General features: G+C 44.4%; 1 protein-coding gene across 1 annotated transcript; it reads left to right on the top strand.

Moving 5' to 3' along the window:
- Window positions 1-13600: 13600 nt before the first annotated feature.
- Window positions 13601-60200, top strand: LOC138487685 (nicotinamide N-methyltransferase-like). Its single transcript, XM_069614211.1, has 3 exons — window positions 13601-13778; window positions 20542-20749; window positions 56552-60200. The coding sequence occupies exons 1-3, from the start codon at window positions 13607-13609 to the stop codon at window positions 56985-56987; spliced, it is 816 nt and encodes a 271-aa protein (XP_069470312.1). The 5' UTR covers window positions 13601-13606; the 3' UTR covers window positions 56988-60200.
- Window positions 60201-72089: the final 11889 nt, after the last annotated feature.

Below are 72089 nucleotides of genomic sequence, written 5' to 3'. Positions count from 1 at the left end.
ATATATTCTCACACCTGAATGTCACATTCATGAAGGCAGCACTACTGACCCAAAAGAGCACAGTGGGCCACAAGCCACTGGTCCAATAGAGCGGCACACTAGACACTCGGTGATGCAGGGACAGCTCACGGGAGAACAAGCTCTCACTGCTGCAGCCTTTGCCATCAAAACAAGTTACACAATTGTGATGGGGTGATCAGTAACTTTATATGTGGAAAGCTCAGTGTTTGGCATCATAGATATTTCGAAGTCCACCCTTCCCACCCAGTAGGCATCAGCATAAGCGATTATTCTCTCGAGCCCGCATATCCACATCGTGAGGTGTAAAACAGTGAATCCAGCAACGTTCCTCACAGAACCATGTACAGACGAGGACTTGCAACAGCAAGACTGTGCAAGTAATGAAGGCGAGGAAGACGATATCCACAAAGCCAAAGACAGCCCTTTAAAGCAAGGAGAGGTACTTTTTGTTGATGGGTCAGTGAAAATTGACCAGGACAGCGGTCAAAGAAATGTTGGGGTGGCAGTTTTGCACCTACAAGCAGATGACTATCAAACATCAAAAGGTTGCCCATGCATTACTGAGCCGAAGCGCGGAACTCGTAGCACTTATTGATGCACTTCAGGCGTCCAAGGGGTGTTATGCCACAATCTACTCTGACTCTCCATACGTCACCACAATGGTGCATGCAGGCCTTTCACACTGGATTGGAGGGGCTTCAGGTGGGCGGTTGGCTCACCAGACAACATGGCACCCTGCTTAATACAATCATTTCCACGCTCACAGAACCATCTGTAGTGGCAGTTGTCAGATGTGCAGCACATATCAACAACACTGACGAAATCTCATTGGGGAATGCAGCCACCGAAGTGGTAGCAAAGGCTGCAGCAGATCTCCCAGCACCCACACCTGCAGAATATGTTATTGCAGGCCTTACCACACGTCCAGGGCCTGACACATGCAAAGCCCTACCCATATCACAGATAATAGAACTGCAGCACAGGGCACCTCAGGCAGACCAACAGATTTGGCTCAAACACGGGTGAGTACAGTCTCCAAATGTAGTCTTATGGGGAAACGATGCACTGGTAAAGTAGTGATGCCCGTGGAGCTGCTACGCATGACCTTTGAGCAATTGCATTACCCTTCTCACAGCTCCAAACAACACATTGCAGCAGACAAACAGGAGGACTGATTTACATCTACTCTCCAGGAACACCTTTCAACGATGGACATTCAATGCACCACCTGCCAAGTATTTAGTACAGGGATGACACCATGAAGATTGCGATGCATGCTGCTCCGCCCCATTGGGCCATTTCACAAGCTGCATATTGACTATGCAGACATGGGGGAGAGATGCAATGAAGCTCGATATCTTATTGTGGTGTCGGTCCATGCGCCCACCCAGATGCCAAATGTGCTGCAAAGTTCCTCGTACGTGAGGTAGTCCCCTGATGGGGGCTATGTGAAGTCTTGAGATCAGAAAATGGCACACATTTTTCAATGATATTTTTAAAGAGATCACAGCACTATTGGGCATCAAACACTGCATTTGGTCCATTTATCACCCCAAGCGAATGTGTTATGGAACGGATCAATGGCCTCTTCATAAGCAGACTTTCTAAATTGTATAATAACCTAAAAAAGAACTGGCTATACTGCCTACCCCTGCCCCTGTTCAATTTACACACTCAGCCCAACAAGGACCACCACTTCTCTCCCCATGAAATAGTGACTGGCAGACACATGCAAATGCTCATCTCCCATTAGATGCCCACAGAGCAGCAACAATTCTGGGGGAGGAATTCAAGCAATATTTGACGCACGTGTGATCAAGTGTGTGTCACGACAAATATCACCACCATACCTAGAGGACACACAGAGCACCGAAGATCCACCGACTGACACAGCACCCACCCAACTGTTGTTGCCAGGGGAACTGGTATATGTCAGAAGTTTGTGAGAAAATGGAACAATCCCAGGTTCCATGAGCCCTACGAATTTGTGTTCTCCACCCCTCTCGCAGTAAAGGTGAACAGACTCAGATATTGGATACACCTCTCAGACATTTGCAGGGCCCCACCCAATTCCGGATCAGCTATTCAAAGCTAACGCAATAACTCTTCCTCAACTCATGCAGCTTAATGTTGACCATATAAGTGCATGGACAAGAGATCTACAAACATGCATTGCTGCTAAAAGAATAAGCTACTTAAATTAAAACTCTCTCTTTCTCTCTCTCTCTCTCTCTCTCTCTCTCTCTCTCTCTCTCTCGCTCTCTCTCTGTCCCCTTCGTTCTTGCCTCTCGCGTTTTTTTTACTTCATTTGACCTCATCCCCATACCCTCCTATCCCATTGTTTTACCCGTTCTTATTACCACTACCGGTGTTAAAAAGATAAAAACTTCAATGTCATATTGTTCACTGCCTAGTGATAGAAATCAGCACTAGAATGTATTATTATCAGTGTGGTCTTCATTTCACAGCCATTTTGTTTAGCTTTCTCATATTTTCGTTACGAATATATTGGGGGACATTTTTCATCTGGGCACGCCATCTAAAAGAAGTGCGGGGGACACAGGGAACTGGAACAAAAGTACACCCTTTAATTTAACTGAGTTGACCCCAAGCCTGAACCTGAATGAAAGTCTGAATGAAAGCACATCCTTTAATTTAACTAATACAACCCCAACAAATGACAGCAACCCACGACTGTGTGTATGTGTAAAATGTTTGAAGTATTAATAATAGTGTAAATATCACAAACAGTAGAAATAGATTGATACAAAGACACATATCACACCATAACAGAATAAAAAGACACATACGTAAACCCAAATAAGATGCATACCATGGCCTAGGCCTAGGCCTGGATGGGTTGAAGACATACGTCATCCCGAGCACTCCAACTGTTGGTATTCCGACATGAGTGCAGTGGGAAGGCGAACAACCTTTAGCAGTTTCTACGTGTGCTACTTAATACTGCACGCATCTGGGGCACCCAAGGTCCTAGTACCACAAGAAGTACACATTATAGAGACAAAATGCCTAATTCATCTAGCGCTATGTAAGCTCAGTGGCACTTTTCAGGCACACAATGTCCATCTACAATTTATTGACTCAGATGCCCAGTAATGCAAAACCAGTCTGACCAACACCAACTATCTAAAACAACCGTACTTGGGGATCGAAGGAGCAAAAGACGTGAACAACAAGTGGCAAGAAACGAACCTCACTTGTAGAGCTAAAGGACATTTGGTTTTCCAGGAAAGACTGTGGCACTCGTGGAACAGACGTGCACAAATATGGACAGAGCACGTAAAAAAACTGACATGGATTACAGCGATGGAATAGCCGGTGAATGTGCACCAAGAAAAGACTTATGGATTTTTTAGTAAAGGAACTGTCTCTTTCGGCTCAAACGAACAGTGCAACAGAACAGTGCTGATTCCATATCTATAGAAGGGCACTGCTGTGCTGATTAACTACTACTGGGTGTGTGGCCAACAAGCATAGTTGCAACTCCCACCCTCCTGTAGGGGCTATAGTTCGCTAGCTACACTACACTCAGCCCTGTTAGAAGTCCCAGAAGAGCACCTGAAAGGGGGGACACTGGTATACGACGCACCCACAGTGCCCCCAACCATCTAAGAACAGCACCCACTGCCACCACCAGACTTTCGTATCCTCCCTGAGAAAGAACCATATGGCCAGCAGCCAAGGAGAAGAAGAGCATAAAATTACCATTTGAAAGACTCATCAGAACTGCTTCAACAAATACCTGACAAATACAAATTATTTACTTCAGCAGACACATGTGTTGCATCCTTATTAGTAGCCGGTGTGCAAGCACGAGCCATTGCCAAATGGCTGCAGATCGTGCATTGGGAGCTGATCAAGTTGGCTAATGATACCGAGCAAGGGTTCAACGTCATAAAGGTTGAACTGTGAGCCCTCAGACCGATGACGATGCAAAACCGCAATGTGTTGGACATGCTGAAGGCAATGGAAGGTGGTCTTTGCAAAAAGAACGTGAGTTCATGTTGCACATTAGTACCTTCTGAAGATGCAGAAAATGGGTCATTGCCACACGTTATCGCAGCAGTGCATAATCTGGGTCAAAAATGATAAAGGAAGCTGGCGTCCAGGAAGAAGATTGGTTTTCGCTCGCGTTTAGATGGGCCCCACCCTGGCTCGCAACATTGGTGAAAATGTTAATGCCCATCATCAGGTTTGTCTTGGTCATATTCTGCATGCCTCAGTTGGGTCTCCGATGTTGTGCCAAAGCAGTGCCTAATAGCGCAATGATGATGGTCTCTATTGGCTCTCCAAAAGTGCCTTGTGATACAAAGGAAGTAGAAGTGCAAACCGATCATCCCATTCCCCAAATGGTCCCTAACCCCTACAGAGATGAAGTTGACAGACTGTACCACACAACCCTTGTCCCTGCCTCTGACCCTGAAAATTACAAGGAAGTGTGGGTTGACCTGGCAGGTGATGAGGGCATGTACACCTGAAGAGTACGTGCAAGCAAGTAAAAGCTTACGATGTGTGTGGGGCCTTGAGAACAATAAAGGGAAAACACCCCTATGAGGCTGCTGTGAGAAGAGAGAATGAGTGCAAACATGGGGAAGAATTTGTTACTGTAGAAGTATTGAAAGGGGGAATGTTTGCATGAAAATTTGTCTATATGACCCTCCCAGGTGCTTTAGAGTGAGGCGAATCCCATAAGGAGCCACAAAGTGTGTTGGGGTGATAACGTGCAAAGCATCTCGGCACAAATACAAAATAAGTGGCAATAATAGAGGCATAGTTTCAGTACGTGTATAGAAAGAAACACCATTTTGTAGTTATGGTATATGTATAAACCTGCATGGCCGCACAGCACAATTTTAGCACAAAGGTGGTGCCCAGAGCAGTAAAACGGAATTAGCCTGCACGGACAGTTCTCATAGAAGCTTCCTCTTTTCCTTTCACTGTTGCAATTACACAGTACCATTCATCACAGCTAAACTCTCAGTAGGTCTCTAACACCCCCCAGCCTCCCAAGAGTCATGGCCTACATCACTGAACGAGTCCAAGCACCCCTGCATTCCATGATAGCGAGTGACCCCAGCCCCCCAGCTATAAAAACAATGACCATAAATGAACTGAGCATGTACAGCCGTTTCTCCTCTCTACATAAATACTTCATTTGGAGTGCAAGCTACAGGGAGGGATCAATTATAGGTCAAAATGATGGTGGATGCCTTGGGTGCGAGGGGTGAAATATCAACAAAGCACAGAATGTCTGATTCAGTGTGGCTGTATTTCTTCCTCCCTTCTCCTTGGCACCAGTCCCAGAGCCTGCCAGGTACATGCCACAGTGATATAGTAGTATGCTTAGTGTAATAGTAGTAGGCTTAGTGTATCATAGCAGTTATGATACTGGAATTTACGAGGAACCTGACCTTCACTACTAAGAGAGATGAGCCCAGCTGACCCACGTGGGAACTGACAGACAGGAGAAAAGTGAAGCAATTGTAGCATGGTAACCCCTATGGGGCAAGCACATGTATATGGTCTCGCCAATCAGTGATGCTAGTATTTACTGTATATTGATGATGATGATGTAATGCCTCTTAAGCATCTGCTTGTGCTAAGTTAGACCTGAACATTCATGAGCAGCAGAGTTCTTTGCTGATACCTTTGTATTCTGTACAATTAAACCTTGTTAACCTTGCAAGCAACCTCTTGGCCTTTTTCCCTAGAGGGTTGTATTCTTTCTGGGGTGAGCGTAAACAGGGACTTGCCTTCAACTTCTTCCTGGGTTAGTCCCTAGTGTTTCTTCCTCTTTATGGTCTACCTGAGTTAGTCCCTGGTGACTCTTCTTCTTTACCTTCTTCCTGGGTTAGTGCCCTGGTGTTTCTTCCTCTTTGCCTTCTTTAGGGTTAGTCCTCTGGCGACACTTCCTATTTACTGTCTTCTGGGTTAGCCACTTGGAGATTTTTCCGCTTTACCTTCTTTAGGGTTTGTCCTCTGTCAGCCCTTCTGACCTGTACCCTCCTTTCCCTTTCTTGTGGTACTACCTGATTCTCTGTTCTCTCTTTGGTCTGGACTTTAGTCTTCCACTTTTGTGACTTTTGCTTGGTAAAGAGTTGTACCTCATCTTGATAAGTCTGGCCCTGTGTCAGAGTCTACTGACCCTGTCCCTACTCTACCTATATGTGCGTCCCTACAACTGCTTGAAGCCCTACCTAGGCCCATTCTTTTTACTGCCACCCGTTTCCTATTGCCAGTCCCCACTTAGTTCCTTGGACCTCCCGGCATTTGCTCCCTTTTTACATTCCCTGCTCCTCTGTTACACATTTTCCTATTGTGTTACTCACTACCACAATTAGCACATATGTGCATGAACCGACATGCTTACCCGTGTACTTTCTTCTCTGTGCCCTTTCCCTGGATAGATCTTCGGCCACTTCTTTCTTCACAGCCTCTTTGGCCAGCATTTCCATCTTCTTCCTCTCCGTCTCCTGATTGCTGGCCTCAAAAACCTTTATTTCAGTAGTTTCTCCGCAGGCCACAATATATGCCTGTTCATTGGCTACTGTCTCTGTTTATTCTATCTGTGGATAAGTGTGCCCACTCACTTTCTTCTCCTCATTTAAGTTTCCCTCCAATTTCCATTCACTATCTCCTCTCCTCTACACTCCATCATTATGGTGTTGTGTTCTCCTCACTGCTCATTCAGATCTTTTCTCCCATCTACCACATCCTCGCCTCTACTCTTCCTATTCTTTCAAGGTCTTACAATCTGCCTCTGCTTTCCACGTTTTATGATCTGCTTCTGCTCTCCAGGTCACACAATCTGATTTTGCTCTTGAAGGCAAGTCCCACAAAACGCACACGCCAGAGTAAATACAACCCGCTAGGGAAATAAGCCAAGAGATAGCTTTGCAAGAATAACAAGGTTTTAGTTCTACAAAATACAAATATCAGCAAAGAACACCGCTGATCAAGAGCACTCTGGTCTTACATCAAGAATCATGGGGCTATAAGCACACAACGCGTCATCGCTATATCCGACATATTGGTGCTCCCGATTGGAGGCACATGGGATTGCCTCATAGGGGATGCCAAGCACTAATTGGATAGTTCTTCTCCGTCGATCTGGCTCCACAAGGCTCAGATGGGCTCATCCTCGCAGTGAAGGTCAGGGCATATTGGAAATACACTGTTTCTTATCTAAACTAAACAACTAAGACACGACATTTATTCATTATGGCAGGCACTTGGGCGGCACAGGAAAGGGGTGAAAGGCAGAGGGGAGGATAAGATACAGTCATGCTGACCCATACATCCAGGGCTCCATTTATCCCACTTTCCCTGCACCTAATGTTTCCCCTCTGGGAATTGGACTTTGATTTACCCTTCACTAAATCGCATGTTGCTTGGACGTGTGTTGTTGCTATGGAGAAATACAGTCCTGTGGGCTTTGGATCTTTGGTGGCACTTTATGGACGTTAGGATCTGGGGTTCGGGTGCTTATCAGAGAGCCAGGGGCGTGAGGGTCAGATTAGTGATGTACGGCCGTCACCAGGCTGGCTGGGTTGGAGTGGGAGGTTCGATTGCAGTTTAGTGGAGATGAATTGACACATCCCGGGGCCTTGTACTGTCGCATTCTCTGTGTCTGGCACATTCCTAAAGGCGATACTGATTATTCGCAACACTGCATGGATGAGAGGGAAATCGACTTCCATGGGAACAAGGTTTGAACGGAGCCAGCATGCTATGTAGAAATCGGGCTCTGTAAATGTGGAACATGAGCAGCATGGGTCAGAGGCCTGTCTTGTTTAGGGCCTATTAAAAAATGTCATTGTGGAGTGTGGGCATTTCTAGTATTAGCATTCACTTCGATGTGCTACAAGGTTTCTGTGTGGTGCCTGGGAGCATAGGCTGTTCCACCCTTGTGTGTTAGATTGCTTCATATGGGTTTCCCCTTATGTGGAAGTGCCTAGGGGGGGTTGGTGTGATGCTGGAAATGCATCGGAGGGACAGGGCCTCTGTATCCTTGTCCTTTACTGCTTTTTATCGTGTGTTCTGTCATGTTTTCCACGCAGGAGTTCATGTGGGACTCCTGGCGGTGCAGCTCTCTCTTTTGGTTTGGTGTACAGTCCCATGGGATACCCTTATGGCACCCATGGGTGGGGGTACAACCCTGTGCCCCTAGTGTATGTTTTTGGGCACCTGTGTGTGGCCCACAGAGCAGGGTATGGGCTGGTGGCAGCCCCATGCTGAATATGACAGGTGCTCCGAGTATCCTCCATTTTGGGATACCCAGGCCGTGCCATTGGGATCAGTTGATTCCTGGTAGGAAACAAGATGGCCCCTGTGGCCTCTTGCTTTCTATTGCCTGTTACCTTGTTTTCCCAAAGTCCTGGGAAGCCCTGACTCTGTCCCTTCCCCCTGAACGGCTGTTGGGTGGAAGTTTCATATATGGTGTTGTTGTAAAGTCCAGGCCAGACTGGCTGGAGCCTTCCCAGTGACTGTATGTTGTGGGTACACCCTGTGGGTGGGACCTGGGTGAATGGAGTGTGTGACGAATATGCATTCTGTGTTGTGGGTGTCTAGTATCTTGTGTTTGACACAATGACTGAGACAGCCCTGCCCGAAACTGGTATGAATGCAGTGTGGAGTGTTGAATGGCTGGGTACTTGTCCCAATACACATAACTTGTTGTTAGTGTCTGGAGAGAAGTGAATGGCCTGAATGCACTATGCACCTGATTGGCTGCCTGCCTGAATGAATGCCCTTCTGACTGATTGGTCGCCTGAGTGTGACCCATCAGAATGAATGGGAGACCAACTATTATATCTGGGGGCCTCTCACTGCTAGAATTTGTGTTCAGTATCTGAAGAGTAACTGGAGTGAATCTGAAGCTTAACCTTGAAGCCCTGCTGGAAGAGAATAATTGCTGTTGCTCTCTTTCACAATCTGAAAGCTGCTGTGTCTCCAAGAACTGACCCAGAGAGGACCTGGTAAGGCGCCCTCTTCCCGAGCTATGAGGGACCATCGTGCACCAGCTGATCTTTGCCAAAGCTCCCTGGTAGACAGACCTACGACAGGCTGCCAACCAGAGACGGGGACTGCTGTGGAATCCCAAGGAGAAGCGCCCAGACTGCTGTCTGCCACTGTCGACGATCGCCGTCGTCGACCGCGGCCGCCATGCTCCCGTTTGCCTAAGAACTTTCGAATCCAAGAACGCTCTTGTCTGCATCGTCACCGCTGTATCCTGCTGGAGAAGGCCTGACCGTCGACACGCCGAGGAGCATCCACCGGTGGGTTTCCTGCCACCCAATGGCAACAGAGATGCCAACGACTCCACGCCCTTGCTGGGCCACAGTTCTTCGAACTCTTTGCGGCCCAGAACTATCGACACAGAGGTGCCCCGCAAGCCTCTTCCTTGCAGGATATTTACGCTTTCCCATAAACGAGCACCGCTAGGAACAAAGCTGCCACTTCACCGTCGTAGCTCACCCTGTTTTCCGTCAGACGTTCGATGACCCGTGACTCCTGCCTTAAAGGGAGGGCACTCAAGAATGGCCGTTGATTCCCCGCCGAGGAACGCTACAACGCCAGGTACTTTGAGGTTGCAGAACTATTGGAAAGTCTATTGTGAAAAATATATGGACTGGGCTTGAATCTTTATTCTACAGGTTGCTCAATTGGGGGGATCTCCACACAGAGCTGTGTTTAACGGTAGCAACCAGTATATTTTCTGAACACAAAGTGAGTTATTGTGATAGTGTACATAACCCTCTCTCCTACCCACAATTTGATTGCCCTTTAATCCATAAATGCGCTCCCATATCTGTTCCAGGTTATGCATCTGTGAGAGAAGGGTATATTGGGAAATGTAGTCCTCCATTTCAGTTTGTCGGCAGGGTCTGGGTATCATGGGTTCGAACATGTTCTTTAATGTCCTTCCTGGCTTTGAAGACCTGATTAGGGTTATGGTATAGTCCACCTTCTCCTAAATCTCTGGTTCATTTTCCTTAATCCACCCAGTGGTTTCTCTCTGTGAGAGAAGGGAACGATAGTAGACATAGATTTTACTTATTACATTTTCTGAAAGGGTCTTGCTGCCTTCGCTTGGGGAGATGGCTATAGATATTACGGCTGGCATTGTGGACCCGTAGAGGTCATTCCTAAGTCCATGTGATGATTGCTGCACGGTCTCTTCATCACACTTGCTAGGAAATGTTTCACTTATATCTAGAGATGGTCTTTTTGGTAAAGATGTGCATGGTCTTTCTGGCAGGTTTCTGTCAGGTTTAAACCACACTTTAAGTTGTCTAGGAGCTGTTATGCTGAATGTATTTGTGGTGCATGATGTGTATAATTACAGTAGAAATATTTTAGCCTATACTATCTGGGCTGTGTCCCATTGAATTTGCGCATTCATTAGTTTTTGTCTTTATGTTCAGTCTTTCTTGTTTACATATGCCCAGTGTTATGGTTTAGTGTGTACCAGAATATGTTGCTGTGCTCTAGTACACTAACTATGGAATGGGCCTTTTTTCAGTAATATTAGTGTGACCGAGTCACCTGTTATGGCAATTTGTTAGATAAGGCACTGATGTGAAGATGTGCACTTTTTCTGGCAATTTGTCTGTTTGTTAAGGCATGCTTGCAACTATGAAGCTTAGCAGTGTGTTCCTTAATTGTGGGTGTGAAAGGAGAAGAGTGCATTGGGAGGTGTTGTGAGCTACTTGTGATTATTCAGATGTGTGATGTGTGACCAGGGGTTTATTTGTTTGTCCTGTATCATTGCTTTTGTTGTTCCTATTCCCGGTTATGCTACCAGTCCTGGAGTGGGTACTTCATGGCCTGTAGCGAGCTCATGGGGAAGGTGTGTTGAGTAGATGGTGTTGGTGCTTGGTTTTAGTTGCTGGAACCTCTGTTTGTTTGTTGAATGAGATGACATCCTTTATTGGCTGTTGTGAAGTCCAGCTGTTGATTGCCATTCCTGGGGAGGGTGCTTTATAGGGCAGTGCACACATGCAGGGTTTGTGTAGGGTGATGTTAGTCCCTTTGTGGGGAGGGTCTGGTGCTAAACCCGAATCTATTGAGGTGGGTATGGTGGGTACAGTCCTGGATGTTAGCAATTTTATGCCACTGTGCTTCCAGGCTTTGTGTGGCCTATGCAGATTTCTCGGTGCTGAGTGTGTTGCATGTTTGTGGTGGATGTTTTGGAAGAGTTGGGCTCCTCTGACTTGGGCACAGGTTCTGAGTTATTAGTTGTTTAAGAGGTTGTTTTCCGGGTTTGGTGTCAGTTATGTGTTTATTTTGGGTTTTTTTCACTCTTCTTCTTTTTCTCATTTATTGAGCAAAAGGATGTTAAACGTCTGGTTGATCCATCGCCAACATTGATATCAATGCACCAGTAGAAAGATGACAAACAGCTTTACCTAAAGATCCATTGCATCAATGATAACCATCAACTCATGTACTCTTTGTACCTCATAACATTCTGGATGTCAATCTTCTACCTGAAGCTCAACTCTTCAAAGACGGAATGTATTCTTCTAGGGAACCCACCAAGCATGCCTACGTACAAACTAATATAAAGTTTGATGGATTCATGCATGAACTCTCACCCAGTGCCAAATCTCTCTGCTTTACTATTGACTGTGAGCTTTCATTTAAAACAAACATCGCCAAGTAGACCCAAACAGCATGGTACCAGCATCCGCTTCTCTGCACGTCAAGCCTTTCATCCCTTCCCAGTGCCCCGAGTTCCAGAACAGTTGTCCAAGCCACTGGTCATCGTCCACAAGGATATGGCAAAACTCTATTGGAAGATGATCCAAATTGCAAATTGGTTTTCTGAAAGCTGTCAAGAATGAAGCAGCATGTTTAAAAAAGGGCTAAGAACTTAACAACAACCTCAAGGAATCACGGTGCCTACCCCTTGAAACAAGCATCATGTTGAAGATGACCTGAATCAACTACTAAGCTGTCACAACAAAAACGCCACTCAAATTGGCTGAGAAACCCACCATCTTCAGAGTCCATGGCACCACGAGAAGCCACAACATTGCTGGGCTGTTGAGAAAGAGCTGCAAGCAGAGAAAAAGGGAAGCAGGCATTGTTTTCCTGTGCACTGGAACTAGTTAAAAGGCTCCCTCCATCCTACACTTTAGGTAGGACCTGATGAGCCGACTTTGTCCATTGAACTTGATTCAAAACACATTTCCCCCTTTTCTCCGCCTGCAATACAACCCTCACTCCAACCCCTATACTTAAATTCACGTTCCTCCTCCTTTGCTTAAGGATGCAATGCATCTCTTCTACCCTCCTGCCTTACTCCTACCATTTCCTTATGAGAAGTTATACCTAGGTGTCATCCTGGGGAAGGGGATAAAAGCAGACCTAGCCAGATACTGGCCGGGGGATGTTGGTATATGAGCTTGAAAGGAGTGTTTGAAAGAGAGTGGTGAGCTAGTGGCATTTTGAGTAGTGAGGGGCTCAGACGAGAGAGTTGGAGGTTTGAAGGATGACATTATTTTGTTAGAGGGAGCTGTATCATCTAAAAATGACTTTTGATTTGTAAGAGAATGGTTACCATCTGCAAAAGTTGTTCCTAGAAAAGCAGTTGATGGTGCTGCCATGAGTCGACCTCTCTGAGGCAGCTGGGGGAGAGAACTGCCCCTAAGAGGGGAGGACCATTACATCAAGCCTGAGGAGGTGGGTGGAGAATGGGTGAAGCCCATAACCCTAGTTAATACAAAGGTTCCAGCTGGCCAGATTGATCCAGGGTAAACATTGATGGTGGGTGGATGATTAAGTCTGGGCAACACCAACAAAGGGCAGGGAACTTATAACCTTCCATATGAGGGTGACTGCTGAAAGTACCAAGTACAGAAAGAGGAGTCTTATGGTAACACTTTCTATTTGACTATCCAGCAATCATGCCTGTTTGAGAGTGTGGGCAACTGCCTGGTGTGGCTGGACACCACCCATGCCAGGTACTAGAGCATCAAGCCAATTAAGACCCCAGAGTATCCATGCCCACTGAAGCTGTGTTTGGAACCCCAAGGAATTGGAAGTGGGTTTGCTACCCCCTGGGAACCTGAAACACAAAGGCATGAATCAGGGTTCCTCAGTGGTGCTTCAACCACAATCAAACAAGAACCTTGCAGAGACAACTGTATGAGTGTTGTTTTGTACCCACTTAAAAGATTGAGATACATCAATTTACCTGAGACAATAGAATACATCTCTGGTTTGTCTAAGGCCTTTCGAGTTTCAGCCTCATCCTGTGTCTCTCTCCAGTGACATCGAACTCATGTTAAAAACTAAACAAATATTAAGAGTGTTATTTTTGGCTTAGTGTCATCATTGACAAGGCAGTGACAAATATGTACTTGGGAATCAAAAGAAATACAAACAGCAATAAATAAAAAAGCTACCAGGGACAGTAGACAAACATTGACACAGACTGTTCAAAGGATTTTGGAATGAAGATGAAGAAACACGCATAAACAGACATCTTTAAGATGGTATTTCAAATGTAGGTATATATATCTGCCAGGCAAGTGTAATCATTATAGTTCTCAAGATGGATAAGAACTTACTAGAGCACAAGACCTCTGGCCTGAGCCTACAAGAATTCCACGACAAATGCCTTACTGGAACAGCTCTGTGGCAAACATACCTTAGGAAAGGATCTCCATTCGGTGATGATACGATAGAACAGATATTTTCTGCTTTGAATAAAGTCTTCTCTTCGGGTACGTATGATTGACATTTCTCTTGATTCATTTATGCTGCCATTTCTAGGTCTGGTTTAACAAACCCAGTGCCTCCCACCCACAGCAGTGATAGCGAGCTCCATCCTAGATGGAGAGGACCTCATGATCACATGTGACCAGCAGACCTTTCTTGGTAAAGTGCATGGAAAACCTGTGCCAGTGTGTGGACAACCCTGCCAGTGCAATCTGGTGGCTTGAAGAAAAGAGAAAGGGGAAAAAGGTGTTAAAGTTTGCTTAATATTTATTTTAACAGTCCTGAAAATGATGTTGTCATTACAATCTCATATCTATGCTAATGATGAATGATGTCAGCCCAATGCCCATGCTGATGCCATTGCTGTGGAATGCCCTGATCACAGGCCAGGTTACAGGGAAGTTCTAGTTGGGTGTTATTCCTTGTAAGCATTCACTTAAATGTGCATTAGTCTTGAGTGAACTTTTGAATAAGGGAAAGGTTAGGGTTCAAAAATCAATGTGCAGCTCCTAGAAGAGTTGGCAAAAATATGAATATTTGTAGGTCACTTGGGGCTCACAGTTTCCACCGTAGTTATATCTACTATGTTGGCCGTTCTGGGTTCTCTCCGGTCATCAGGCTGTACTACATTCTCAGTGGGTCTGGTTTGCCCCACAGTGTATTCTTCAATTCTCTGGAATTTCCATTTCTCCCTCCTGCATTCACATGTCTCAGACCAAATGTCTGGTAACCCAGGCGGTGTCCAGACATTTGGTCGACCTAAAACTGGTCGAATGACATTTGGTCGACGCAATTTGGTCGAAAACCAAATGGTAGAATTTTTTTTTTTAATTATATATTTATTTTTCGGGTTTTCCTTTTTACAAAAAAGGGTTTTTAGAAAAAAAGGGGTTTGGGGGGGGGACCCCCGCCAAAAAAAAAAAAAAAAAAAAAGGTCAAAATAAAAAATCAAAAAAATTCGACCATTTGGTTTTCGACCAAATTGGTTCGACCATTTGTCTGGTCGACCAATTTTTTTCGACCAAATGTCTGGTAACCGTCTCAGGTCTGTGTGGGTGGGTCTGTGGTAGTCGTGGGTTGTTTCTTATACCTGTGCTAGATCGGGGACACAGCGCTTTTTGGTGAGTGTGGGTGGTTCCTGACCACTGCAGATTGACATGCATCCTTGTGGCTGCCGCAAGCATGAAAGGCACTTGTGGTTATATGGGGAATGTTTAGGTGGTGGCCCTATGGCCTGTGTGGTGCTTAGGTATGTGGGGGTCCCTAACATACACCACGCTGTGTGAGAGGTTTTGGTGAACATAGTGTGACTATTTCCTGCTAAGCAGGCCAGACAGTGTGAGAGTACCTTGAGGTTACTCCCCATTCTGCCACCAGGCCCAAAATCCACTGGCTTTAGGAGGTACTCACTCTCCGATTCCACTCTTCCACCTCTACGCAGAGCCAAGCAGCAGACTATTTCAAACAGCCTAAAGCTTCTGAATACTTGTGTGTGCTTCGTACTTTGTGTTGGCTTATGAGAGGCCTTATCCATTATGTTTTATTCCTGTTAGAGACTGTCCTAGGTTTATCAGTGTAGTCCAAAAGCTGTTTTTGCTGGGATACCTCATTGGTGATTTGTGCTTTAATAGCATCAGCATGTTTATTGAAGTAATTTGGTTCAATTACAGGGGCTCTTGTTAAAGTGCAACCAACTAATTTCAAACAAAAGAGGTTGTTTATTTCAAGGGTCAATTGTTACTTGGTTTGTGGTTGTATAGACTTGATATACTCAAATGCACTAGAGTGTAAAGACACACAAAGGTTCAGAGCACGATTAACGAATATGAGCCAATGCCAATGACTGAAACAGAGGTTCACACCTACTCTATGAATCGAGAAGATATCCAGATTCAAATTCTACTATAGGTATATCACTGTAGGAAACCTGCAGCTGGGAGGTTTTTAGAATAATGTGGACCAAGGAAAAAAAATAAGAGCATAGGAACACCCCCAGAGACACTCAGGCAGTGACCCTGGAGGATAGGAATGCCGCCAGAGGCAATCAAGGGCAGTAACCCTAAATGGCAGGAACACCTGCATGGGCACTCGTGGGCAATGACCCTGAGCATAGGAACACCTCCAGGGGCACTCATGGGCAGTGACCCTAGAGGGCAGGAGCATATCCAGGAGCAATGAATTGCAATGACCCTGGAGATTAGGAATTAATCTCGGGGCACTCATGTGCAGTGACTTTAGAGGATAGGAACACCTCCCGGGGCACTCATGAGCAATGACCCTGGAGCTTAGGAAGGCCTCCATGGGCACTCATGGGCAGTGACCCTATACGATAGAAACACCTCATGGGGCATTGAGGGGCAAAGACCCAGGAACAATGGAACACTTCCAGAGACACCTATAGGCAGTGACCGTAGAGGATAGGAATGCCTCCAGGGGCACTCATGAGAAATGACCCTAAAACATAGGTACGCCTCCAGGGGCAATCAAGGGCAGTGTCCATAGAAGGCAGGAACACCTCCAGGATACTCATGGGCAAGGACCCTGAGTTTAGGAATGCCTTTAGGGGCCGTCATGGGCAGTGAACCTAGAGGATAGAAACACCTTGAGGGGCATTCATGGGCAATGACCCTGGAGCATAGGAGCACCTCCAGTGGCACTTATAGGCATTGACCCTAGAGCATAGGAAAGCCTTCAGGGCACTCATGGACAGTGAACCTAATGCATAGTAATGCCTCCATTGGCACGTATGTCCAGTGACCCTCTACACAGAGTAGATTTTGTGGATTGTGGGATTCTGGCACAAATTCAATCTATGGTAATATTTATAAAGTCAATAAATGTGAGCTTTTCCAAATACTGCATACAGGGGGCATATTCAATTATAGAGAATTGACCATCCCTAAAATAAATTAGTCAACAACTAGTCAATCTGCTTTGAGAAGAGAGGACAATGGGCAAGGTGTGGGGTTTGGGATGGTGCTACCACGAGGCAGGGTTAGGCACTTGCCCATAATGTGAAAATGCTGGAGCGGCAAATGCATGATTTTTTGAATAATATTTATTAAAATGTATTTTCTCTCATGAGGAAGGCGGCACCCTCAGCTGCCCTGTCTACAGCAGCAGGCAGCACAGCAGGACCTGCTGAGCTTGCACGGTTAGGTTCGGGTTAAACTCGGGACTCAGGTGTAGGTGTGGCTCACTGTGCCTTGCACAGGACCTCAGTTGGCACCTGCGCAATAGCACTTCATCTGCCAACTGCCCTTGTGACTGAGGCTCGCTCGTGTGCATGCCCTTTCTTCTCTGACCTCTGGAGGAGTGGATGGTCTTCTGGTGACTGGACCATCGATGATGGCCTGCCCTGCAGCACACTAGCTGGAGCATTGTGTATTATGACAGGAGGATTGAAGGGCATGTGATACTCTGAAATGTATGCTGTTCACAGAGTACTGTGAAATGCCTTCAAAATTGGAAAAGGGTGCAGTGCTGGGATTGAGAATGTTGTGAGATTTTCAGGAAATGGGACGGGTTACAGGTATTTGATATCATGTGTTGTCTACAATGTACAGGAAATTTGAACTTCACACATTGTATACATTTTATGAAATGCTCTCTGAGGAAGATTGTATGGGTAGGTACAATATCACTGCCCCATGGTGGTATTTTCCCCATATAATCATTAAAAAAAGTCCTCGATCATGAGCATGACACAGCAAGCGGGTTCTTGTCGCTGCTTCCGTGGCCGCAAGTGAAATGAAGAGCCCCGTCTTGATAAACAGAGGGTGTGTGTCCCAGCAGGGCTAGAAGGCGTGTGGCATGCACTCCTCTGTGGATTCTGTTATGGCCAGGGGATTGATAGGGACTGTGATAGGCCTCGTGCAGAGGAGAGGCTTTTTAAAGGGATCTCTCTTTCTTACCAACTTCCTGAGTAAAAAACTTTTCCCGGCCGGGCAGGTGTTCGGGGATCTTCAAGCACTCTGGGTTTATTTAACCCTGACTTGAAGTCAAGTCAGCCTCACATGGACCTACAGAGAGCTGGCCTGACTCCTGACGGCATCGCTATCAAGAGCAGGGCGCAGACACTGGTGCCTGCCCCTACTAAGTCACAACATTATTTTAAAGTGGGGTTGTGATGCTCCCTTGGACGATTCACGCTTTCCGGTTTGTCCGAGTGAGGCTATGGTGTCACCTCCCAAGCCCCTGTGATGCTCTTAAGACAAATATACCCCTCCTCCCCCAGCAGCACACTCAATTGCTGATTATCACTTTCTTTCGTCTAACAGAGCTTTTAAAGTGTGAATGATTTATACTTTACATGATGGACCATTTAAGAGACCATTGTTTTGGACAAGACTTAATTAACGTTTCCATGTTAAGAAATGCAAAGGGTAATTTTTATTCTAAAAGCACACACAACCACCAGCTATGCCCTGCTCCAGCCCACTTAAAATGTAGCATACAAAGCAGTTTTAAAATAACTACATTCTTTTCAGATGTACATACTTAACACACCAAAAGCGTTTATTTGTTGACAGAATGTAATATTTTCATCACACCATGTATAAAGCCTGTATTTGTCAAACATTGAAACACAAACCAATAAACTTTTCACACATTACTGTAAGTCTTGAAAGTACATTTTCAAAACTCAAAAGCTATTTTTTTCCTTCTGCTGAATTGCATTCTGGTATTTGTAGTCTCCTATTCAAAATAGGGGAGAATAATGCCACAATTGTACACTGTCTAACATGTTTCTATACGGTTGCATATATTGTTGTCAATACCTTACTATGGTTTGTGTACTTTTTAAGTCAAATTTATAAAACAGAGCACTGTCCAAAGCCAAACATGTGGTGGGCGGGAACGATGAGATGGCAAGTGAGACATTTATATTTTCCCAGGATGTGATAAGAGGTTGCAATCCAGGAGAGGTTGTTTTACCTCATTGTGGCTGGGTGTTGCTTTTCAGGGCAGGGCACAAGCAGAGGATACTTGTGGGAGGACACACTTTTTTCAGAGGTAGGACACTACGCTGCTGGGTGTTACGCTACAAGGATTTCACCTAGGTCGCCATGTTCCAAGTGCACACATTTAACTGCAAGACCACATAAAAGTGCCATCGAAACACGTTTTGTATTGGGATTTTGTTTTCTCTGGAATATTTTACTACATAATGTTGGGATTAAAAGATGGGGACCTTTTATTCTTTGGACAACACAGAGGCTGAAATTTGGCTTCTGAAACCTAACACTGTGAGTGGACATGAGGGTAAGGAACATGCAATGGGATCCATCCACAGCAGAAGACATGAGCCATGTGTTAGGTGGAGGTAATGGGAGACAGCAATCAGTAACAAAATGGGGACGCTTGGTTCAGAAGGGTTATGACCCAGAGTGGGGCACCAATCTGACACTTTGCCTAGGGTGGCAACATACCTTGCCCCAGCCCTGGTGGGGTCCAGTGAACAGGGAATGCTGCTTCCTCCGCTTATATGATCTTTATTTTAAAAGACACACGTGACAATATTATCTATCCTAAATAACAAACCATTGGTCCACACCTTTATATCAGTCTGACTTGACTTTACGGAATATGCATTATATTGATCTGCCATTGGAATGGGGGAGAATATCTTTCAGTGGCACAAAAGGGGGTCCTGCTGTTGATAGAGTGAGACGATTTTTTTTAAAGGCATACTGCCCACACTTTTCTATGTAAACTGACTTTTTAGGAGTCCTTATATATTGAGCTCAAATTGACTCAACCTACTTTAAATGCCTGCAATCGGCCCTAGACATTTACAGAATCAATGTTTTTCGAGACTAAGAGATGCGAGTAAGTCACCCGAGATCCGGCATATCCTTTGTCATGCAGAGGGCCTCTAACGTGGTTGAAAATAACCTCATCAAATGGGGCTGCTATATTTTAGGACTCTCTCACCCCAGCCTGCACTGATATTGCTTCAAGGATGTTTCCACTTTATATTAAAGTATATATATTAAATAGCTGTTAAGCTTTACCTTAAATGCCCTTAAATGCCTTCTGTAGCTGTTCTATGAAACGGTGGTAAGCGTGCCCATTGGGGTCAAAGGGAACTGACATCAACCAATGTGCTTATGAGGGAGACACCCCTGTAAGATGCTCAAGATTGTGGAGCAACTGAGGGTTTCGCTTCCAACATGGGAATTTTTAGGCCTTAAGAGGTGCAGCTCCCAGGGAATTAACAACTTTCCGAAATGTATCTTAAGATTGGCTTGAGTGCTGTGTTCTACTGTATTTATCAAAGGTTTTATTTACTACATGTATTTTTTTAGTTTAGGTTTTGGATTTACAAGTAGTTTAATTATAGGCAACAATATTATTTTTTACAATGTTATGGTAATACATTTGAGGCAATCTTCAATATAATCAATTGTTCATTAAACTCTGGTATGTAATGAATCCCTATTTATATATTTATTACACACATAATAAAAAAGATATGCTACGAAAAGGGACTTTAACAATTTGTATTAATATTTATTTATATTATATTACATCATGTCATCTTCTCCGTGTGAAATGTGCCCCTTTAAAGTTGAATTTCACTGTATAATAGTCTGCTTTTATGATGTGAAGTGATGTGCAATTTGTTGGTGGATACAGGAAGTAAAATTGAATATGAAAGGACCATAAATGTTCATTTGGTCATGTTTGTTGCAATACAAAAAATATACTTTATACTTTAGGCTTTTAACATATTCCCATAAAATGTCTTTTTTTTCTAACCAGGTTGCGTGAAAGGAAACACCCTGATTCAAATGTCGTTGCACCCCTTCATCCATTACAACTTTCCAGCCTGTGAATATTTCACAGAAATCATTGTTGGAACTGGAACTGACAGCTCTTTCCGGGAGCTAGAGAAATGGCGGAAGAACGAAGCCAATGCCATAGACATGAGCCATATAGCTCAGTTTGTTTGCGATGTTGAAGGCAACAGGTATGCAATCAGCAATCTCTCTCTCTCTCTCTCTCTCTCTCTCTCTCTCTCTCTCTCTCTCTCTCTCTCTCTCTCTCTTTCGTGTACCATGGCTACAATCATTCCTAATGATTTCTACTCAAATACACAGACAATTCTTTTTTGTAGTGTCGTATCCCACCCCAATACCAACAAATATAATATAACATAAATTACCTGCACATCTATACGATCAAATTGGCAGCTCGTATAAACTAACATTTACGCACCATATAATGTTAATAGATGTCCTGGGTCTGCACTTTGCTAACTTTCCTACTGCCTCTCTGCAGTGTTTTCTCAATCCTATGTCTTGCAGTGTTTCATTATCTTCACTTTGTAGAGTCTCTATCGGTTCTGGATACAGAAAATGATCTTACATACATGGCCTGTTGCTACTCTTTCTCTAACAGACTGCACTCACCACTAGAGCTTCCATCAGTTTATGTTCCTCACACTTCTCTCACCCTTTTCAACTCTCTCTCCATTTCCTCCACTACTGCCTTTTGAAGCTCCTTGCATTATTATCCCTTCTTTAACTGGGCCTCTGCTGAACCCCTGATAAAGCCATTATAGATATAGAAAACAGATGTATTACTTGTGTCTTCATTACGTGCTATATATATATATATATATATATATATATATATATATATATATATATATATATATATATATACTTGAACGGCTTTTAGGCGCAGACTTGTCACACAGGTGGGGGGGCTCCCATTTGTCTTTCTGCAATTTGGGGACTGATGGCAGTGGGTGATTTTAGCACAGCACTGTGTGCTTGAATATACTAATTGACTTCCACTAAAACAGAAAACCCACTGTCACCAACAGTAAAATATCTGTGCATGTGCAGGAGACCAAATACAGTTGTTATAAAGTTGTCTAAAATGTCATCAATCTTTGTGATCTTTCATGTGCGGAACCATCTTTGACGTTGGTGAGATTAAAGAAGCATTGGCAATGCCAGCAATTTGGGATTTTGTGCAGGCATTCGAAAGACACTTGCAAGGCACATCCTTAGGGGTTTTAACTTCCCGTTGTTGGTGGTGGGTGCAAAATTGTGCGAGTACCTGGGCATCTAATAGCAGTGCCTGGCCAAAGCCTAAAACTTATGCACAAGCTACAAATGTTGGCTTAGCTAATGCTTGTTTGAAACAGGACTTCAGTGAAAGACACACAGAGTTCTTATAAATCGAATGGCTGAAGGCGTGGTAAGACATTTTTATTACACGAGTAGTGTGTATACAACTCTAATTAAGTCATTAACTCTCAGAAGACTGCTTTGAACAAACACTGGCAGGCACTTTGAATACAAAGCCTGATGGGAGGGCTTGAGAAAAGCAAAGCTAAAAGAGATGCCAGGAGGGCATGTTTTGGGCGGACAGAGTCAGGAATGGGTGGGAATGGCCATAGGGATTAGCATGGCCATGGGTGGGGGGCTCATAACCAAGCCACACCTACAGACTGCCTGTCCCTCCTCATATGCCATTCCTCCCTATCTGTACTCTAATGCAATAGTTTTGGCTTCCAGGTGTCCAAAACTACACCTAATAGCCCAAGCTAAAAATAGGAGCTGCTTTTCAGGATAATGGAGTCTGGCATTGGAAAATTCAATAGTTAAAAAGAGCACGCCCAAGCACGCTTACAACAACACCCAGCTCAATGTGCCCAGGGGAAGAGCCTCGTAATCCCTTCACAAAATTGAGGAGAACAAAAACAGAGCTATAAAATAAGGTTTGCTAGAGAGATTTTGAGACAAAATGTTGAACGTTACAAAAATCAGAAGAGCATTGCCCAAGTATGGCTGCCGAGTTCTACTGGTTACCAGAGGCTGTGGAAAGTCAGCTCTTGCCATCAGCTGCAGCAACGTTTGCATTAAAGCAACAGTAGTTGAAAGTTTAGTGACAAACCCATATGAATGAAAACAGCAAGAAAGGGGATTAAGGGTATCATAAAAACTCACTTTCAACATTTTTTACATTGACACACCCTGCATTAGGTTCATGTTAAATTCGGGGTGTGTTTAATCGCTAAAGACCAAAGTGGCTTCAGGCCACAACGGGGACATTTGTCACATAAACACTGCATACATGTTTATAAAAAACTTCAGATGTATTTGTTTCTGCTCACAGAGTGCATTGTCGACAATCCTAAATTCCTTGCTAACTCATGTCGGTTTACAGCAACCGCACAGCAGATTTTTTTGTCTGTTAAATTGCTTTGTTTTTTCCAGCAGTAAGTAATTAAGGGACATACAGCAGGAAAGTGACAAGCAAAGAGAAACTAAGCACTGTTATTTGAGCTCAAACCAGGATGCATAAAGCAGAAAGCATTCACGTGGCCATCCATTCATTACATTCGTCGTGCAATCAGGAAAGTAGCTTTTATTTTAAAAAAATGTGTTTGGTGGAAATGGAAAACTCCTAAAACTTTGCAACCGATAAGCTTATTAAGAAAGCGGCTATGGAAATGTATAAAGGTCTATCGACGACATGCACGTAGGATTCTATTACTAATCCAGTGTGTAAAGAGGAGGCCAATCACTGCCCATGTCACTGAAAGGACACCATGGGCATTCACGATAGAGAAGTTAAGCAGAACCAGTCGGCAGCCGGTTCTGGAAAGGAGCTAGGTGTCATATAGGATAGTCGTGGAGCCAATTACTGGAGCACAGGCTCCATGAAGACAATAATAGCGGAGTGTGTCTGTGGAATGAGGAGTGGCACCCAGTCCCTTCTGGTAAGCAGCTAGTTTAAGGTCAATGCACTGTTATAAAGACAGGTAGACTCAATTCAAGCTGAACACAGAGACATTGGGACTCATTACGAGGTATGCCGGTAGCCATGCCGCTATTGGCGGCATGGCTGCCGGCAAAACCGCATCCGTGTCCGTGTCCTCGGAATGAGGACTTACCGGACCATTCCGAGTTCGGATGACCCGGTAATTCCTCACTCGAGGACACGGACACGGTTCATCCCCATTCCCATTTCAGCCCCCATAGGGCTGAATGGGAATGGGAGAGGGAGTAAACAACGGGCCATTACGAGATGGCCCGTTGTTTGCTCCCTCTTCCCCTCGCGGGACCCGGTATGCACGCCTGGTTTGCCCAGGCGTGCTTAACGTGTCCCGTGAGGGGACCTCGTAATGTGGCAGAACGGGTTGAACGGCGCCGCAGCCTTTTACGGCGCCGTTTAACCCGTTCCGCCAGGGTCGTAATGAGGCCCATTAGGTTTTGGAAATATATTAGGGGTAGTTACAGGATTTGACCAAATGATACTTGTACAATGCAGACATATGCACAACAGGATGGCTTCCCCTTCAGCCTCCGGGTTTAGCAAGTCCCAGTCCAGGCTCCCTTACTAGGACGTATCATTCATTATTTTATACATTGTTTCTCTTCGTTGGTCTCCAAGGGCTCATCTGCACCTCCTCCCGAGGGTTGAGCAACAAACCCCCAGACCAAAAACTCCAGAGCACACTATGGTGATTCTGCTCATAGTTACAGTATCTCACCCTCTCTCCTCATGGGAACATGGCTACACCTGAGACTTCTGGTTGTGGGTGCTGTATGATTAGAGGGGGATTAGAGGGGCAATTCTAATCACTGGTGTGTCAGGAAGATTCACTTTACTCTGCAGTGATGTGGATCCAGCCTGTATCAGGCAAGTCTGCATCTTTGTTTCTACAGTTTTTATGTAGGTGTTAAGTGCTACTGACTATATTTCGTGGAAAGATCTTTTTCTACTACTTCACTTTGTAAAACCACAAACGATATAACGTCCTTAAACTGGAAACTCCATCCTCTTTCTTTAATGCTCGGGGAGCAGAGCAGATGAGTGCTTTATTTACCATGATATTTTAGTGTTATATGATAGCTTTGACGTATAAATAGCGCAGCGGTACATGAGCGTAGTGGAGAGCACATTCACTGGCGATTTTCTGCTAAGCGTATAGGGAAACCGAGCAAGCTTTAATTTCAGGGTCTTCAACTCCAGAAAACTTAACTATGTGGTGTATCATATCTATACTAAAAGGAAAAGTAGGTAAAATCATAATTGATGAACAGAGCAGATAATGAATATCATTCCTCCCGATGAACCACATAACTTATGCGGGGAAACAAGTGTTGAGGATATTAAGGATACTACAAAAATAATTTCTATGAAGCTGTCTGTTTGACTCTGAATATTAATTTGAAAATGAACAATACTTTGTATTTGGTGAAGTGAAACTAATACAGAGGACATTAAGGATACTACAAAAACTATTTCTCTGAAGATGGCTCTTTTTGACTTGGAATATGAATTTGAAAATCAATTAGACTTATTATTGGCAAATTGAAACTGACACAATCCACAATAGGCAATGGGCCTCATTACGACCCGGGCGGTAAGGGATTACCAGTACCGGTAAGGGTAATGGTACTGGTAATCCCTTACCACCCAATTACGAGGTCCCTTTGCGGGTCTCTACGATAACGGCTGGTTTCACCAGCCATTCAGGAAGGGACCCGCAAAGGGACCTTGGAGGTAATTACGGTACCGCAATTTGCGGTACCGTAATTACCGCCTTCCCCATTCCCATTGAGCCCTATGGGGCAAAAATGGGAATGGGGAAGGGCCAATGGTGAATGGAGAATTACCGCCCCACCAACCTTGGAATGGGTCGGTAATTCGGCCATTCACCATGTGGATTCTGGCGTCAACCATGGCGCTAGTAGCGCCATGGTTAACGCCTGGGTCGGAATGAGGCCCAATGTGTCAACAGTGAACCCTTTTCTTTGAACATTTATAATAAAATACAAAATCTATTTGGTGCAACATAAGCATTCTGCTTTCTTTCTTTCCAATTATAAGTTTACCGCTACCGGGCAGCCTCAGTAGTAGGGATTCTACATTGCAGCCTTTGTCTACTAAGATATCAATCTAACCAAATGAAAAATTCAAATTACGGATTCGCCCACGGCTGTTTTAAGACTGCATCTATTTTTCTAACTGTGTCGTACTGTACTTTAATGAGTACATTTGGGTTGCAAAAATATTAGGTAGGCATTTGTCAGATTTGCTAGTAACCTATATTTTTGAGTAACAGAAGTGTTGCTACATCCAAACCAACCACTTATTTTTTGACATATGCAGTATGGTGGCCTGAAGTGGTTGTGGCACCAGTGTGGTATGTTATGGTTACTGTTGCAAAGGCTTTCTTGCCAATAGATACTTGGCCGTGTGTAAAGCTAGTGAGCTTGCAGTTATTTTTGGTGCCATTTGCATTGTACCTTAAAAGCATTACTATCACATGTTGGCCACGTAAATCTATTTGTATGCTGGAGCAATTGTCTGTATTGCAAAAAGAGCACAATATGCCATGATTTGCATTTTGCAGAAGTGGGTGAAGTGGAATGGATTCACAATTGGGTATGGACACATACACAAATTGTTCATTAGGGGTGTGGTTTTGTGAAACATCATTGGAGAGAGCACATGTATGTTTCCACATGTATGAAAACCGGAAGATTTAATTTATAGGAATTCTTTTTTGTTTCTAGTACGTGTGGTACGTAAATTAGGAATTTGTGTGGATCTTCCTGTGTGTTTATTTATTTATTTTATTTATTGTTCTTATATAGTGCCCAAAACCCTGGGGTACCAAGGTGCTTTAACTTAAAGGAGGTTACAGTGAAAGTACAAAAGTGCTTACAGTTATTTACAGTATAAATACAATATAGGCAAAAACATGGTGCCAGTCACATGTTGCATGACGGCAGCTACACACAGATGTAGGGTCATAGTCAGAGATCAAAGACATGGTGCCAGTCACATCTTACATGACGGCAGCTACACACAGATGCAGGGTCATAATCAGTGATCAAGTACATGGTCCCATCTGCTTTTTACATATTGGCAGCTTCCTACTAAAACAGGTCTAACTAAGTAGACACAAGCATTCTGCCTGTCCCAAGTTGCAGGGAGGTGTAAGCAAGCAGTTGTTTAAATCATATAGATAGATAGTAGCATACATTCAATATCCAAAAGTAAGGCGACAGCTGCACACATAAATGAAGTCAAATCAAAGGGGGCACACAGACCGACACCCAAATGGCCAACTAGGGAGTGGGGGGGACAAACAGGTGACCAGAGGGGAGGCGGGGGCAAACAGGCACACGGGTAACCAGATGGGGTCCAGGGGCAAACAGGCACACAGGTGACCAGAGGGGGGCCTGGGGGCAAACAGGCACACGGGTGACCAGAGGGGGATCTGGGGGGCAAACAGGCACACAGGCAACCAGAGGGTGGCTGGGGGCAAACAGGCACACAGGCAACCAGAGGGAGTGTTGGGAGCAAACAGGCACACAGGCAACCAGAGCGAGGTGCTGGCGGCAAACAGGCACACAGATGACCAGAGGGGGTTGCTGGGGGCAAACAGGCACACAGGCGATGAGAGGGAGGGGCTGGGGGAAACAGTCACACAGGTGACCAGAGGGGGTACTGGGCGGCAAACAGACACACAGTCGAGTGGCGTACCATGGTGGACAGGGGTAGACAGGGCCTTATGAGTGGGCCTTGTGAGGAGGGCTGGCCAAGCCTGCCAGCCTCCTCATTGGCCAATATGATCAGGGCAAGAACCAATCAGTGATCCCCAGCAGCACCATGCCCAACACTCCAGTGTAGGCAGTAAGAACGGCCATCTTGGAATGGCAGATACAAGCAACAATAAATACGGCAGAAACATTGAGCGTTATTAGGCTCACAATGTGATGTGACTTCTGGATGGTATCAGGTGCCTATGCAGACAAAAGTCAAAAACACAATTTAAAGTAAAATTGTGTAGGCCGTCCGTGCTGCTTGTAAAAGCCCATGGGTGAGGGGTTTACCTTCCAGGGTGTCCATGCCTCGTGTGCACATGGAGAAAAAGATGGGTGAAGAGAACTGCAGCCGCTCCAGCAGCCAAAGCAGCAGTGAGACGGAAGAGAAGAATTAATTATGTTGAATTTAATCAGTCCTATACAGTGGTCTAATTCTTGCCTTATACCCGAGACACTGTAGGTGCTGTCAGGATTATTTGTGGCATTTCTATGAAGGACAAACATTTGCAAACACAACTGGTCTGAGCTGTTTAAGCTAATGTTGTGAACAATTGATGGCAATTGGAAGAGAGGATTGATTGCTATATTTGCATATCAATTGACTCCAGTTGTGTTCCAGTATTTCAACAGACCAGAGAGTTTTGCTTGTGTATTCTTTGATGGGCCTGCAGTTGTTTTTGGATGAGAGAGATTTGTTTCTATATCTTTTAGTTTACCTGCAATTGGTTTTGGACCAGATAGGTGTGTGTTTGTATCATTTGAAGGGCCTGCAGTTGTTCTTTGTTTTGTGGGTGGGATTGGAGGTAGATCTGCTACAGCCTCTGTTTATATTAGTTCTCTTTTTAAAGGTTTTCTTTGTTGATGTACAGGGTACATATCTGGATGGGGCTGTACAGTGCACGTAGTCTGTTGTATTCTCGGATGCAAGGAATGTCAGCATTGACTTTGTTTGCATAAACATTAACTGGGAATAGAGCATTGAGTGTACAGTGACATAACTCATACCTTCTCTGAAGACTTTTCTGTCAATGTCGATTAGTGCATGGTCTCTAGAGTTAGACCTTGCGACTTGTGAATAGTGACAGCTTATACAAGAGACAGAGATAATTGTTCTCTGCGTACATACATGCCTTTGAAAAGAAGGAATTGTGCTATTGTGAAGCCTATTCTTTTAACTTCTTCTAGTTTATCAAAGTGGAGGTTGACAAATTGAATGTTGTTGTCGATTGGATATGTTTGGAAGCCAACAACTGTACCAATTGCTCCATTGACTAAACCTTGTTCTGCGTCAAGGTTTTGTTTTAGAATTACTCTGCAGTTTAGACACAGAGTTAATACTTGTTCTAATCCAGCTGTGTTGGAGATACATTTCTTGGGTTGATTGGGTAAGATACAGTGTGAGGACTTTGGTGTAATTGTGGTTGATTGAGTTGATTCTTTTGAGTGTTCTTTCTGTTTTTTTTAAAAAGAGAATTGTTTTGTATTAGTGATTGTTTCTCTATTCTAAATTTGGGACTTGATTGATTATAGTCCCGATTACCATCACTGTTCCCTGTGTAGTATTCTTTTGAGTTTGTCTTGTGCACTTTTCACATTCGTATTGTATTGTGTTGTCAAAAATTAATTGCTGTGTTGAAGGATCTCCTTTTAATCATTGTTAATCAATTTAATAAAATATATATATTTTGATAAATGTTTGTTTTGGATATACATTTTGCAGCTCTAACCTGGTCATCTGCTTTCTCACTCCAATATGGTGAGTTACATGCTATTTTTAGGAGTTGATCCAGCCAAAGTTAGATGCCCCACCTGGTCAGTACACTGCCCACCAAGCTTTGTGTATAATTTGTGAAGGGTTTCCCTTTGTTTGGAAATATCCCGTCCTCCTACCTCTCTTAGTGTCTTTTGGAGATACATTTTTGTAAGCTATTTAGTCGGATGCTGCTTGTTGACACATAGGAAGTGTCATGCCATGCACTTTTAGTTTGTCTGTGGAGATGAAATGTAGCCTGGGTTGCATTTCTTTTTTCAAAATTGTATCATTGAATTGGCTACAGCCCGCAAGTGTTGGCATTAAGCACATACATTTGAGATGTTGCTCCATTATTGCTCTATGACATCAGAGGCAGATGTGTTTTGTCCATACAGCTCTTGCATTACTCTAGTTTATAAGGTGGATTGTGCATCTTTAGTAAGCAGACCAGTTTAATGCTTTTTAAAATGTTAGCATAGGTTAGATCACCGACTGATGCATGTTTTGAGGTAGTTCTCTGTAGCGAAAATACCACCAGAAATTTATATCATCACTGCTGCCAAGTAATTACGACATTCTTTGTGTCCTAATATTTTGAATATGGGTTGTCCTTTTACTGGTGTTAACTGTACGAGATCTCCGAAAACAATAACGTGTTTTTCTCCAAACAATTCCTTGTGGCCGTTTTTAGGATTTCTTGCATTCTGAGATGAATTAATGCGGACATGATGTTGGGATCCATGCTTACCGCGCCAACTAGGAAGACTTTAATTTGTTGTAGAATTATGTGTACTTCAGTAGCAGCTTCTACTGACAGTAGTATTTTAATTTGTGTTGGTGTTCTATTGGGCGGAGAAGTATTCAGTATAAAGTTATACCTCCTATGTTAAAGGCAGCTCGACCTGTGGTGGTTGTTACAACAGATTAAAGGTTATTTGTTAACTCTTGTAGATATGTCCTGATTATTTTAATTGAGAAATGTTTGCCAGAAACGGCTTTACGCTTACAAGAGCAGCGGTTTACAATCTTTAATGCTGCATGTTATAGTGTCATGTTTTAGCCCATGTTCAATTTATTTAGTGACTTTTAGGTAAATGGTGACCGTCATGGCTATTTCTGCTTCATTTTGAAATAGAGGTTCTCTAAGTGGTTCTTTTCTTCCTGAAAGAGAAGGTTGACTGCCTTCAGGTGTGTATTTATCTAGTAGAGTTTCATTATTTTGTCCTCCCACTGTAGCTCCCTCCTTGTCTTGTCGTGCCTAGAAACACTTCTGTACAGGTGCATTATAAATGCCACATCATATCATATTATATCAAGCTTAGGAAGAATCGCAGTAGAATGACACAGGGCCGCACCCAGGTCTGCTGTGTAAAGATTAAACAGTATCGGAGTCAGGGTACAGCCCTGTTTGAGGCCCTTATAGGCCGGTTTACAGGCAGTACAACCTCTATGTTTATCCACCCTTACCTTGACCCTCGTCTGGGAGTACAGAAGCACCAATATTTTAAGTAGACCTGGCGGAGAACGGTGTAAAATGCTGCACTTAAATCAAAAAATGCTACCAAGACTGGGTCATTACTCACCATCCATGGTTGTTGTATGATTTCTTCCGAAACCCAGTTTGAAACATCAGGATAATTTCACGGCTTTCCTCCCATTGCATCAGTTCATCCAAGAGTATTCTGGCAAAGATTTTTCCGAGAACATCCAGCATAGCCAGCATTCGATAGTTCTTAGGATCATCGTGCCTGCCCTGTTTTAGTACAGGCACACTAATGCTGTCTTGCCATGATGGCGATATGCACTGCAGAGTCTCAATGCTTTTAAAGACAGTATGCAGTGCAATGGCCCAGATGGGAGGATCTGCCTTGATAACACTGCTAGATATTCCATCTGGGCCCAGGGCTCTGGAAGTCTTGCAAGATCTACTGACCCCCTCAATGTCGCCCTGGTTTGGTTCATATGCCCAGTTATGCTCTTCCAGCTGCCCCCTATTATGAGTCAGCATATCTTCCCCAATGTTAATGATATATGAGTTACCCATTCTGCCTCAGTGGCTCCATTTATATCTCTGGTTTTATAGACCCGGCCCCTACCAATTTTTCCAAAATGCAGTGCTCTTTGTTCCGTGTCATTAACACTAAGCCCTGCCATTTGCAACGTTCCATGCTGTAATTGTGTGGCTTTAGCCATTTGTAATAAATTGCTTTGGCCTTCCTAATCTTCTCACCATGGACTAGTGGCATATATTCAGTAGCTGCTATCATCCACAGTTCTCCCCTCAACTTTCTCTTACCATCCCTAATTATGTTGTCATAGTCATGGTGATGTTGACGCTTAGGTCCCAAAGCAGTACTGCTCGCAACATTAACCAGCCTCACAGCACAACTGTATATCTCATGCATGTCAGCCTCAAACTGGGAAATAACCTGTCCCGGAGTCATCCACCCAGAACTTGCAATCTCTTCATGGGATGTATCCAGGATCGTACTCACTAGCCTCACTGTGTGAACCAAGTTAGAGTCGGTCCACGTGATGCAACTGAGACCAGGATCATTGCTGAGTCAACCAGACTCTCTTTTATCTATGAACACTGCTTGTAGCCTTAAGTGTGCCAAGATTGGCTAGTGATGGCTCTCTGTGCACTTGTAAATACACTTAACCTCCACAATCGCAGGGAGGTTAGCAACACACATGTAGTCCAAGGTACTGCTGCCCCCTTGACCCACCCTGCTGAAGTTGGGTGGGTCGTCTGATGGATATTCACCATTAATGCTGCTGAACCCAAAGGAGGCTAATAGACAGGCCCAACCCATCCTCCATTGGGTTGCCCAGTCAGTGCTTCCCACCCATCCCAAAGGAATAATGGGATCTATCTGCGTCATCCATAGCCTGTCTTAGTGGCAAGGGCATCCTAGCCTTGAAATCTCTGAATAATATTACCGGTCCCACCAGATCCAATCCACCCAGGAAAACCTCAATTTCATGCATAGTGGCTGCAACTTCCTTTCCATAGAGAGGTACGTAGACATTTACCTACAACACCTCCCGTATGTCAGACATATCAGTGCTCTGCATGAAAGTAACCCCTGTCCCAAACAAGTCAAAACCACACTTTTTAACAAATATGCATGATTACTTATGTAATTACTGTTGACTGGACAGTACTGTAACTACCTTTGCCTTACTGTATGTAGTCTAGCGCTGTGAAACCTCAGTGTCATCGGAGCGTATAACAAATGAAATAAGAAAATACAATTTAAAAAAAAATATATATATGTTATGTGTTGGTACAGATATTTCCACAATCCCCAACGGACGCTTCACTCCCAATGTCAGACCTCCCTTCGGATGCCCACGCAGACCCTTTCCTGCGGCTCTTGTAATGAAGTTCCAACAATCTACATCCAGCGGGTCCATTCACCAAGTTTCCTGGAGGAATATCACATTAGGACTGTCTACATAGCTAGAGAGACCATCTTCCGGAAATAAATGGTTGTGGCCCCTGGTGTTCCAACTCATCATCAGGCAGATGATTCAAAGCCCTGGCTAGGAGTATGGCAACCCCCTTGATTTTGCCAAAGTCTCCAGCCATGCCCAATGAGATGTGTCACCTACTCTTCCCTTGTACTTAATTTCAGGTGGCTCTTTCGTTAGGTGCACCAAACTAATCGATCTTGGTGGCCGACTCCCTGCTTCATCTTCTGCCTGCTCCCACTGGAATGGAATATTCGCATTGCTGATCACTGGCCTGGGATATTTTGAACCCAATGTCCCCTCCATAGGTATGATAGAACAGTCATAGCCCAATTTGTGGATTGCCTCCTGGGATTCCATGATATAGGGCAGAATGTTCTCATTGAAGAAATGGGCAATGGATGGAGCATACTCCGAGTCCTCACATATTACCACAATCCTGATGCCTTGACTATTTAGGGGCACGACAGCATGCATTAAAGCATTAAATCTACAGCAGTTCAGGAAAAAACTGTTGCCCCCACAGAATAAACTCTTAAATTGCAAGACTTTCATTATGGTTGTTGGAAGCTGTTGGTTTGCAATCAACTGTCTCCCTTCGCTCATGCCCAGGTCCACTTTAACCGCATTATCTCCCCTTTCTGCAACGCAAGTGGGTTCAGATGTATCTTCCAAGTTGCATGTCAGGTCGTCCTTAGCCCCACCCACAGCCGCAATACCCTGGGTGGGACAGGTAGTAGTCCCCGTTACGTCAGATTGTACCTCTAGGGCATCTGTAATCCACCTTGGCACACACCCGACTTACTCCACTGGTTGCCTGATCAACATCTATGGACTCCATCCTTTGTGTTATATTAGTAGCACAGTTAGAACATTTATGGGCCTGATGTTCTCCAATGTCCTTCACCCCAGTTATGGCAACACAGGTTGTACATTCTGTGCAGCCATTAGTGACCTTTTTAGAGCACATCCCAATGCCATGGTTCACTTTAGCCATTTGACCCTCTAGTTTGGATGATAGCCTTTTTTTGTCAGCTAACTGCGTATACATCATGGCCTGTCTCACAGGTTGTTTGATGGCCCTGTTCCTGGGCAGTGGGTGCACAGATGCAGGGCCTGTCTCACTGGTGGCTACAGCAGCTGCTATTGTTGTTGCTGCCACCACCGTAGTTGCTACCTTCACACCTTGTGCCCCTGCTGGTTCTTTTTGGAATAGGACCAAAATATTCCAGACTTCTTTGCTTATTGAAGCCTGACCTCTTGTTACTGGATAAGAGGCTTTGAGAAGTTAATTGAGTGGATGTGCTAATTTCTCAAACCTCTCGCAGACAGCATCCAATTTCACAGCTGTGGCATCAAATCCGTCAGAAGTGCTTCTAGGATGGAGAACATAGTCGCAGATGAACTACTTGCCTCTAGCTCTGGCAAGCTGACACTTCTTTCTCCACCCATTTCCTCGGTCTCATTACCCACTACAGATCCAGATGACTGATGACTTGAGAATGAGGCTGTATTTTCCTTTGCATTTTCATTCAAAAAGCAAAATCCACAGTCATTTGAAAGAGACTTGTGTCCTATACTGAACACCAAGTCATTACAGTTCACTTCAGATTCCCTCACTGCTTGCACTGGAATCATGCTCATGCTCCTACTCATGTCTTTTTTACTAGACACCTTGCCTAATATTCATGAACTCAATGCCATCTCAATTAAAGGATCAAACCGCGGGGTGATCATAGCGTTCAGCAATATCTCAACAGACTTTGAACCCACACAGTGCACAGATGTCATGACCTTTCCCATCAGGTTGGTTAATAAATCAATAGCTGCTTCCTTAATCGCTGGCGGTTGTAGGGGATAGTAGTTAGTTATAGCGTTTGCACATTGGGAGGTGATTTGTAAAGTGTGCTTGACAGGCTTCTTAGTGGCCTGGAGTCTCTTAGCCTTACAGTCTTCTGTGGACACTGAAGTGGAGATTGGGTAAAAGAGGGAGCATTAACAGTTTTCCCCTTCCTGACCAATAGTCTAATCATTAAGTCAGGCTACATAGTGGATGGGCATGTGCTCTCTGAGTGCTTAATTACTGCTCCTCTGTCTATCTCACCATCCTTAATTATCACTACTCCATCAATCTCATCATCTGCACTGGACTGAGAGAGGTCAGAGCATAACCTACGCCTTCCCACTGCAAGCCGCTTGGCTTGACACCCATTGCAATGATAATATCCCACGTTATGAAATGGATGTCACTTCAGGTAGGGTGGCCACAAAAAAAGGATCAGATAGCTCAGAGAAAATGGCCCATGCACAGCATTACAATCAGTGTCTATAGTTCAGATAAATTCAGCTACTAGTCGTGCACAAGCAGGACTTACTTTTTCCTTCATTCTTACACTCCTTCCGTTGTATGTGGCCCAACCCGTTCACAGAACACCCGACACCAGACACTCAATCACACTCCGCCACACTCCTCTCTACAAGGTGGCTAAGTAGTTGGGAGTCGGCAAGAGTGTAGAGTGGAATAGAAATGGAAAGCAGACTTCTCCTCTGCTTCTCCTTGACTGAACCAGTAGCTCTCTCCGCCACACCAGACACTCAATTACTGTCACCTGTGTGTTTTTGAAGTAAGGAACTTGCATCTGGAAAATATTGTAACCACTATTTTAAGTGGTAATGAGGTGTAATATTGTGCCACTCTATGGAATGTGGTAGTACTGGGTTTATAACACTGTACATTTATATGTAAGGAAAGCAGATGCTTTTTAGTAATGTCTACTTGTACTTGAATTTTATTAAGAAGCATAAAGTGTGTAGGTATACATTTTAATATGTTTGTAAAGGAAAGCAAATGCAGTTTCTAAACACTTGTATGGTACTATTAGGTGGTAGTTGATGTGACGAGGTGGGGATTGCTTGCACTATGAGGGATGTGATAGGAAAGGTTGGAAAACGTAACATTTTCATGTAAGAACAAATGCTGTTCTTTTAAATAAAATTACTTTAAGGAGCATTGTATTGAAAATGAAAATATGCATCAGTGAATTTTGGAGCCCCACTATTTATAACTTATTTTTCAAGTAAGGAAAATGTACTTCTAACGATTTTTAGAACACTGTTATGTAGCACTTAGTGTTACCAGGTGTAATATGTTGGCAGTGCATGTAATTAGGTGCCAAATAATGACAGTAGGTGGACAATGTTGCCAATACATGACATTTGATAGCAGTGGTTAAAAAAGAGGATATGTTTATTGAGATACTTATTACACAGTAGGTGGTAGCAAGCCTGTATATATATTTAAAAAGGTGGTGAAAATAATTACTTTTTAAAGTAGAAGCATACCAGTACTATGTCTTCATAGATGTAGACATTGTTGAATCTGCAAATAGAAATCTGGGACAGTTTCACGGTAGCTTTTTATACAGGAGGCTCTGAATGACAAGAGACATGTACTCTCAGAGTTGAAATGTACATCTGAAGTGTTGAACTGAGGTAACAGGGCTACATGTACAGTTTTGAGATGGGATTGGTGGTGGATGTGTGTCTGTTTGAAAGTAGACCATGAGTGTTACACAGAAAAAAGTAAAAAGGGTAGAACGGTTCTCTGTGCAATGATGTCCGCACCTGCCATACAGGTCTTTTAATGATACCCTACATGAAAAGAGGACTACATAGACCATGGACAGTCGCAAATGTCTGCGGACATCGGGGGATTAGCCAATTGGGTTCTGTGGTTGTGAAGGAGGAGTTGAAGTGTACAGGCAAACAGGGGAGCACGTGTTGTATTTCATGTCTGAAGTTTTGGAAGCATGGCTATGAAGAAGCAGACGGTGTGGATGGTGGGCGATTTGTGGATTCATTGGTTGAAGGTGTACTCAGAGCACCTTGGCACCTCTGAACATTTTGGACTTGAAGGAGTGGGGGTGTTATGGTATGGAGTTTGTGAATTGGACTCAAAGGCATTGTTACCCTTGTGTGAAAATATGCTGCATTTCAAACATCCAGATATCATTATATTGCATTGTGGAGGCAACCGTTTAGGATCTGCTACTGGAATAGCTTTGCAGTTTGCCATGAAAGATATGTTGAGAAGATTAATGGAAATGTTTCCAGCTACGAAGATTGTTTTTTCACATATTACTCAAAGGCAAATGTGGAAAGGTTGAAAATGGGTTTATCCAGGAATTGAAAAAGCCAGGCAGAATGTCAATAAAGCTTTCTCTGCGGTTTTATGAGATGTAGTAATGTCATCTTTCCACAATGAGAACTTAAAATAAGATGGAGCAAACCATTTTTGAACAGATGGAGTACATTTAACAGATGTTGGAAATTAGTTTTATCGTTCTAATGTTCAGAATGCCTTGAAATAGTTTTTGTGAAAGAAAATAAAATATAAAATATGCACCAAAGCATTTGTTAGTAGCAATGGTACATAAAACCACAAAATAAAACAAGGTTTGAAGCAGTTTAAGTCCAATATGCAGTAAAGCATTTGTTAGTAAATATACTACATAAAAAAGGTTTATTTTAAGAGCCACCACTGTAGAAAGAGAAAAGTAAATTGAGATTAAAATCCCCCCATTAATTCTCCACTGTCCGCGGACTATATGATTGTAGGGAATGAGGAATATTTTGCTCATAGTGCAAGATGAGTACGAAGTGTGAAAGCCATAAACAATGGCTAAACACTTCCTGCACGTGTTACACTTTATGTTAACATTTTGCATGGCAGAGAAAAGGGGTTGGGACAGACATGTGTTACTGTCACCTTTTCTTTCTTTGATATACACATTATCTACTATTCCATTAGCATACAATGTAATGCTAATGAAAATCTTAGATATTCCTATAGAGTCTTAATACTTTAAGTATAAATATAAAATGGATGGAGTCTATAAGAGTATTTGTTTCTCATTCTATTTTTAAACTTTGAAAGGCATTTCCACAAGGAATCTTTTTTTTTGGGTATTATTTTTGGCAGAGTAGAGAGGGATCAAAGAAGGGAGTGAAGGGACACCAGCAACCATAGGAGAGGGACAAAGAAAGTTGCAGGGCCTGCTAAAAAACGAAAATAGGGGGCATTCCTTCTCATGCACCTTCATTGATGCCTCGAAGGTGCTTCATATTCCCTCCCCCTTGCAGATGATTGTTTCACAGTACATGCAAAGTACTGTTGACCACGCAAGGTACGGGTCAACACCCTCCTGTATGGCCTGTGAGATGGCAGGAGGAATCCTCTGCCCCACTGCTGTGTCCCGAGTGGTGGCAGGAGTGATTGAAGAGGGTGTAGTGCGGAAGTTATCCTACTACCTGGGTAAGATGTTTCCTTTCTCAGGGCAACCGGCTGGAAGGTGCGGGTGTGGTGGCGCATGGAGGTAGCGCCAATGGAGTACTGTCCCTTTTGCCCATGACTGAGTACAATTTTGCACTCAGCGCAGCACACACAGGCAGCTTGAGCCTTTGGCACCCCACCCATGGTTGCGAAAAACCTCCACACCCACAAATCATTTTGCCCACCCGACGTAGTGGGCACTTCCTCCACTACATCATCTTATTCTTCTTTCTCCTGCATTTCATCTGCTGCAGCACCACTGCCCCCTGTGCCGGTGCTCCAGGTTGTGCTGGTGGTCATGGATGCCCTGGGGAGGAGTGATGGCAATTGCAGATGCCATTGTAGATAAAACAACAGTTATTTGCTCCTAACATAGAAAGGTTTCCTCTGAAGCTCTACCAAGTACAGAATGACTGAATGAAGTAGGTGGACCTCTTTGGAGGTACTTTCTGTGCACTATCAGCCTGTTAGCAAACATCAGCGCACAAATAAGGCCTTGAAAAGTTGTGAAAAATTTAGAAATGACGTAATCATGGTTCTAGGAGGTGTGGAAGGACAGAGTTTTAACTTGAAAGCCCCTAGCGTGGCTGCAAATTGAATTTATAGATGTCCGTGAAGCATGAACACCGATCAGAGACACGTCATCACGTTGCACAGGTGTGGTCACGTGTTATGGAGAATTCTCCAGAATGGCTAATTTCCCTTACCTACTGAGTCCCTCAGCAGCTTTGCTGGATTTCTAGGGTTTATTTTTTTCCCCTGGTAAGTGTGTGAGCCTTTTCTCCCACTCTTACATGTGTTTTGCTGTGTGTGTTTAACATGTTTGTGTTCATAGACTGTGGAGCCTCACCTACTCCATAGGCATCATCGTTTTACTGTGTGTTACACAGCACCTTTAGTGCAGTGACACAGGGTTGTCTTTTTAGACTTCCCACTTTAAACTCCATTTTCTGGGACTGACTACTGTCTCCCAGAACATGTAAAGTTGCCATTGACTTTGTTAGTCTTTTTCAATTCACAGACCCAGTACAAACTATCTTACATAGAGTTCTGGAAAGAGTTAATACGTATCCCTTTTTGTCTGTCTCTCATGGAACATTGTTTTGTTCCCTTTTCATTAAGATTTGGCTGGTGGCAGTGGTATCTACCCTATTCTTCCTAATGCAGTTATATTAAATAGCCTTGGTATTGTTTTAGGCTATCTTAGTAGCCTCGAACTTAAATCGGCTGGACCATACTTACTTTTATTTGGTTCTGGCTGGGTTTATTCGCCATTTTGTTTTGTAAAGGTCTTTGTCGTGTTTTACTCTGCGCCCCATACCAGGTTTGGTTCCTTTTTTTCGTCCGCCTTTGGCAGGCTTCTGCACAGAAGCCCTCCTTAGGCGCTTGAATGTCTGGGAGGGCAGGATGTGAGGGAGGGGTTTTAGGACCCCTGCCATAGGTTCCCTTGGTAACCCAAGTCGCACTCCTGTTTGATTGGCTAGGTGACTGTCCTGCCAGTGTGATTGACAGCCAGGCTTGGTGAATGGGGGAAAACTGCATAAAAGCAGGTCTCTGGGACTGAGAAGGCAAAGTCGCCACTGGATCGAGAGAACCGAAGAGAAGCTGACAGACGACGACCTCTACCATGACTGAAGCTCCCGGTGAAGCCCTGCTGCGGGTCCGAATGTCCAAACATCGACGACAGGGAAGATCTACAAGGAATCTTCTCCCCTTGAACTGGTGAGACCAACCAGTTTGCCACACTGCAAGCCAGGCCTCCCTCCTCTGGTCGAATTTGCTGTGCACAGCTATAGTGAACCGGATAGCCAGAAGGACCGGACCCTGCTTGGGTTTTAAGGAGCACACCTTTTATTCCTTGCTTTGATCTACTGCTGGTTTCTTACCTGGGCAGTGCAAGACCCTCCAGTGTTCCCACTTCGTGTCAGTCCAACAGTTGCTTCAGGAACCGTGAGCCTGCAGGACCTGCCAGGAACTTCTGCCTCAGCTACAGCCTTCTTCTTCAATTAAGGTACTGTTCAAACCCGGTTGTTCATTCCGTCCAACCGGGGTGAAAGTTTTTGAAATCTTTCGCCAATCCGAGGGCTTGTCCTTCTCTATTCTTTAAAGTACCTTTTAGTCCGATCAACTTCGTTCTGAACTCTTGGCAAAGACTTAACCTCAAACTACCCTGAACTGTGTGATCCTGCGTAAAGACTCTGAACCACTAACATTAGCCCAGGCTTATTGATTTGAATCCTCATGGTAGAAAGCCTTTTCTAGATTGCCCTGCTTACTTACTTGTTGGTGCTGCTTAATTTTGTATAACCTTGTCTTTCCCTCCCTTTTAAATTGCTGGAGTGCCATTTTGCACACATTTAATTTGGAGCTTAACTTGTCCAGAATCTATTGGGTGGTGTGTAGTATATTAAGAGTGTGATTTTTCTACTGCTTTACTTTAGTGAATTGTTTTACAACTCATGTGTAAATAAATGTATATTCTTTTACTCAGAAGCCTTGAGTCAGTGTTTGTTTGAACCATAGTAATTGCTGTCCTTAGTGTAACTATTGATACTGCTCACTCTACTCTTGAGATAAGTCTGGCTGTTCAGCCATCGCTACCACTTTACTGTGTAGTACAGGCTTGTACCAAAGGTGAATTTGTACTGTCACTTGTAGTCTTAATTGTGTGTGGTGTTCCCAAAGGGTACTGCATATGATTCTGCCTAACATCACGTGACAATGTAGGGGACGTCCACGGTGACGTTGCGAGACTGCAGACTTGCGGTACAAAATAAAGTGCAGAAAAAATTGCAAAAAGTTTATAGAAGCACTGGCAATGGTGCTAGGAGGTGTGGAAGGGCCACATTGGAACATTAAAGTCCCTAGAGTGGGCAGAAATGTAATCCTTTATACTAACCTTTAGAATTTTAAAATGTTCACTGTCACTGAACAAAAACAACCGGCCTGTGATGATGACATTGGTGATGTTTGTCTTTGCAGTGCATGGGGGTGGCGCGAGTTATAGTTGCATAGCTTACCATAACTGGTGAATTTCTTGGGTTTTTCGATGTTACTTGTAACCATAACATCCCTTTACCAAAGTTTAGTGTCTGAATTTCATAGGTTTGTATTACTGCAACTTAACCATAACGTCCCTTTAACAACTTTTTTTCACTGAATCTAGATATATATGCATAAACACACACGCACACACACAAACACACACACATACACATTTTTGCATCAGAAAAAAACAGTGTCAAGATAGTTAAACATATACCACGAAAGTAATTATATAGGAAAAACACAGTAATGGGTACAGACATTAATTCCACTTCACTCCACGAAGCACATCACAGTGGACTATTTAAACAGGCAAGTACTAGGCCTATATGGAAAAGAAATTAGGGAGGAAAGTGTTAAATCAGTGCAGAGGGACTTCAAGATGGCCGCCGTGGAGAGAGGACGTGCCTGAGCAGCGCTCCGGCTCCCCTCCCGGGCCTAAACAGCAGCCAGCTCACATGAGGATCTCTCGATGAAGTAGACGGAGGAAACGGTCCCGGGGAATCCGCAGACGAAGCCCCCCATATATGAGGCCCCATCAGTGCCATACACAACGGCGGTAAACGCCAGTGCGGCCGGAACACATTGGCGGGCCCGCGGATTCCTATCGAGCCACACTCCGGGAGCAGCGGATGCGGAGCGGGACCCGACATCGAGGCCGCCCACAAGAGACGTAGAACACGGGACTCGTTCCCCCGCGCCCACGGATTGAATCGGCAATATCCCGCTGGGTGGACGAACTGGCGTGGGGTAATCGCGGAGGAGGAGATGCCCCCCCCGGTGAGCCTCGGGCGAGAGGAATACCCAAGACGGGGTACATCCGCCGCGGATGTATGCAGACGGGGCCAGCGAACACAGATCAAGTCGCGATCACGGGGGCGAAACCCAGCGCGGCTCCGCTTGGAAAGGCGAGAGGAGGAAGCAGCCCCAGCGTCGGGTGCAGGGGGAAGTGAACGATACTAGCCGGCGGACAAATTAATAAGGTACACGTCCGAGCCGATCGAGGGAAGGGAGCGAGGGCTCAGCACGAACAATAAAAGGCACGGTAGCCTGGAGCCCGCCACACTAGTCTCGATCTCCTCCGCTCTCCGTGTCCCACACATATTGGAAAGAGCGCAGCCCGATGCCGGACATTTTCTTAAGGTACGTGATCGAACTGATCGAGGGGAGAGAGCGAAGGGCTCGCTACGATCAACAAGAGGCATGGACTCCCGGAGCCTGGCACACTAGCCGTAATCTCCCCCGCTCCAAGGGCCTCCTCACACATTGGCAAGGGCACGGCCCGATGGTGGTCACAGGCCACAGGCAACACACTGAGAGGAGAAAAGGGATCTTCCTAAGTGGCAAGACGCAGTCATAAATTGGGAAGGCTCCCCACCTTCACAGGGACCAGCCCGAGGTGGGGAGCGGACACATACAGCTGTGACTCCCCCCGCTCTTAGGGGTAATAACAGGCGAACCCCAGTCTGAGAACCATACAGATCGGGGACAGACGACTACGGAAGACCAGCAGAGGCCGCAGACCGGGAAATACGCAGACAGGGCCGGTCTCCATCGAGTAGCCTGCACGAGGAGGCCTAAATGTCAAAATCCAGAGGGAAGCACGGACCAACCAACCCCTCAAACCAACCGCCGAAGCAAGATCACAACTTGGCCCAATTATGGGGGGGGACAAAGGAACCACGGATAAGGCGAAAACGCCCAAACGATCAAATAGCGACCTGGGAACGAACCCCCTCCACGAAGACATGGCCACAAAAGAGGATCTGAAGATGTGGTTCGGGGAACTCCAAGCACAATTCATGGACTCAATGAGCGTGCATCTGGATGCTATGAAGACTGATTTCAAATCGGCCTTGCAGGAATTAAAAACGGAAATATCAGGCCTGGGAGAAAGAACAGAAACCTTGGAGAAAATTGTGCAGAACATGGAGGAAGAGACACAACAAGTTGCAGAAACACAGGAACACTTAGCCCACCTAACGCACAATTTGGAAATCCAATGTGAAGACTTGGAAAACAGGTCACGAAGATAGAACATTAGGATAAAGAACGTATCAGAGACGGTGGAGGATAAAGATCTCAAGTCAGCGGTCCAGCAAGTTTTCTCAGACATCCTAGACCAGGACGAGGGAGAAGAAGTCCTGATAGATCGAATATATAGGGTGGGACCAAAAAGATCGACTCCCCAAAACGATCGCCCGAGAGTTGTGTTGGTGGCCCTCACCAGATACACACAAAAAGAGCGGGTGTTAAGAAAGGCCAGATCAATGGACTTCATTCGAATGAATGGGGAGGAAATACAGCTGTATCAGGATCTGGCATTGACAACGCTCCAGAAGAGAAGAGAAATGTCCCAGATAACGAAGGAGCTGACAGCTCGCCAAGTTAGATACAAGTGGACATTTCCATTTGGCCTGCTGTTTACGTGGGAGGGGACGTAAAAAAGGATAACCTCACGGGAAGAAGGGCAGAGACTTATGAACCTACAGGACCAAGACGAAGACCCCCCGCAGGCAAGCGGCTCAGGCCCCCCCGTTAAGACGACCCTCTCGGGATGGTAAACGATGAACAGGAGGGAGAGACGACCAAGCAGGAAGAAGTAATGCACAGGGGAACGTCTAGAATACCGGAGCTGAAGCTTGACACAGCAGCCATCGGGGACTTGACAGAGACAGCAAGAATCCGAGAGACCAAGACATAGGTGCCGGGAGGGGGAGGGGAGAGACACCGGAGGCCACTGAAGTCATGAGGAAGGGTTTAGGATCCCTTTCAAAGTTACCCCTGAGTACGGTTGAGGGCGTGAAGCACGAGGCAACGCGCCGAGGTGCTAGTAGTAAATCATGCCATCCTCAGGGCAGTTGGGGTAATGGGGGAGGGAAACACGCCAGCTGGGGATTGCGTGACACAACGGGGGGCAAGGGGAGTTGGGGACAGGGGAAAGCCGGGGATAACTCTGGAATTGTAAAAGAGAGGAGAGGATCTGTGGTACGCTACCTAATACGAAAAGACACATGGGGATAAAGATCCTGACACAGAATGTAAGGTGCCTAAACTATCCAGTCAAGAGTAAAAAAGTAGCACATTCCATTAAGCAGGGGGCCTTTGACATCGTAATACTCCAGGAGACACCTATAAGGGCCCAAGACAAGCATACATTCCGCCTTAGGGGGTTCAACCAAATCTTTCAGGCAAAGGCGCCAGAGAAAAGGGCTGGGGTTCTCATAGCGGTCAGAGACTTCCTGCACGCACAAGTCAAGTTCTCATGGGGAGATAAACAGGGGAGAAGCCTAATAGTAAATGTAACGATAGATGGTCGACCCCTGACATTGGCCACGGTATACGCCCCCAACACAGGTCAGGATGGCTTCATAAGAGAGGTCCTAGACAAAATAGATCAACAAGCCGCTGGAGAGGTAATATTGGGGGGGGGGACTTTAACATGGCGTGGGACCCATCCTTAGACAGATACGGGCCCAGGAAATAGAGTCAAGATGCCCCATCAAAAAACCTAAAGCAGAAAATCACGCACCTTGGGCTTGCTGATGCATGGCGCAATGGCAACCCCGAACGGAAAAGCTATACTTATTATTCGCACGTACACAATACGGCCTCGAGGATAGATTATCTTTGGGTATCACTGAGCCTCCTAGGTAAGATAAAACAGATAGAGATAGAACCTATCACGCTCTCTGACCATGCCCCTTTGTGGATGACCGTCATCTGGCCCACACATTATCCCAGGCTCTGGAGTTGGCGCCTCCCAGAGGATATAATTAGGGACCCGGTGACGGCGCAGATGCTCAGGGAACATATCACAGATTTCTTAGCCAATAATGACCTCCCAGACACAAACAAAGATACAGTATGGGACACCCTAAAGGTGGTAATAAGGGGTCATCTAATAGCACTCAAAGCACAGAGAGAGAAAATGAACCACCAATGGGAAAAGGAACTAGAGGCACAAATAGGGGCGATCCAGGCAGAACTGATCCAGACTCCCACTAGGAAAATCATGCGTACATTAAGACATGTGCAGGGGCAGCTAGAAGCCTTACGAACAAAAAAAGCGGAAAAGGCACTTCTATACACAAAACATTGGTACTATGTAAAGGCGAATAAAGCTGATAAACTCCTAGCAAAACAACTGAAAAGTACTCAGCAGACGCGAACAATAAAAGCTTTAAAAGATGAGTCAGGCCAACTGAGGACCCAAACCTCCGAGATAGGACAGGTATTTGAAAGATTCTATCAAAAACTGCACACTACGGATCTCCCCAACAGAGATCTCCAAGAAGACTTTCTCGCTGGGATTCAACTCCCCGTACTGGGGGAGGAAGAAAGGCTAAACTTAGAAAAAAAAATTACAATAGAAGAGGTCAATGCAGCAATACAGTCCCCCCCCATGAACAAAGCACCGGGCCCGGATGGATATACCGCCCTCTTTTATAAAACATACAAAGACATCCTCGCTCCTGTACTCACGTCCTTATATAATACTTTTGGGGGGAAGGGAACAGTGACCCAAACCATGAATGAGGCAAAAGTACTGGTGTTCCATAAAAAGGGGAAGGAAGAACAATGCCCCACCGCCTACCCCCCCATTGCCTTAATAAATCTAGACGCAAAACGGTATACTAAAATATTGGCTGCAAGATTGGCACCACTTCTTCCTACACTGATAAACCAGGATCAATTAGGATTCGTCCCTAATCGTCAGACTCATGACAACCTTCGTAGGGTCCTACATTTGGTCGAAAAAATAGGCATTAAACAGACCCCAGCAGCACTGGTAGCTCTGGACGCGGAGAAAGCGTTTGACCGGGTGGAGTGGATATTTCTATTCCAGGTCTTAAAAAAAATGGGAATGGGTGAAGGATACATCGACATGATCCGGGCCAATTACAACTCCCCGTCCATAAGAATAGCTGTGAATGGCGGATTGTCGAATAAAGTATACCTAGAGAGAGGGACGAAACAAGGGTGCCCACTTTCCCCCCTTCTATACGCCATCTACCTGGAACCCTTACTGGCGAAAATCAGGGATATACCGGAGGTAAAGGGCATAGAAATGGCGGGACAGGAGTACAAAGCTGTGGCATATGCAGATGATATGCTAGTGGCTCTAGGAGACCCGGGGTTGTCCCTACCGCATTTAATGGAAGTTATAGACAAATTTGGGGAGATTTCGGGATTAAAAATAAACAGGCAGAAATCAGAGATACTGATCCTGGCAGGCAACAAAGAAGAAATCCGAGCAAGTGCAACAGATTGCCAATTGAAGGTAGCGACCACTGGTATCAAATATTTGGGTATCACTCTCATCGAGAAAATTGACGAACTTTATGCTCATAATTACCCCATACTCTTGGCAAATATTAAAAAGGATTTATTAAAATGGAATCCATTGGCGATTTCCTGGTGGGGTAGAATCACGGCGGTTAAGATTACCATAATCCCCAAACTACTGTACCTATTTCAGGCCCTCCCGATAAGACCCCCCAGGGAGTTCTTTAGAGCACTTAGGAAGGAGGTGTCCAAATATGTTTGGCAAAACAAAACCCCTCGAATCTCAAATGCGAATCTGACAGCGAATAGAGGGGAAGGTGGGTGCGCTATGCCACATTTTAAGAATTACTATGATGCAGCCCAACTGTGGGTATTAAGGGAATGGATCCCAGAGCGGGGGGGGGAATTTGGGAGAGGCAGGATAGAGCGGTGGCAAGGACACCCACCAGGCATATGTTATGGATTAACAGTCGATTTCGACATGACAATACGCATATAAGTGAGATACTGAAGACAACACTGGGGGTGTGGGACGCAGCTACCCAAAAATAAACCCTGACTAAAGATCCCGCTCCATTTATGCCAATGTTTAGCAACCAGTGGCAGAGTTTCCACCGGGAATGGAAATAGGCGCCTTCAGTAAATGGGAAGAGGCGGGGTGCAAAATGGTGGGGGACATGCAAGAGGACCAACAGAGAAGGTCATTTGTGGACTGCACAACACTTTTGAATCTAACACCAAAGGATCGATTTAAATATGAACAACTCTGCCACTGGTTGCGTACCCCACGAATAAAAGAAGCAGTGTCTAGAGACCTGACCCCGTTTGAAAAGTACATTATGACGCATACAGGCACCCGCAAATTTGTCTCAAATACATATCGATACATTAATGCACAACCGGAACCAACCACATGGCAATATATGAAAAGGTGGGAGAAAACCCTGGGCTACACCCTCTCCAGGGATAGATGGGAGTATATTTGGCATCAGATTCCAAAATTGACGAGAGCCATCCAAAATAGAGAAATGTGGGTGAAAATAATGCTTCAATGGCACTACACCCCGGAGAGACTACATACGATGTATGCCAACTCCCAGAACAGATGCTGGAGGGAATGTGGGGGGCAAGGGGATTGGCGACACATCTGGTGGGACTGCCCGAAATTGAGTACCTTTTGGGGGGAAATTAAGGCCCAAATGTATAAAATGTTCCCGGGGACAGAGCACCTAGGGGTCGAGGTATGGCTGGGGGGCCTATGGGACCCCAAGGATAAAACTCTCAACACCTCGCAGAAGAGGAACTTTATGGGTCTGTTGATAGGGGCTTGGCTGGAGTTGGCACACAACTGGAAAAATATATCCCCGCCGGCAGCAGTATACTGGACGCGAAGGGTGTGGACGCATCTGGCCATGGAACTGTTAACATATAACATCCAAGGAGAACACGGGAGGTTTAGAAAGGATTGGGGATAAGTGATAGAGTGTCTTCAGTTGGACTACAAAGAACAATGGTGCCCACACACAATAAGGATACTGGATCTATTCTCGTGAAGAGGAAGCACAATCCAGTGAGAACATTGCATGGACGGAGTTATCCCGGATGGGAGGGGTGGGGGGGGCGGTTTTCATTGTGTTCTAATTGTTACTTCATGTCAAGATTTATGGAAAAATAATAAAAATATATTTAAAAAAAAATCAGTGCAGAAAAAAGGCCTATGTAAAAATAAACAGTAGCTACAATTATATTTACACTAGTCTGTAATATAGGTCCCAGTACGAGGCAAAAAATAATTAGAAACAAAATGTAATGGTGAATGGTTACTGTAGTATCATAATACTCTATACCTGAAAGAGTGAACTCCCAGTGATTTATTATCCACAAATCTATATAAAATCATTTCTACAAGCTAACATTCTACTTTCTGTTTCAGAATCTGCAGGGCCCTAACGGGGGAAGGGATCTGGTGGGTAGGGAAGCATTTCTTATTGCAGATACTTACCTTTAAAAGTCAATGTTTAAGAGTTTGCAACATTTCCAAAATTTTCTACCACAAGAATTATTGGAATGAACCCAAGAGGCTTGCGATGGGTATGGAGAAAAGTTAGGTATATTCTTGTTTTACTGTTGAGGTGCAGCAGGAGTGGTAACCAGGAAGAGAGGAGTGGGGGGCTCAACGGAACACCCAAGGAGTGTTCCAGTCTAAGGTCCCAGAAACATCAGGCCCGGGAAAGAGATGGATGCAAAAGAACCCCAGGACCCAATCTAGCCAATGGAGACCAACAGAAGACTGGGGGTTGCATAACCCCACTGATCCCGATCGCAGGACCAACTACGGGACCAGGGTCTAAAGACCCTGCAATGGGTTCTAACAGTATTGATTGTTTTGAATGTGGCCCATGTCAGACTAACCGTGGTTGGGGGCTCTGGTTGGTGTAACTAACCATAACACATCCAGCACCCAGGCGAGGGAAAACCAGTTAAGAAGAAACCTGTAGATATGGGCCACAATCTGAAGACCTCTGCAGCAGACAGATCAAACTGCAGGACCCTGCAAGACTTCCAAGGAAGCAGCAGACTCTAGCCAGTTTCCAAGAAAATGGGCTCACAATGGAGGCAATGGCCACAGATGACCCCAGGTCTCCCACAAAGAAGCTGTGGTAGGGCAGAAAAAATAAACTCAAAATTCCAGGCATGAGCAATCCCCCAGTTTTGGCAACTAAGGCCAGAAGGCTGTTACCAAGGATGCAAAACTGCAGGTGAGGAAGTGTCCAGCATAAGCAGTCAGTCCAATCAGCAAGGAAAACTGGAAGAAGTTAAGGAAAAGCCCAGCAAGAGATTCCAACAGCCAGGAGAAACGTGTCCAAGACCAAAAGACCCAGATTCTAGCCATTATGACCAAACCAGCATCATCAATAGCTGCCCATCTCAAAGAAGTTTCGGATAAGAATCTGAGGAATGACAGCGTCTACTCCTGAGAAAACATTCACTCAGTGGCTGCCCAGATCCATCCACAAATCATGCTTCCCGCAGCATACAGAGGTGTCGGTTCCAAATCACACCAGGCAGGCTCTAAAAACTGCCAAACACATATGTGCTCGCTCTCACATAGAACATAGATTAAGATGTCTGGTGGACATCAAACACGTTTTTACTTGTCGAACTTTGACCTGAGGGTTGTTTTGTGGGCTCAGTGTGAGCCTATGTTAGCAAAAGAGCCATTACGGCCACGCCTTGTGGTCCACGCAGACAAAGAAATTCCACATAACAAAATGGGCAAGAGCAGGGCTTAAATAATACGTTAAAACCCACTGACTACCATGTAAGTGCATTGGGCTACTAATGTAGTAAACGTTGCTTCAACTCTTCAAGCCATTTCCAAGTTATTCCTGCCACTAGCCTATTCCACAAGACACTTTCAGGGTGATTGAATCACTCTGGGACCAAGATCCCTGGAAACATTTATATCTTATTATAGACTGGGTGCAGGTCACCCCTTTTCCTCTTTTGAATCAACTGTGTTTTTCATAAATTAATAGTTTGTCCCTTCTGTATTACACAAAATAAATCAGAATTTTTGGAATGATATCAATAAATCAGATTAGGGCCCGGGGTGCTAGACAGGCAGGGATATTGGAATGTGAGCTGCATTCAAAGATGCAAGCCAGAGTACCAAGCAGCCAGAGTTTTCTGCGGCCTGCACCCCTCACTTCCTTTATTTTGGTGGCCGACACACAATTGGGTGTACACTGTTTAGGGCCTGCATAGACCACACACATGTGCTAAGGGCTCTTTTTAAGCCAAAACGAAAAATAAAACTTAACTGAAGGATCACTGAATTTGTGCTAAAATGCCAATTACCTTCTTGATGATGTCAGGGTCACAACATGGAAAACTGACTGCAGGGCTGGAACACAACTTCCGGGATCCCCCAGAGATGTTTTTTTTTTCCCTTTATAAAGAGCCCTTAGCTCCTGCATGTTGCTTTTCTTGGGTCCCAATGGTGATACACCCCATGAGGTGGGCTGACCCTATAGTTAACATCACTGTAAACCTTGTTAATCACTGTTGCTTTGCTAAGGGTCTTAACTCATGTGGTGAGCCATTACTGGTGGGGCTGCCCCTCCCGGTTGATATCACCTCCTTGACCACTGCATTCTTAGCATTCTGATTGGTGTAGAGGAGGTAAATAATGACTTCCATATGCAATGCTTGCTATAGCTTCATTAGTTAAGGACTAGAGATGCAGAAGGAGATATGAAGTGGTAATGGCGCTGATTACAATGCTTGATTCCCTGTGTGAGACTTTTGAGAGATCGATTTTGGAGGGTGCCTTTCTTATCTATACTTTCCCCCGTAGAGAAGATGGTAGGATTTGGGGGAACTAGGTGCCTGTCTCCAGCAGTGAATCGCCTTAATGAATAAAGGACTGGGACGAGGAAGAGTATGGCCCAATGTAATGAAGATTACTAGCAAGTAATCCGGCATTATAGTACATGCAAAGACGTCAAGGCTGCATTTCGTACTCTAGAAAACAACTGATACAAAAAACGAAGTTGATACCAGTATGTTTAGTGAGAGACTGGGTGATGGTGGGACAAAGAATCGATACAAGGTTATCATTGGCTGCATGATGCAACAGAAATCAGTCCATTAAAATATGCAATACACAAGGGAAGCTGGAAGTCACTTAAGGGGCCATTATGAAACCTTGCATGGAGGTCCATTGTTAAACCTTGCAATGGGGACCATTATGAAACCACATATGGGAGGGAATATAGCAAAAGTCTCAGGCTACCCCACCTTTTCGGCACTTGCCGGTAGTTTTTTTCACAACCACAAAACACTTGTCATAGAATTAGATCTGTTTATGCAGGAAAAGACGTACCAATGTGGCATTCATACACATAACATTTTTATTTTCTTAAGTGTTTCATAAAAACCTCATTTGAGGCTGTTTTTCTATGTTAGACCAAATACCCTTTTTGGTACCCGCACAGTTTTGTCATATTAAGCATTCATATTACAAAGTTACAATGTGCGTTTATACAAAGTGGAGGTTAGTACTGATAGTGACTTAGTGTATGGTTCCCATGACCACACTTCTGTCTAGTCGACACTGTTTAGAGTTTCTGGCAAGAACTGAGGTAGTTTGTGTTCTGATGCTGTCTTCAGGACTGCTGAGTCGGGCTGTGGCGTGTGTCTTGCTTGCCACGCCTATTGTGGATGAATCTAAAAAGTGGGAAACTTAAAATGAGGACCTTGGTGTCTTCTAGCTCGGTTGTGAGTTCCTGGTGTGTATGAAAAGTCCTTCCTGTGCTGATTGCTTCAGTGCCTCAGGTTGGAGAATTACTTCTTATTTTCTTTAGGCAGAGTTCTTAGTGTGCCATTGGCGATGTGACCCCTCTCAGTAGTTGGGTATCTCGTGTGGCTGATTAGCCTTATCTGTTATAGATTTAAAAAATATGGGGTTAGGCATCCCTATTGGTACCTTTTTGGCAGCATTCTCTAATTACTTGCTTGTTTCAATTTTTCCCAGAAGAGGCCATTTTTTATAAAGTGCGCCTTGGACCGCAGGTGGCTCTTTAAAACCTAGTCCATTTTAAGTTAATTTGCCCCCAATAGAGCTGAAAAACATATCACATCCGCTGGCTCATGAAACGGCTACTGACTAGTTACTACGGGACCCAGAGAATATTGCTTTTGGGTTAGGACTTGTCTGTCTACAGGGCTATTTCTTTGGTATGAGAATGCCCTTGGTCTGGGTAATGCCTATGAGACACGGCCCAGGTTCCTTGTTCACTACTGTGCGATCGATCGTATGCTCGTGACAGGCTCCTGCGGGTGCTTATTGTGAAAAATGTCTTACTCTAATCTAGAAACCCCTGATGCATTTCTAAAAGCTTCTAAACGCGCAAGCGCTTGTAGCTTGCTGGCTTACCTCTATCCGCGGTATCCCTGCGGAGCTGTATACTGGACGGTAGTATTCCAGTCTCTGTCTCATGCGCATGCGTAATGCTGATGCGGCTTTACTTCCATGTTTACAGCTTGTTGCTATGCGACGTCGCGCTGCTTTTTGGAGAATGCGCGGTCGCAACTTCTATGTCTGTTGGAGTGTCTAACTACCTGCCTCTCACGTCGCTAGCTATCGCTTAGTAAAATGAGCGATGGAACCACAGTGTGGGTGTTATCTATAGTCTTGTACATTGTCACTGGCCTGGAGGGATTGCCAATAGAATGTGATGTATGATGCAGCTCAGGAGAATGTTGAGTGCATCAGTGTATGAATGTTCTGAGTGAGTCAGTTGGGGGCCTGAGCTGGAGTGAGTGGATGGCCGGTGGGTCTTCTCCTTCATGTATACTGTATCTACCTATACCTGTCCATGTCCTGTCACCCATACTACTGTATATACGAGAGTAACTGGAACTGTATATACTGTACCAATAAAGCATACCTGGATCAACATCAGTCTCCACAGCAGGTCCGTGTGTCCTGAGTGACTAATAAGAGACTTTATTACATTGGCGACGAGGATGAAAGAACCCTGGACTATGAAGAATATGGAAATGTAAAGGACAGACTAGCAGAGAGGAGCTGCAGCAACATAAAATGTACAGTAAGGAGAGCTGTGGGGGGGAAGCAGTGCTTAAAGTGACCCACCGTTCCCCCATGCCTGAATTAAACCATCCTGCCCAGCTAGCAATTGACATTGGTTTCTCTGGGAGGGAGGTCCCCATCACAAATATACCACCCAGAGATTTCCACCTAGTGTGTGCCCGCTCCCAGTGAGAGAAACAGAAACATAATAACATGTTGTGCTTTCAACCAATCATGGGCATTGACTTTCTTCCGGCGCCAGTAAGAAAGAAACATGTTAAAATAAAAAGGGAGACTTGTTTTATGCGAAGACACGGCGGCGTCTGTAAATGGAATATGTTGTAATATGCACGGGCAATCAACATTCCACAGTGGCCGTTGAGCGAGGGGAGCCGTAGCTTGTGCTGTGGGATCTCGCCAATAAAGGAAGATAAATACACTTACCTGTGTCGGTCAGATTGTGTCAGAATAGCACCTGCTTTAATGTTGAAATAATAACCATTAGCTATCCTTTACCTGCAGTAACCCAGACGATGGCGCCGCAGCCCTGTGTTTTCCACCAATAATAAGGAAAATGTACACTGAAAGTGCGACGTGCTGTTATAAAGGAACGATCTCAAACGTCCCGATACTCCTTGGATAAATTAGGACATTATTTCACTAATGGATATACTTGTTTTTAAAAAATGCTGCGTGAAATGACAGTTGGCAACTGAGGCCCAGCATGGTCTGTCCCCTTCCAGCCCTTGTGTTAATGATGACGTCTTGTGGAACTCCCACGGTGTTGGTGGAGATTTGAACTTGCGATGTGACGTACATCACACATTCCTTTGAGCCGGAAAGAACTGCGTCGGAGAGGGACTGTTTTCAGTGTTTCTCACATGTGTGTGCAAACTGAAAGTAAAGAGCATGCAAACTAAAGCAAACCGAAGAGGGTCTGTTTCCCAGTGTTTCTCTTGCGCACGTGTAATCTGTAAACAAACAATAACTATGAAGGAATGTTTCTACCAACAATGAAAAAGGAGTACTTTCACTATGAAGAGCTTACCGAATAACTGCACAACGTGCCTCTTTTGGCTCATGACAATAGCCTTCCAGCTTTGAGGCAGTTTTAATAGTTAAGCATTCAAGTGTTATTACGGAAATGAGAACATTGACAGTGTTCTGGAGGGGATGTGGGAATGTTTTCTTGCCCACGCCCAGATGTTGTACGAATATCATAGCACTTGTTACCAAGTGCCAACATGGAATTTACAGAAAATAATAGTTTTAAAAAAAATGCATAACTGCTGACACTAATGAATAATGATTTTTTTTCTCGATAAGACTGTTCTAAAATGGCAGGACTGATGATACTGATAAAAGAAAAATTGTTGTTCTTACAAGAAATTACATTTTAATGCCGCTCATGGGTTTTTGATATACACGGTTGAGTTACACACTTTTAAGTGAAATGTAGAAACGTGTGGCTTGGCCAGCCAGCATGTTTTCTGGTAGTTTAAAGTTTCGAAATCTTATTTATTTTATTTTTTTCACAATCTTGCAAGTGTCTCTAGAAAAGCCACCACCGCATCTTGAGTTCACAATGGTGGACAGTATGCAAAACATGAGTATTATAAATGGAAATAACAATTTAGATTTCTTAAGTACAAAGTCAATAATGAATGTTTTTTTTTTCTCAATGACAATTTATCACCATCACTAAGAAATGTTTATGTAATTGAAAAGCCTATGTTATGGTTATGGTGTTAAGGGTCATGATTTACCCTTTGGAGAGATGTTGACCAACACATTAGATGTCCTGCAATTGGCGTTGGGCCATTGTCTTGCTCAGTTTGTGTAATGTTGTGGCCCACTGTTATGTGTCTCATCCCGACCATGACGCACGTGTTGCAGTCCATGGTCGCGGTGCAAGGTATTCCAGTTAATGTGTGCTAATTAATAAGACTTTGAGATATTTGAAGTTGGTGTGAGACTTTCAAATTACCACTAGAGCCATAAAGGAAAAATGTGGCGGTATGTATACTCTTGTTTTAGGTACATATATATATATATATATATATGCGTACGCTCTAATGTGAGATTGTGAACTGGCCAACTGACTGAATAAGGGTTGCGCCAGAAAATAGTTTGGCCAACTGACTGAATAACGGTTGTGCCACAAAAAAGTTTGAAATTGCCGGCGGAGGTACATAACCTGTATATAGTGCGCGCTTTAGCAATAGTTAACGTTAAGGATTTTAACCTCTGTTTCTTATAGTAATAGTTTTAAGTTTAAGACTTCCGGTGCTGCCAGGAGCACCCCATCTGTTACATGTAGTTTAGCTGTGTGAGATCGTGGTTGTGTTTAGGTTTCTGAGTGGGCGTGTGATGTGTGTTTGGCTGGCTTCCTCTGCATCCTGTATGTAAGGATGATGTTTGTGTGTATGAATCTGATATGAAATGGAGATGTCACGCGTGGGTACTTCCGGTATGAAAGGGAGATGTCATGTTGTGGTTGAATCTGGTATGAAAGGGAGATGTTATCTATAGTCTTGTACATTGTCACTGGCCTGGAGGGATTGCCAATAGAATGTGATGTATGATGCAGCTCAGGAGAATGTTGAGTGCATCAGTGTATGAATGTTCTGAGTGAGTCAGTTGGGGGCCTGAGCTGGAGTGAGTGGATGGCCGGTGGGTCTTCTCCTTCATGTATACTGTATCTACCTATACCTGTCCATGTCCTGTCACCCATACTACTGTATATACGAGAGTAACTGGAACTGTATATACTGTACCAATAAAGCATACCTGGATCAACATCAGTCTCCACAGCAGGTCCGTGTGTCCTGAGTGACTAATAAGAGACTTTATTACAGTGGGTACCAAGGTTACATGTTTCAGTAAAACATTGCTGGTGAACGTGAAAGGACACATATGCTTATTCGGTTGCTGTTGTTAATGCAAACAAATATCTTCCTTCCATTTTTACACCGTATCATACGCCACAGTTTCAGTGCCAGTCTTTTTATTATTTAATTTTGTATACACATATTTCAAACTTATTATTATTTAACAGTTTGCAGAAACAATGCTCCCCTCTTAGTTTTAGATTTTGAACATTTTTCGTTAGGAACATCACACCTATTGCATCAACCTTAATACATTTGTAAACTTTTCTTTGCAACCCTAATGTGTGGCTGTATTTAACCACTTAGGCTGGATCTTTGCTTTTGTTATGCCATCAGTGTGACTATGTAGTATGTTAGTTGGTGGTGGCTGTGGGTGTTGGCCTCTTGATTACTGGGGCTGGTCTGTGGTGGGAACCGTAGGGATCTCCCTGGTGTGTCTATTAGAGGATGGTCATATGACATTATCTATTTTTAGAATAACATGTTCCATTCAATGGAAACATAGAGTCCTTTCTTAACTGCGTCCAGGTGGTAGATCCATTTTGCTCCAATGTTCTTAGCTCCAGGTCTCGGTGTCCTCCTCTAGCTTTTGCCTGGATGGTTCGAATAATAAACCAGCGAATGGGAGGCCATAATAAAATCTTGCACTAGGGCCATTAGGAAATCTTGCACGGGGGACACTATGAAACCTTTCATAACACTTGATGCATTGCAACCATGATTGTTGACTTCACAGTGAAAACAGCAGGTCTTCTTGAATAAATCCAAAATCATGATAATGATGTCATATATCTTTTATTGCAGGGTAACGGGGAGCGAGAAGCAAAACATGTTGCAGAGCAAAGTGAAACAAGTTCTCAATTACAATATCAACAAAAGGAATCCATTCTCTCCAGTCGTCCTGCCCCAGGCGGACTGCCTACTGCTGTCGCACTGCTTAGAGGTCCATGCCCTGGACAAGGAGGACTTCTGCAGTGCCCTGAAAAATGCATCAACACTGCTAAAACCTGGGGGGGATCTAATAATGGTTGTTGCCTTGGGAGCTACATTTTACATGGGAGGCCAATTCAAATTTCCTCACCTGTGTTTTGACAGTGAGTTTCTGAAGAAAATGCTTACCGGTCATGGTTATATTGTTCAAGATCTAAACACGTTGCCGCGGAAAGCTGTAGGTTTGGTGGATGTAAGCGATTATACTGCTTTCCTAGTTTTAAAAGCATGCAAAGAAGCTGAGGTTTAGTCATCTGACAAGAGAACATTTGTTAGGGAGAATTCAGAGGGTCTAGGTCATGGATCTGATTCTTTCGTTTTACTCCTTTTCCCTCCAGGATATTGACACTTATTTTTTAGGAAGTAAATGTATGACAATCGATGAAATTCAAAAATAAGCTTTGCATCCATGATTGGGCTACACAACTAATTCAAATGATAGTGACTAGAGTGCAGAAATAGATAATTATTGTTTAACTTGCATCTCTCTGCTTTCATGCTAAAAACCGTAATTACATGTGACAGCTTCCTGTTAAGCACAACCAGAAAGGTTCCTCTTTTCATCTCGGAATTAAGAGGCTCTACTAGGCATCTGTGAGCCCATTCAGCCAAATCCCAAACAATAAGGGCCTCATTACGAGAACGGCGGTAGCCATGGAGCTATTAGCTCCATGGCTGCCACCGTTCCGGGCTCCATTACAGGGTTCCTGCAATGGGGACTTTCCGGGTTACTCAATGGGAATCGAGAGGGAGGTAATAATAAGATTACATCTGGCCCGTTATTGCCTCCCTCTTCCCCTCGCGGGACCCGGAGAGCATGCTTGGTTTTACCAGGCATGCAATCCAGGTCCAGCGATGGAAAGCTTGTAATCGGCGCTCCCGGATTGAAGGGGCCCGGTGCTGTACCGACCCCCTTCAATCCGGGAGCGCCAGGGTCATAATGAGGCCCTAAATGTCTTTCAAGATTTCAGAGTTTGACATACTGGACTTTCACAGATGGAGGCTTAGTGCCAGCCGCAAACAATCACTATTGTAATATTACCAACTTCATTAGTACTCGTGTAAGTAACCTCTGATGGATAAATGGCTGCATTGTGCATAATGCAGATGTGACTGCCTTTCTTCCAGATCTGTACAAGCCGAGTCTATCACTATTGCCTTCCACCTCACCATCGATCGAGTCTGATGAGTCTAAGGCAATGTACCCCATACCACCCTTTCATGCATACATACCTGCAATGCAATAAACCATTTTCTACATTAAAAATATTGATGGGACTCATTTAAACAACCACAGAATATGAAAGATTGCATCATGTGTGCTTGAAATGTGACTGATCCTGCCCCAGTCCTAATAGACCTTTAGAATTAAATGCCTTCCATGAACCTTCCCTCTAATACTTTGTCCAACCTCAGTGATTCTCATGTAAGCAGTCTATCAACTCCCCCTCGGGTATTATTACCAATCTCAATGGTTCACACGCAACAGTACTGAGAAGGATACACTTGACATACTGGATGCTTGTAATGTGACTGCCAAGCACTGCATGCATTTTAGATGTACATGTGTGTCATGCAGACTCTCCTATTATAATATTACAAAATGCAGTAGTTCTCTGCTATTCCCACTATTTATTGCAATACTGCCAATCTCATTGATTCTCATATAAGCAACCTCAGAAGGATTATGAACTACTTCACCTTTACTTATTTTAAAGACTTCAGAAAAGGGAAAGCCTGAGTGAACCCTACATAATTTCAAGCCTGCCACCTGCAGTTACACACACACACACACACACACACACAACTCTCTGCAGCCGGAAAATGCCTCTAATAGGATGCCCTACTGCATAGTTAAATGTGCTGTATTATATGGATACCTTTTCGTGGATATACTGCCCATTTCCCCAACTCCTTCGTAAACTCACAAAACAGCCTCAAACCACTGAAGCCAGCCGTAAAGAGAAGTTGCTTATCAGCCCCTTTTACTCCCAAAAAACAGGCACAAGTTCCTGACTAGAATAAATGTCCAATAGTAGTACTTCCAGTGGAAAATAGGAATAATGAAGGCACAGGAGCCGGTCCCCCAACTTTCACCCGCACACTTCAACTCAATTATTTGGACTAGTGGTGCCAGCAGAGTAGTGCACCAGAAAGGTGTGCTACTATTTTTTATAATTGCCTAATCCGTAGAGGAACTTTAAGGAAAAAAATCAACATTTACTTTGCATGAATTACTAGCTGCAATGGGGTATAGGTTTTAAATAGATATCTGTTTCAGAGTTCCACTATATGCTGACTCATCTACAAATACACTGATTGCATATCAGAATTACATTTTCCTCCCGATAAATAACTTTCCGGCCGCCTTACAAGAAATAGGGATTAAAATACTTGTGCTTCAACATCCTATCTGGAGCCTTGACATGATTCACAAGATAAACTTTTGAGTGTATTTATTTGCTCAAACCAGGCTCTGTGTTGTATTTACACACAAATGCGGACATCACACAGTATCCTTAATTAGTATTCACATTACATTTATTATTATTTTCTATACTCCCACCACTTCTTACCCTCTTGCCAAAAACGCATAATAACTTAATGCGAACAAGACATATTGATACTTATCGAACAATCGACATTTCAAAATACATTCTACTCAATTATCGCCACTTGTTTCAATCCCTCCAACCACATTTCAAACTAGGGCCTTCCACTGCCCTCTGTGCCCTCCTTCTCAGCAGTCACTATACAATAAAGCCACCCCAGTGGCCCGCTCAACAACTGCCGGAGCGGACGTGCAGCCTTAATATCCAACCCTGGTACACCGAATAACAACACTGATGTGGTCAGAAACTGGAAGAATCGTAGAGCAACCACTGACTAAACAATCTACATTATTATGATATATTATTGATGCACGAAAATAATGACTCTTTGCAAATGTACAGAATACAGAATTAGACTGTGGGTCACGCTGTGTAATTGGCAATGGCTTTTATACTCTACGCAGAGACGTCCAGAATGCTTTAGGATCTTTGACGGGGAACCAGTACAAAAAAGCAAAATGCAGGTCAGTGTGTTTAATCAGAGTATGGTTATGTGCAGGGGTGTTGCTAGGTTTGTAAAAGATCTGTGGCTACGCTCATTTTGTGACTGTTGGAACTTGGGGCAAGCTAGTCTTTTGTTTGTGGCCCCTGGGCTTCTATCTGGGGCTACAACCAAAAGCCCCCTCAGCCCCCCTTTTGTGACGCCTCTTGTTATGGGGCAAAAATGAGTGATACATGTCCTAGCCTCTGCTTCATGATAACACTGAGTCTATTCGAAAAAAGTGTGTGAGATAAAGTGCAAGACAGAAATCACCGCAGGGACCATTATGAAGCTTTGCATAACTCTTTATAAGCAAAGCAACAATGCTTGTTATACTTTGCAAAACATCTTAATAAATTATTGAAATCAAGTACATGGTGTGACATCTTTATTGTGGCGCAACATGCCACAAGAATCAAAACATGTTATCAAATAAGGTCAAATGAGCTTTTAACTCCAGCATCACCAAAAGTAACCAATTCTCCACAGTTATACTGCCTCTGGTTGAGTGTCTGCTCCTGCCACATTGCTTAGAGCTCCAGAGCAATGACACAGAGACCTGCCACTAGTCCCTCAAATGCCCTTATCACTATGTACACCTGAAGGGCATCTAATAAGGACTTTTCCTCCTTCAGGTTCTCTTGTTAGTACCTTATTGACTTGTCATGTCCTCCTTTCAAGCACAGTCCTAGTGGTCCATCTCTCCATTTCTGTCACCATAGTCCCTTGACCTGAGCAAATGTATTCAACTATAACTCTGTGCAAACCACATACTTATCATGCACATATTTTCATGAAAATCTCAAACTTTTAAGAGGTTTGGTGTTTTACAGTCGGGCTAAGCTCATGATCATCACACAGATGACAATTGACCTCAGGCACGACACATGGTCATAGAATATGTAACCCTGTGCCTATGTCCGTACACGTCCAGTCCAGCTAGAATTGTATTCTCTTATTGCAGCATCTAAAGATGAACATGTGCTTCTGCCTCTTTATCATGCAAGCTGCACGGTTGCATCTCTGTATCAGCCTTTGTTTTCTCAAGTGTCTATAATAAGCCTGCCAGCCCAATTCACTCTAATGGCTCCCAGATGGGCACATTGTCTTCTCCACCCTAAAGAGGGAAAGCAATCGTATCATGGGTATCAATGGGCAGAGGATTAGCTTAATGACCTTGCACCCTGCTGTGCAGCCTGCTAGCTGTACGTGGCCATTACACCTGTTGCAACTGGTGTCCTGTCCTTTAACCAGGAAATCCACCAGATTGGACAAGTATAAAAAGAAAAAGACACACGAAAGACACACATGGGGTCGTTTGGTTTATATGTAAACTGCATAGAGTGGACCACTCCTATTCTTACTCAAGTGCAAAAGGTCCCATTTTTCAAGTGCAATTGCCTCCCCAAATTAACGATTGCAGCAGGCATTTACAACGCGTTGCTCCATAATCTGCCGGTTTACACCAGCTGGTAATTTAAGGCAGCTTTCACAGGAATCCACTGATTTGTCTGCCAGAATAAAAATACATTTTGGCAGAAAGCAAGCGGATTTAACAGGTGGACATGGACGGGCAGAGCAGGGGGACTTGTTAAGCCCTCTCTGATCTCCAATTCAACCTACTGAATCAAAGAAAATCCCACGGATCAGTTAAAATGACCATAGACTTTTACTGTCATTTGTATAGATTAGCTGTACTTACAAAAAATGACGTTTATATTAACAAATCTCATCTACCTTTTCACAATTGAAATGATATATGGAGATGATTACGAAACTAAATGGGCTGGTATCAAACACATTCAGGTGAGCAACCGTGAACATAGGGTCAGAAACGTTGCCTATCGCTTGCACAAACAGTTAAGGAAACGCACATCCCTTCTTCATACACATTACGTAGGCCATAATGGACTGGTTACCATTGGCCACAGCCACAACTATCTTACTAGGCCAGGTGACATTTAGATCACGCAAGTGCAAGTAAAGGAGGGGAAGAGGAAAAGTGCGAGGGAAAGGGGGAGGGAAGTGCAATACATAGGAGACACAGTAAATAAATAAAACAACAAATAAGAACAATAAGTAAGAGGTGCGGCCAGCTGGTGGCAGGTGCAAGGGTAAGTGCAGACCTCGAGTGTCAAGTGCTGGAATAGGGCTGCAGGGATACAGAACAGTCCTAGAGTGCAAAGGTTGCCAGGGGGGCAGTGCAAGTGTGCAACTGGCGGGGAGGGGATCTGGGCCCAAGAAAAGAGGGTAGCCAGTTGACCAGTGCCATTTATGTTTCAGCCAGGAGATCAGCAGGGGAGAGAATGAGAGAAAGCAGAAGCAAAGTGGAAGGTCTTGAGGTACTTCCGGAACCAGAGATGGTTCTCAATTTTCAGAGAGGCAGGTAGGCTGACCTTGAGAGAGTTGGAGGCGGATGAGCAAAGAGCTTGAGAAGTAAAATATTTAGGAAGAGAGAGTTGAAGGTATTGAGGCCCCAGGCCCCAGAAGGCCTTGTGGACAATGCAGAGGCTTTTTAACTTAATCCTCACAGCCACTAGGAGCCAGTGCAGAGATTTCAGTCCTGCAGAGATACGATCCCTGGGCTTCACTCCAAGCAAAGTTTTGCAGTCCTGTTTTGGATATGAGTAGCACAGGGCGGAGAATAGAGGCATGCAGATTTAGAAAGTGGCTGTTTCAGTAATCCACCCTAGAGAAAACCAGAGCTCTGGAGACAGTGGGCCTCATTCCGAATCTTGGTTTAACCATGGCGCTATTAGCGCCATGGTTGACGCCGGTATTTTTCCAACTCAGCCATGGTGAATGTAGCGTAATTACCGCCCCATTCCAAGGTTGGCGAGGGCGGTAATTCCCCATTCACCATGGGCCCTTCCCCATTCCCATTTTTGGCCCATAGGGCTCAATGGGAATGGGGAAGGCGCTAATTACGGCACTGTAAATTACGGTGCCGTAATTAGCTCCTAGGTCCCTTTGTGGGTTGATTTTTAATGCCTGCAAAAAGCAGGCATTAAGTACCAACCTGCAAAGGGAACTCGGAATAGTGATCTTCTGGGGGAATGAGAGGAAAGGAAGAATACCTCTGAGGAGGTGCAGCTGGTAGTGTGACTTCTTAGAGACTTCAGAGATGTGAGGAGAGAAGGAGAGTGTGGAGTCGAAAAAGGACCCTGAGGTGGGAGCGTGTGTGCCAATGAGGTTAATCTCAGTCTTTATGGCATTAAGGCAGAGATCATTGACAGCACACCACTCCTGGATAGCAGACAGATAATCGGAGATGAGGGAAGGAGAAGAGGTGGCGGAAGGGAGCCTGAAAATTAGTTGAGTGTCATCCGCATAGCACTCAAAGTTGGGGCAGAGAGCGGCAATGTGGTGGGCAAGAATTGCTAAGTATTGTTTGAAAAGCCAGGGAAAGCGGTTAGACCCCGGGGGAACACCACATTTAGAGATAGAGATAGAGGAGAGGAAGGAACCAAGTTGGACCTTGGAGGGTCGATCGGAGAGGAAAGAAGTCAGCCAAGCCAGGGCCTGATCGGTGATACCCATGGTAACACAGAGAGGGTTGAGCAGGATGGCATGATTGACCGTGTCAAAGGCAGGAGAGAGATCAAGTAAGATGAGGACACAGGTGGTGATTGAATCAAGGTTAGAGAGCAGGTCTTCACAGATGTTCAGGAGAGTAGTTTCCATGCTTCTGGCAGCACTGAAGCCAGACTGATGGTCATTGAGACAACCAACAGATTCATTGTGAAGATTAAGCTGTGAGATGGCCTGCTTTTCCAGGAGTTTGCCCAGGAAAGGAGTAATGGAGATTAGGTGGTAGTTAGCCGGGCAGGAAGGGTCGGCAGATGGTTTCCTAAGAAGAGGGTGCACAAGGGAGTGCTTCGGATGGGAATGGAAGCCTCCAGTGGCAAAGGAGTGGTTGCAGAAATCAGCCGGAGGAGGAGCCAGAGTGTCATTGGGGTCCTTGATGGTTTTGGAGGAACAGGGGTGCACCTGTTTTGACAAGACTTTCATAGATCAGACTTGTCTAGAAACCTCATCTGGGGAGAACATGGGAAAGGTAGAGAAGATGGGAGGAGAGGTGGCCGAATGAAGGGCCAGAGGAAGAGCATGGAGTAGAAGGAGGCGGGGGAGAGGAAGAGAGAGAGGACAGGATGTCCTGAGTTTTTGAGATTAAATGAGATTCCAGATCCGTGCAGAGGGCTTTGGAGGGGACAGGAGAGGTAGAGACTGCAGCAGGATTAGCCAGTTCCCTGCAGATTTTAAGGATTTTGGCCAAGATATTAGATGTCGCAGAGACGTGGGCTTGGATGTGAGCTCTCTTCTTGGTGCAGACACAGAGCCGGTATTGCCTTTGGAGCAGGCGGCAGGCCAATTTGTCAGAAGATGTACCAGAAGCATGCCATTTCCTATTAGCCACCCTGCACTTGCATTTGAGGGTGATGGGGTCTGAGTCATGCCAGGAGTTTCACTTGGCTTTGGGCTTCAAGCGAATCCTCATGACTGGGGCAAGAAAATCAAGATTATCAGATCCAGCAGAGTGGAGCATGGAAAGGGCTGTGTCAGGGTGTGAGTCAGCCAAAGGGGGAGGGGGAGAAAGTGGCAGCGAAAGCCTCAACTGACACGCACTTCATGGGTAAGATAGCCGAGTAGGTAGGTGGCAGTTCTGGAAGTGTCTTGGCCTGAGGGGTAGAGAATGTGAGCTGGGAGGGAAGGAGAAAGTGATCACTCCAGGAGAGAGGAGTGGTGAGAGGAATAGAAGGTCTGAAGTGATCAGAACATCCAAAGTGTGCCCTGTAAAGTGAGACGGGCAAGAGGGGAGAATAGAGAGTGAGTGAGAGTCCCAGAGATCGCGAAAGAGTCCAGAGGAAGGGAAAGAAAGCATTCAGGTGGATGTTAAAGTCTCCTAGAAGGAGGCGTTGAGAGGTCAAGGCCAGGAGGGAGGAGGAGAGGTCTGCCCACGCAGAGAGGAAGGAGCTCTGGTTTGGCGTGCAGAGAAAAACACGAGAAGGACTTTTCCTAAAAGAAATGGCAAAAAAAGATGACCGGAGTCTGTTTTTACAGATAGGTCTTGACCGCTATATTGAAAACCATGGCTGACCTGATTCTTAGTTACCGTTGTTAGCGGTCAGGAAAAATCATGGTAGTTTGATCTATACCACTGCCACCACCTGTTTAAAGTAGGAAAAGGTAACAATTGACTGTTACATCAGTGGTTTGACTCAGGGGAAGCAAGGCAACATTCAGCACTCTATAGGAAGATAGTGTGTGCTGGGTCTGTAAATTTAAAGAGACTTGTAATGTCAATTTAACTTTACTTGCTCTGGGAGACAGTAGTCAGTCCCAGAGAAGGTACTTAAACCTTGAGAAGTTGGAAAGAAATCCCTGTGTCACTGCACTGAAGTTGCTGTGTGACACACAGAAAAAGATGATGTATATGCAATTGTTTTAAAACTCCATAACCGCATAACACAAAAGTAAAACACATTGAAAAGGAAAAGTTTAAAGCCCCAAAATATATCAAAAGAGCTGGAGGGCTCTAAGGTAAAGGGCATTTACCACTTGTGTGAGAAATCTCCCTAACAAGCCATTAACCATCTATTACCCTAACTAAGTGGCTGAAATACTTGTGCTTGCACTAACATAGTAGTTAAGAGCTGGAAGTTATGTCTTGTACATTGGAGGAGAGGAAACTCATCTTTAGAGGCCAGGTTGTCATACTTAATGTGTACTTTGCAGTTCATATTTGAGACTTCACTATGTTAACTACACCATGAGTTGTTACAGGAGAATCTCGTACTGAAAAAGTAAAATATAGCGGGTCATAGTCATTACCCTAAAATTGATGATAACATGACATTGGTCACCATTAATGTTTATAAAGAAAGGGTCTTAACCCAATTCATAGGAGATTCAGGTTCATCCATAGAGTTTACAAAGAAGTGAAATCTCCAAAATTACAGTTTTTAAATTGTTTTTCTGAATTATCAAAATTCAATTTGAACATAAATCAATGAATATAGTACATAGATCAAAGCACAAAACAATAATCCAATAGTGTCTTTTGCTATGATCTGGAGAGCTCCATCAATCATTCGTCCAGTCTCACCCAACTGCATCAGAATCATTGGAGGCATTTCAGGTCCAAGGTTTTGTTTCATCCTTTCAATGTGAATTGGTCACCGTGAGTTCAACAGCTCTGAATGATCCCAGTAGCAGTAGAGTGGGCATCGATCTGCACAGTTCCTCTATAACAATATGTGTTCCAGACAGTAATGAGCTTCCAACCAACATTTTGACCAATACTGAAATATTTAGTTATTCAATTTGGTCTTCATCAGAGAAGGGGCTGTCTGGATTTAATTTGAGACCTCAATGTTTGTGATCACCATTTTCAGATCCCAAACACACATCATAAGAATGTTCCCCTCTCTCCCCTAAAAAAGTTGCAATATAGGGGGACATTGCTCTTTTCTCTTCCAGTTCAAGGGTCTAATTGGGTGACAAAAAGGGGAACAATTGAAGCCTGTTGTGGCTCTCCTGCATCTTTAACAGGCTGCTTGGACTGTTGGATGTATTGTATGTTCTATGATAATTCTGTGCTCTCTTATTATGTTTATGTACATGTGTTGCTTCAATTTATTTGGCATGCAGTACATTATATAAGTATATTTTTTGAGTCGGTGCATAATATGTGCATAAATAAGCTCAATATTATTTGATTTCTCTTAGTTGCTCTTTTCTCATTATATGAAACATTTATTAATTATCTCTTGCAGACAGTACTGTCAAATCTGAGGCATTAGTCCAGTCCATTTAATAAGCCATATTGGCTATAAATAATACTGGCTGGCAACATTCCCTTTTGGTTGTGTCCTAGATATACTCCAATTCCCAGCAGTGATGGAGACTAAACTTCTGTAAACAGTATAACATCATACGACAAGAGCAATGTGGGATTCAGTCATTTCAGGACACTTGACCTTCTGAAGAAGACCTGCATCAGGGAAGGGCTCTCTGGATTTCATCCAGGCCGCAATGTCTGAAGAAGAACTGCAGTGATTTGTTCACTGAGCAGCATTTTTACTTTCTCAGAATATACCAGAATAAGCAGAAAAACACTATCAAGGTCTTAAATGAAATCCAAAGAGCAATTTCCCTGAACAAAGACCAAATATTTTAATGTTGGGAAAAATGTGCGTTCAGCTGGGTAGGGAGTTGCTGTGCACCTGGTGATTGTGGCCACATATGTGGTGTCATTTATTTCGCTTTGTGAATGAGTGTGAAATCTTGGGCAGAGAGATCATGTCTGTTTCACCTTTGCACCGTGAAAGATACGTTTATGCCAATGCTTGATAGGACCCACGCCCATTAATAAGTGGTTTCAGGCCAACTCCAGAGGAAGATGTTTAAATCTTGGAGTGATGCAATAAGGGGTGTTGTTGTCAGTGCTGTAGATTGCTGGGAAGCAAGCAGGGTGGGGTTGCAGGAAAGCAGGCATACATGGGTAAGTCTGGTGGTCATGTGATGGGAAAGGTGATGGGCTACAGATTGTGTTCCCCGTAGAAGGATGATGTGTGAGATACATGAGCCAGTCACAAAGTGGCTGAATGAAAGTTTGAGGCTACCTGCATCTGAGATGGTGGCAACAGTTATGAACTGTATGCAGGACTATGCGAATCCTCTTGTCAAGTTGAGAATGTGGGGGTCATTACGACCCAGGCGGTAATTACGCCAACATTACCACCATGGTGTAAACTATGTTTACACCATGGTGGATGGTGGATTTACCGCCCCATTCCAAGGTGAGTGGGGCGGTAAACCCCCATTTCCCATTTTCCCTTCCCCGCTCCCATTTTTGCCCCATAGGGCATAATGGGAGTGGGGAAGGCGCTAATTACGCCACCGTAAATTACGGTGGCGTAATTAGCATCATGGCGGGTTAGCGCCATGGATTTTAACGGCTGCTAAAAGCAGCCGTTAAAATCGGAATCAGGCGTTAAGGGTTAACGAAGGCGTTAACCCTTAACGCCTGAGTTGTAATGAGGATGTGTGTCATGGCAGGGTCCTTGTGTCCATTTATGGGCTAACTACAGTGGGGTATACAGCAGAAGCAGTGTTGTGTCTATATGCCAAGTGGTCATGTATGGGCATGGTGATGGAAGAAGTGAGGGATCGCAAGTTGATGGTTTGGGTACGGGGCTCATCCAGCATGTATCACTATGATGTTGCTGTGTTGTGTATGCATCTATTATGCATATATGCACATTTGGTACAGATGAGTGGGATGTTGTATCACTGTTGTTTTCTGTGCACGTTCTTGGATGTTGTGCATCACTTGCTGTTCTGTGAATTGTAGGGACATCCTTTCCTGGTGAATATGTTCATGGTGTCCATGGATGAGCATGACTTCTGGGATATTGTTGCATTTTTTAAGTTTGTTTTTGTGGTGGATATTGTGTTCAGGTTCTTTGCTTATAAGCATTTTGTGCATCTTCAGAGATGTGTCAGGAATGCATTTTGTGTCTGATTGAGAGTCAATACAGTGTGTTTCCAATGATTCAATTAGAGATGTATAATGGTTTGTGTCATGGATACTATGCAACACTTGCTATGACGTTGTGTCACCTTTTACTTGCATGTCCTACATTTGTGTGCATTTCTGTGTGAGTTGTTGGATTGTGCAGTAGGTATTGTAAGGCAGGAGCACATACATTCAGAGAAACAGATTGATGGGAGTCATAGGAATGACAATCAAGGGACATAGGTGCTGTCCTAACCTCAGAACCCCTTGGTTGCTGCTTTGCCTCGTATTCCCGATCTCGTCTACTCTGAGATGAGGGTTAGGATCTGCTCTTCCCAATGGGTGAGTTGCTCTGTGGAGCCTAGTGAATTGCCACCAAAGGATCAGTGAAGGAGATTCAGGAGAAGTGAGTTTCACCTTGTGCTTTGTGTCCCCCAATTCTTCACCAACATGACATTGATGCGGCCCCTTAGTCTGTCCCACAGGGAATTTCTTCGATTTTGGATGGGGAGCTTTCATGGTGTCATGATCAGGATCGCTTGTGCCTGTGGATGAATTCCACCAGTATCTCCAGCTCACGCTCGGGACATTTTGCTTCCTCCAGGAAATGTTGGGTTTATCTAGCCTGCTAGCCATCATGTAGTCATAGGTGATTGAAGACATTTGTGTCATACCTTATAGCGGGCCTCATTACAACCTTGCCCGTATCCTGGTGGTAGAACCGCCAGGATACCGGCAAAGGCTGTTACCGTTTCCGGCACCCGGTCCAGCAGCATTATGGGTGCCAGCGGAGCAGTGTTAATCCCCATTCATGGAGTGAGGGGATTTGCCGTTGTTACCGCCACCAGCCGGTAGAGTGCCTAGCTGACCTCCATTTAGATGGTGGTAACCCAGGTGCCCCACTGGCACTCCTATAGTCCGACCGCCCAACTCAGAATAAGCCCCATTGTGTGGACCTGGAGTAGGTGAAAGTGTGGGCAGCTGGTGATGATGGGTGTGTCTTTCAGGCTTGTTGGGAATGTGGTGGGTGTCATGGTGTAGGCATCATTGGATGATGGCTGACCTGCCTATTGTTTGGACACGAGATTGATTCCAAAGCTGTGCCTTGTCTGTTTGTGTGATTGACATGGACCTGCATCAGATTTGTGTGCTTTGATTGCAAATGTCACATCCAAATGTTGGCTTGTCCTTTCTTCGTAGGTGTCATGGAATGCAGTTTGATATTCTTGTTATGTTAGTTGTGTGCATGGAGTGCACTTTGCGCATTTTGCAAATAGAGTGATTTATGGTTACCATGGTATTTGATGTTATATAATATTGTATTTGTATTTGTTAATAAAGTTATTATGTTGTTCCCTTAACTTTATTATTTCTGATGTATTTAGACTTGATATTTTTGGTTGGTTCGCCATAACTCTTTTGTAAAAACAGAGTTTTAAAATAAATTGAACCTTATTTACGGTTATGTGATTATTGTTTTGAAGTGTTTTTTGTAATACTAGCGTGTGTTTTAAGAGCATGTACTATAAGTATGTGTGTTGCATGTTGCATAACAGCGTGTGGTATAAGTGGATGTGCTGTAAGTATGTGTGTTGTAAGTTTCTGTGTTGTAAGAGTGTGTGTCAAAAGATTGAATGTCGTGTGTGTTGTAAGTGCATGTGTTGAAGGAGCTTGTGTTGTAGGAGTGGGTGTTGAAATAGCATGTGCTGTAGGAGCGTGTGCCATAACAGTGTGTGTTATAAGAGTGTGTCATCAGATGGTGTGTTAGGGGCGAATATCTAAAATCACATGTCGTACGTCCACATGTCTTAAGTGCACATGTTGTAGGTGCATGTCTCAGAGTGTGGATTGCAAAAACGTGTGTCATAAGAGTGTGAGTAATAGCAGCACATGTGGTAGGTGTATGTCTTATATGAGTGTGTCGTAGGACCCTCTGTTGTTGGAGCACATGTCATTGGAGTGCATGTCATATAAACAGGTGTCGAAGGAGTGTGAATAGTAAGAGTTTGTGTTATTAGTGTTCATATACACAATGTTAATACCATAAATGTATGTGTAGGGTTTTGATATGAAATGTACATCCATTCTGATCATGCATCATGAAGTGTACATTTTCATATGAAAAGTGTACATTTATTCAGTCTCTGTAATGTACAAACAGTAAAACTCATACGCTCTGTGTATAGTTCGTACGACTTGTTTTTGATGTGAGTTTTCAGGATATGTTAATTTTGTAACGTACTGTAATGATATGATATGATAGTTTATTTATATAGCGCCTATACACAATGTGTTTCAAAGCGCTTCAATGCAAGGGAGGGAATAAGGGAAAATACAATGACATTCTTACACGCCATGAACAGTAAGGATGTGAAATTAACTATCGTACTCGGCCTGATGACATTTCAGATAGTGCAAGAGCTAAGACATAGATAAGGAATGGAAGGGGAGAGTGGGAAGGAAATGGAAACAGACAGGCGATTACCGTACTAGGCCTGACGACATTTTTGGTAGAGCCGCAGAAAAACAAGAGGTGAGGGAGAGGGGTGCAGAAAGGTAGGGGAGGAGCAAAACATGTGACTATCATACTAGGACTGACGACATTTCAGATAGTGCTGGAGGGGGAGTGGGGAGGAAAAAACCAGTAAGGGAAGGGAGGAGGAGACAGACGAGGTTGCTATCATACTAGGTCCAGGGACAATTCTGACAGAGTAAGTGCATAGAAGAGAGTGAATACAATTGCAGAAGTCAGTAGTAACACATAATGTAGCAAGCCAGGATACAAGATGAAGATGGGAACAGCATGATTCAGGGCCACCATGAGTACAAGATGCAAAGGAAGTCCAGCATGAGAGTTGAGAAAGGGTGATGCGCCGTGAATGAATGAAGTCCCTAAAAGTCAAATACAGCATTGGCCACAAGACGGTGATGGTGAAACCAGAATTTATCAGGACAGACTCCTGCAGAAGTAGGCTTGAGGGGGGTTAGGAGGGAGCAGGGTAGAAGAATCAAGCAAAACAGGCAACACCTGTGTGCAAGAATGGTGGGGGCACAAGGGAACATCACGGGGGGACCAGAGGGGGTGGGGATGGCCTGTGGGGACAGTGGGAGTAACACATGTTGGTGCATGCTTACCTGCTGTCTGAGCAGGGGGTCGGGCCCTGGCTCCTCCTGGTCCGAACAGGTCCAAACAGGAATTGGCCTTTTCTTTGTCTGCCCTTCGCTTAGGACGCCCGGCGAGAGACGCCCTTGATCTAATAGTTAAGAGCAGGAAGGAAGCAGCAGGGCTAAGAAGGTGGGTGGTGCTTAGGTAAAGAAGGCATGGTATCAAACAGTCAAGACAGACACAAGTGAACACAGTTCAGGGGTGTTTATTGAAATTCAGTGGGTTGGATGAACACCTATCTAACCCTAAATCTAAATATGGGAGCAAGCTACAACCATCAAAATATAAATGTCCCAGTTCTAATGGCCTCTTGTCAAAATAAAAGGGCCTAGACCAATATACCTATTGGGAATCCTTACCTCTAAATATAAATGGTGTGGGAGAAATGTTTTCGGAGACCACTAGGGGGCGCGGAGGATGGTGGACATGTGAGGACTGAGCTCTGTTCTCCTCAGTTGGGCCTACATTGAGATCCGTATCCCGGCAGGGGTTCCTGTGTGACACGTCACCTGAGGCTGCCCCTGTCCTGCTGTGGGGTCTGGTGGTGAACACGGGGACTGTCGTTCCATCCC

The sequence above is a fragment of the Ambystoma mexicanum genome, chromosome 9 (genome assembly GCF_040938575.1).
Source record: "Ambystoma mexicanum isolate Mex_15411 chromosome 9, UKY_AmexF1_1, whole genome shotgun sequence".
Lineage (NCBI taxonomy): Eukaryota > Metazoa > Chordata > Amphibia > Caudata > Ambystomatidae > Ambystoma > Ambystoma mexicanum.
Note: the sequence above shows the minus strand (reverse complement) of the source record. Positions and strands in the feature narration are given on the sequence as shown.

What these genes read in the sequence shown, in the direction of transcription:
- LOC138487685 (XM_069614211.1), top strand. Translation starts at nt 13,607, where the DNA reads ATGGATAAGAACTTACTAGAGCACAAGACCTCTGGCCTGAGCCTACAA. An exon ending in GAATAAAGTCTTCTCTTCGG is followed by an intron (nt 13,779 to 20,541) that starts GTACGTATGATT and finishes TTTTCTAACCAG; the next exon opens with GTTGCGTGAAAGGAAACACC. An exon ending in TGCGATGTTGAAGGCAACAG is followed by an intron (nt 20,750 to 56,551) that starts GTATGCAATCAG and finishes CTTTTATTGCAG; the next exon opens with GGTAACGGGGAGCGAGAAGC.